This window comes from Schistocerca gregaria, chromosome 3 (assembly GCF_023897955.1).
Source record: "Schistocerca gregaria isolate iqSchGreg1 chromosome 3, iqSchGreg1.2, whole genome shotgun sequence".
Taxonomy (NCBI): Eukaryota; Metazoa; Arthropoda; class Insecta; order Orthoptera; family Acrididae; genus Schistocerca; species Schistocerca gregaria.
The window spans coordinates 346018617-346090705 of NC_064922.1; the positions used below are offsets into that span (position 1 = coordinate 346018617).

General features: G+C 41.1%; 1 protein-coding gene across 1 annotated transcript; it reads right to left on the bottom strand.

Annotated features, from left to right (window-relative positions):
• Positions 1-3766: 3766 nt before the first annotated feature.
• On the bottom strand, positions 3767-39103 carry LOC126355369 (uncharacterized). Its single transcript, XM_050005663.1, has 4 exons — positions 39046-39103; positions 32176-32360; positions 17377-17574; positions 3767-4100 (listed from the first exon to the last, which is right to left on the bottom strand). Exons 1-4 carry the CDS (start codon positions 39101-39103, stop codon positions 3981-3983), a joined length of 561 nt encoding a protein of 186 aa, XP_049861620.1. The 3' UTR covers positions 3767-3980.
• Positions 39104-72089: the final 32986 nt, after the last annotated feature.

The window sequence follows — 72089 nt, forward strand, 5'->3', positions numbered from 1 at the left end:
TTTCTTTTCGACATCTTTTATTAATGAAAGTAGTCGCGATTTATATGGTCTTGATTTCTCATGCAACTGCTTTTCGTTACAGATGAGTCAATTGTCTTTATAGCGAAAACTCTCCTTGAGAAAATGACTGACCGTAAATCAACTATAAAATTTTTGCAGTCATTGGGCGTTATTGCAGAATTTTGCAACTGCAGTGTTTGTGGAAATTACATGGTTTTGACAAATGTTACATCATCACGAACTTCCGGCGAATGCATGTGGAGGTGCAGAAAAAAATAATGTATGGGGATCTACATACAGGGGGACCTGGCTCGAAAAATGGAGGCTGAATTTAAAAGTAATAGTCGTGTTAGCCTACTATTTTTGTTATCAGTGTTCTTTTAGACCTGACATGCACGAATCAGGGGTTTCGTTTGGCACTGTAGTTGACTGGTTTTCATTTTGTAGAGAAATCTGTGGGGAATTTATAGAGTATAGGGGTTCATTGAGGGGGGGGGGGAGGGGGGCAAGGATTACAGTTGAAGTAGACGATTCACATTTTGGAAAGATAAAGTGGGAAAGGGAGCATGAGGTTTTTCTGCTTTGGGTTTTTGGAATCTAGTTTTTGGAGGGAATTGTGCTGTTGTTCTACTCAGCGTCGAACAGAATCGTATAAAGGAAGTGTTGACATCTTTAACAGAAGAATATGTGGAAGAAGGTTCAATAGCCTTGTCGGATGCGTTTGCTACGTACAAGCGGTTGGGTGAAAGCGGTTATCATCATTTGGTCGTGAATCACAATATCCAGTTTAATGATTACAAGAAGGGGGCATGTACTACTACTTTAGAAGGGTACTGGGGGGCTGTAAAATCTGTTGTCGGGCAGAGAAAGAGAAGGATTTCAATGTTGCAAGGGGATTTCGATGAATACTGTTGGAGGAAAAGTATTCCTAATGGTTATGGTGTATTTCCTGCATTTATGAAAATAATCAACAAAATTAACAAGCCTCATTTTGTTAGTTAGGTGTTGGTGGGTCTGATATTTTTTTTCTTGTTTTACGTTGCGTTTTTTTCTGTTACTGTACTGAGGGTTTGCCACTTTTTTGGTTTTTCTGGGGGCAGTTTTTTCTGTCCTTTTAATATTTTTTGGTTACAATGGTGGGGCGAGGTGGGTTGCTGTGTCTTGTGCTGGTGGGCTTACGTGATTGACTTGTAAGATAATTTTTTTTTATTATTTTAAAATTTTGCTCTGGTCGCCGACGGGTGGTATGCAAGAACTGATTTGGGTGGTGCCTCTTTCGTGCCTGGCAGCTTGCGTTTCTTATTAATTTTTTTACTGGTTATTCTGTATTTTGCGTATTTCGTTATAATTTCACGTCCTAACATTATTATTTCTTCCTATATCCCTATTTTGTTCTTCCTGTCAGCCTCGATCTTTCACTCCTTTGGAGGTTCATATATGGTAGGTTTCTTTTTATGTAGCCACTTTTGTTTTCCTCTTCAACGTTTTTGATACATTTCTCTTAATTTTACGTTCATTCCTGATGTATCAGTTTTACTGTGTGTTATCTTGGAGCTACTGTAGCTTGTGGGACTTTCGTGAATTATAGTTATCGGCTCCAAGGATTGGTCAGTTTTTGCTTTTTATTTTTTTAGTATGCAGTAATGTTTGTAAGGAATTTAATTTTTTGAAAGTCTAGTCTTATTCTGTAGATCACTAACAAGATCGTTTCTCGAGCAGGTTCCTCTTTTAAGATTTTTGCGCTTGTAATTGCTCTATGTTCTACCGCGAAAAAGTAATATTGGAATCGGTAACTAGAAATGACCTCATATATATAGGTTACTTCCAGTTACCGATTCGGTGGTTCATTACTTAGATCGTTATGCAGTACGTGTGGAAAATATAACACAATAGCAACGCTTGTCATTGTTAATTTTTTATAGATTTCCGTTACGTGAGTTCCTGCTTTGCTTAGGATTTGTGGTGTTCGTTTTTCCATATTTTATGTTAGTAATTCGTATTTGTTATAATTCGCTTTATTTTTCCATTGTTCTGTTCTAATTTAATTTCTCCCCGCCCAAAACTCCAACTTTTCTGCGCTTCTCATGTTGGAATGAATAATCAATATTAGAATTAACGTAATTTTGTAGTAGTACGATTTTACCATACGGTATACTGTATTACAGTTTATGGTTCTCTCACTGATATAAATTATGATAATAATTCTAGTTAGACACAACTTTTTACACTCCTGTCCTTATTTATTTCGGTTATCTTTAATTCGTGTGCATGTAATTCGTGCATAAATAAAAATCGCGTTAAATGTATTATTTTATCACATGCTATATTCGTTTGTTTAGGGATATGATGAGTTCCCTTCATAGACTGCCGATATGCAGCATCTTTGCCTTACGTATGACGTCATTGGTCAAAGCTGACGACTGGAATCGGACACTAGAATTTATCCCATGCATATATATATATATATATATATATATATATATATATATATATATATATATATATATATATATATAGCACATTGGCATGCCTTGCTTCTTTCCTCATTTCCCATGGTTATGGGCTATTAGAGAAAACATGGGTGAGTGCAAACGTGAACATTAAAAATGTTGTGCATACGAGTTGAAAGCTGAAAATGTAACGAACAAGAAGCAGTACCGTTACCAGTAATGAAACAAGTGTTGGTTTCGGAGTTCCGGTTTCATTTGTCGCCTATACAAGAAAAGTAAAAGTGGAACTAAATGGATTACGAAAGAATGCTATTCATATCACTACCTTCTGCTTCCGTTTATCCTAAATGTAGCAGCAAAAACAAGTTACGTTCACGAGTCCAAATGCGTCGTATTACTAGAGAAAATACGCATTCAAGAACAGAAAAAGTTCGAAATTGCCTTCCTGGCACTATGTTACTCAAGTAAGCTGTATAACTTTTAGTACTTGAAACAGTTGTTCTGCGCACACGACGGAAATAATGGACAAGCAGCAATCGTAAACAGTAGTCTGCTAATTTTTTGGGCTGCTTAACATGGCGGTAGGTCCGCCCACTCTGGCTTCAAAACAACGTACACCGAAAGTCTGTAGGGTTACGTCCCTTCTTTTTTTACCTCCATGCCACCTTCATACATGACGAGACAGTGGAGACTTTTATGCATCTATCTTTGACTTAAAAAAAAGCTGACAGCGAAAGTGAACAAAATGAGCAGCGTCATGTGTAAATAGCAAGAACCAGAATACATTTAAAAACTTCCTGTTCTATTTAGCAAAAAATTGTTTCGAAGCTGACTCGTAGGTAAAATTAACTGAAAAGTTCATCTAATCATTAGTTTCGGCTGTAGCACAGGTGTTTAAAAGTAAGAATAAGAGTTAATGACAGTTACGGTACCTTGTCGCTAGCGATACATCAAAAGTTAAATATTTTGGAACCAGTATCAAAGGTATGCAGTATTACAGTTTAAGTAGCAGAAACTAACATATTTAGCAAGGATTGTGTGCCCAGTGTTGTGTACAAGAGCAAATCCTGATAACGTTGGTACACTAGTAACATCAAGAAAATGGATAAAGTTGTTGCCACTGGTTGGTCGAAACCAGTTGTGGCGTTATGAAATGCTCTTGTTATTACGCCATATAAAACACAAAAAAAAACGAAAGAGGATACATTCATCAATCTCTTGAACTCTGTCGACAATATCTGATTTTTTCCAAAGAATTTAATTGTTCGACAAACAGGAACATCAGACGTAAAACACAATCAGTTTCTTCATTAAAATTTTTTTCCTCAAAAATACGCTATTTTTTTAATGTATTCATCATTTAACAAAAGATACCCAAGAATTTTCATAATTTGCAAACTGTGACACATCCTGATTTCCATCACCACTGCTTTCAAGTTCCATTTATCAGATACATTGTCTTCAACAGTGACATTCAGGTTCGATTACTTCCCGAACTACACTCAGATGGATTGACGAGAAGCGGTGAGTTCAGCAGGGACACATGCTGGTAGTGAGGGGGACATTGGACCTCAGTGGGACGCCCGCCTTGGAGATGCGTCGCTCTAAGGCCTCAGTGACGTGGTCGCTGGACGTACCCAGTATGTCAACCTGCGCAGACGGTCACAGAAGGATTATCGATACTTTTGATGTCGATTACATTCATCTCGATACCTATACTTTACTGCAGGTATCGTATCGAATGATTATTACATTATTAGTATTTACCCAAAATTTTCACCGCATGAATCACTTCTAACACTTTAAACAATTGAGAATGCGAGCAACAATAGGCACACAACTGAATAAAGTGTGCGTACATGCCACAGAGTGAATATGTGAAAACATTTGTTATGCATCACCAACCTTGGCGACGTTACCAGTGGGCCAAGTAGTATGTACCACCCCACATTCCATTGTTGCCATATTTATTCAAGATGGTGGGGATGACGTCATACAAGATGGCGGCCAGTATACTTGGCAACAACGCATAAAGTCATCCAGGATGGTGGATTTTGGCAGAAAGTTTGAATTTTGGTGGGAAGATAGGTCAATCAGGCTACCTCCACTAACCTAATACTCCAGAAAAAAATTGGCCAGAAATTCAAATTCCAGCATTATAATGCATCAAACCACGAAAATGGTGGGAAAATAGACCAATTGGGCTACGCCCACTAACCTAAACCCCAACCCCCTAGAAAATAGCGGCAAGTTCAAATTCCAACAGGATAATGCACCACACCGCACTTATCTCTACAAAGCAAAGAACATCGCAGGAAAATAGCTCACTTGACCTACCTTCCTATGAACTGCCACCAACTTTTAATTTTTGTGGTAAACAAAATTGAATTTCCATATGTTTACTAAGCTAACAAAATGGCGCCAAAGAAAAGACACTTCACTAACATCAGTCGCCAGACAGCCACTACCTCCTAAGGATTTGTGGGAAAAGGACTTTGACATAAGACCTTATTTAAACAATTCCATGCAGGTGTGTTCACCATAAGATCGGAACTCCAACTGACTTACTACACATCGCCACCACCAGAGGGCGCTCTCATCTGTGATGTAATCCAAGATGGCGACACCCAGTGTATTCACCACAAGATCTGGGCTCCAGTTAACTTAGTACATCGAGCAACCACTAGAGGACACCACCGTGACATCAGATCATGATGCATGTACTGTTATTCAAGATGGCTGCACCCAGTGTATTCACCACATGGTGTAAGATTGTACACTTGGCCTACCTCCACTAACCTAACTTCATCCCCAATAAAAATATGCCGAAGTTCAAATTCGAGCATGATAATGGTGGGAAAACCGGACTTGTCCTTTTTATTTAAACAATATCATGCAGGTGTGGTCGCCACGATGTCCTGACTCCAACTGGCTTAGTTGATATCATCGCCACCAGAGAGAGCCACCGTGACATCACCCAAGATGGCGGATTTTGGTGGGAAGTTTGAATTTTGGAGGGAAGATAGGTCAATTGGGCTATCTCTTCTTACCTAACCTAAGAAAATAGGCCAATTGGGCTACGTCCACTAACCTAACCCTCCATAAAACAGTTGGTCACAATTTCTAATTTCAGTACGATAATCCGTCACAACTACGAAAAAAGGGTCTGAAAGAGACCAATTGGGTCACACCCACTAACCTAATTCCACCTCATCCTATGAATTCTTGCCAAGTTTGAATTTTGGCGGTCACTTATGTTTTCACTGCTAATCTACGAAAATCACTCCAAATAAAGCACACTTGAACTAACTTAAGTCACCTCCTGTCGATTGGCGGGAAAAGGACTGAAGTCTTTATTTCAAGCAATACTGTAATCACTTATGCTTCAACAGACTTAGTACACATCTTCGAGATGGCAACACCCAGTGTGCTCGCCACTAGGTCAAGACTCCAACTGACTTAGTTCAAATCATCGCCAGCAGAGGAGGCTACCCTTGGCGCCATCGATCAGCGGCAGCCTGCGCATGTGCCCCTGGTCCAGCGCCTTCTCACGTCACAGCCCTTGGTCAGATGGCGCCAAAGTTGTTTTTCTGGACTGTGGAATCTGCCCTGACGTGACACAACCGTCGGTCCAACAGTTGGCTTGCTCGACAAAGAACGCTTTTCCTAAGTTAACAGATCACACAAGTCTCATTATTCAACCCACGTGGCCCGATTAGGTAATCCAAGATCGTCGCGAAAACTTACGCACGCACTCGTGAACCATCGCTCGTGCCAAGCTACCTACCCTTGCAAGTCAATCTAACACAAAGATCCCAACTCGAATCACTATCTAGAAAAAAGGAACAACTCATATAGGTAAGAAAAGGTGTTCACTATACTTTCAACTATCTAGTTTAACTACTTTTCAGTGTCTAGACCGCCACCTCTTCCCAGGAACCGGCGCCGAGTTTGAATTCTGCCAGCAAAGAAATGTCACTTGCTCTTTGGCTACCAATCTAAGAAAATTGGGGGAAAGAAAGCACACTTGTACTAACCTTAGCCACCCGACTACCACATTTTCCAAGGAACTGGAGCCGAGTATGAATTCTGGCAGTACAGAAAGGTCACTTGCGCTTCTGCCACCAACCTAAGAAAACTGTTGCAAACGAAGGTCATCACCACTAACCTAAGCCTCCAGGATGCAACGTCTTCCTAACGGTTTATGGTAAAAGGACTCAGCCTGCACTAGGCCCATGGATGGAGAAACGAATGTACTTTATTTAGGCATGGAGCATATATTGACCGAATATAGAGCCTAATACGGTGAAATTGAGGAAGTACTTTGCTGTCTTCCGTTTCACATCGAACAATTAGTATATCGCTACAAGTATGGTGCAACAGGAGGAATCTCAGAAAACATGGACATTGTTAACGAAGGGAATAAGGGAGGCAGTCAATTCTTTCCCATTGAGGGTGCATTGTACTCTATGTCTATTGAGGCACCAGTGATTCCGAATGCATCAGTCACGTGACATGGCCTGCGTTCTACTCGTATAGAGCTACGTGTTCCGTATGTGTTTTAAAGCACTATCTACTTGCGATCGTTAACGGTAAGCCTATCGGTCATCAGAAGACTTCCATCTTGACACACTCGTCTAAAGGAGCTTTGATTTATGCGATCGCCCCTGTCGCGTCTTGGGTGTAAAAATTGAGATTTCAGGGTCATAACTAACTTAGCGGTAAGAGCTTGTGATGCGGTGCAATCCCTCTGTACACATTTGGCCGACTGATGCGCTGTTTACAGATTTAGTGACGGGATGACTTGTAATTTTCATATGTTGGATGCTGGTGCTATGCGCTTATCTGTTTCCTTCTAGGATGTATCCCCCTCTACTATCATTTTATGTAGGCATTATGGAGGCATAGTATAATTTCTGAACCCTGATCGGTTGTGAACAGTGGACACTATATGTCTCTGCAAATCTAGATTGCGTTCGTATCATGCAAAGCAAATGTTTTACCGTTTCATAAGATAGTTCAGCATAGAGAAGCTGTAAAGAAGGGTGTATGTCTGATAGGCCGGAGAGGTATTCCATCTAACGTTATAGCCTGTTTTTAAGTGCAGAAAGTTGTAGACTTAGGAGTGTGTGTGTTTATGCTCTCTATCTTACCAATACTTTCCATGTCCAGATCCTAGACTCTAGAGAAATACTTTAGAGTTGATAGCTTCGTTCATTTAGGTAAAAATGTATCTAACTCAGTTCGTCTCGAGCTCCATCGCGTATAGAAATAAGTCTTTTCTTGTTCTTCTTAACTGTATGCTATTACATTACGACAGTTTGAAATCTGTTACTGTACATCAGTAAGGAGTTCTAAGGTTCTCGACATGGTCACATCTCGAGAAATCTTCTGCACTTGGATGGGTTGGGACTTGGAAAGCTACATTCATTCACGAGGCGTGGAGTGTAGTGCTCTTTTTCTGTTCACTTGTTGATTAATTCTCTCTAACGGTGCTGCAGGGTGTGTTGGTCAATGACTGTGTGAGGTTGGTCTTTTACCCTATGACGGTGAGAATGCTCTGTGACTTCCATATGCTGAGAGATAGATCGTAAATTAAAGACTATGCTCGAGGTGATAGGAATATGTAGAGTGCTGTCTAGTATACTTTGATAATGTATGTATTCGAGAATAACAATTAATGGATGTACTGCACAGTAATTTATCCACATTCGTAATCAAACTCGCAAAGTGGTGTAAAACGGGCGGTTTATCAGTGAAACTGAAACAGGGGACCATGCTGCCACATCAATGGATGGTGTCGAAATTAGTGTAAAAGAGTTCAAATTCTTCACACCATCAACTATGATGCTTATTATTAGAGTATATCGGTGGTGTCTTTTCCATCCCACCCATCCGCTGACATTCTGTTGGTTACGAAATAATGACTGAGTGACAATGCTTGTCTGAGTTGGAGAGAGAGTTTTGGTGGCCGGGCTATATATACCTTCTGGGGTGGTTAGCACCGGAACAGTGATTGCGTACATGTGTGCAAAATTACGAATGAGTCGAAACGGAAAGTAGAGTTATCAGCTATTCCATCAGTGTGAGAGATGACTGTAAATCTGGAGCTCGTGCATCACATTCGGTCTCTAATTTAGGGGCTCTACACAATGCAAGCAAACTCTTCTGGTTTCCTTATGTTGTAGCTGTCTTTTATTTAAAATTATTCTATGTGTGGCATGTTATGGTATCAGCCCTAAGAACATGATTTACAGCATGCAGTGTCTAGTTTCCTGCGAAAGACCGTGGATCAGGACTTCTTAATGTCAGTTTAGAACCTGGCACAGGCCTCGAAGTCGTGGCAGAAAAAAGAAATCTTTGGTCGTGTACAAAGCGTGTTAGAAAACATTGTTTCAAACAACTAAACAGGACCACAGGGGGCGTGTCTTGCGATTTACAATATAGTACGTGGTATACGATCATTCTCCTAGAGTAGAGGTGATGAAATTTTTAACAACCCTTTGTAGTGTATCAATATGTGCGTATTTAATAGGTTTGTTCCACACAGGGAGCAGTAGCAGCAGCAGTTTGACAGGTAAATTCAGTGAATTAGGAATGCCAGGAGGGCAGCACGCTGTGCTATTCTGGGAAGCACTGCGAAATCTCTCTCTATCTCTCTCTCTCTCTCCGCACTGGACTCCCAATGCAGCTTTGCATAATCGTTCGAGTAATGGCGTCTATTGAGTTCTATATCGGATTAAGTTATTTGAGCTTCTATAGGTGTTCATTTTTGCCTGTTGTGGGGTAGAGAATAAGGACGATAGCAAGTTGGGCTTATAGATTTGAATGGATGTGGATCTGTAGTACTTGTATGTAGTTTGAGAACGCTTTGCTCAGTTCTGACTTAAAATGGAATGGTCACATGCGCAAAGCTGTAGAAATGGAAGCATTTGCAAGATGTGTATCGACTAAGACTATGTTGGATTTTTACTGTAGCAAATAGGTTCGAGAAAGTTGACTCGTTTCGAGATATGATTCACTTGTCATTATGGTCCTCAATCAGTCATCGCCTTTAACTCAGTGGATATAAAACGGAACTTCTGACATGGTATCGAGACAGAATACTTTACACATACTGGATAAATATGTATCGGCGTGAGAGAGTTGAAAATACACGTCACATACCGCGTTCCTTAGCCAAATAACTTTTAAAACTCACGTATTTTATCACGAGGTTGCATCGTGGGCTACGTGTTGGTCTGATAATACAATTTCTTACGATTACACGCTCGGTATTTGGCTGGACAAAAAACGACCTCATTCAGAGGTAATGTCGTACCTAGATTTATAAATCAAGTGTATAACTTTTAACATTGATACTAGTGCACATCTGCAGAACGAGGAGCACTTGTGAGAGTAACATGCAGTAGTTGTTGGGTTCGAGATTTTCGTTTAACATGTGCTCGATTATGTATATGACACGGTGGTACGACTCTCACGATGAACGTAAGAGACATGCACACGCATTGTTGATTTTTGGTCACTATTATTTGGTGTCGTATGCATCCAGTTATTGAGGATGTAATATTATATTTAGTATTAGTTCTGGGTGTGTGATATGTTCGCATTTGAGCATTAGGTTTATTAAGTATATCTGTTTGTGTCAGGAAATGTCTATGTGCTGTTGTAGAGAGACTATGGATTTGACATGGGCTACTATGATAGCGAAGGGAGGAGTATGTCAAGTTATAAGAATGGTAGTGATATTTCTATTTCCAGAGCCACTGCCGACAGCAAGGTGTATTTCCAATACTTGGGTCATTGCTGAATACACTTCAGTTGAGACTGCGATCGTAAGATTTAATTCTAAGTGTAATGACAGAAGATATATGTGAGGGGTTTTCTGGAATGTGTCTGTTTATGTAAAGTCTATGGTGGTATTGATTCGGGTCCCCTGTTAATGGTAGCAGTCTTCCGAATGCACAGGCCTGTTGGAGTGTAGGAATGTATTAGAGTTAACTTTAGCATCTTCTAGATAAACGAATAGCGAACTAATAATTAGTATGTGCTGGGTGGCTTTCGTAATAAAGTGTAACTTTGAGAAGATGGTGCTTTTGCGGTGGAGCGCTATTCCCTCCCATGTAAACTGTTCGCTCTGCTGCTTCTGGACATTTGGTGTCTTTATTTAATTGAGGGAAGATCGATTGTGGTGTGTTGGACACACGTTTGCCTGTTCTCTAGACGTGGGAAAGACCATAGTTGGTTTGTAAAGAATATTGATCATCTCGAATCTATTAGGTGACCGACTTCAGTATTCGAGAGTGCGAATATCAGTTTACTCTACTTGTTTCTAGTTAGTCAGTGGTTTACAGCACTCTGCACTTCGCTAAAATTTGTTGTTTGTGGAGAAATAATTTACAGTGTATATGTTGTGCATTATGTTGGGTTAGCGATCGGGAGGCTAGTGCGGTGTTCTTGATATTGGGAAGTACAGCGAAGATTGGCGGTACTCGGTGATATATTCCCTGGTTGGAGATCGGTTTGACGGTCCAATATTCTTGCGAGTATCGTTTGTATATGGTGACCTGTATACAACTTTGCAATATTTAGTTGCCTGTGAAAAATGGTGATCAGTGTAAAATAGTTTATCACCACTGGGTGTAGCGTCTGTAGAAAGAAGGAACAGGTTGGGGGTGTATAGATTGAGGGAATGTCGGTGCAATTTAGCAATCTTTGCAAAATAACGAGAGAGAGCCCGAGAAAGAAAATGTGGATGGTGCTTCGATAGCGACGGTGTTAGTAATTCGACTGGTAAATTCGATAACAGTTACTGAGAATGCTCGATTGATTGTGTTGGGATATAGAAGTGGTGAGAACATTTGCGTATGTTGCGAGCAATAAAGCTATCACGTTATGTCCGGAAGGAAGACTACACTAGGCAATATTTTAGTAAACAGGTTCTGTTAGGGCAGGAATTTTGGCTCATACATGCTGAGAGAACAAGATAGGAAGTGTTAACTACTTCTGGGGGGCTATGGAATTTAGTACAGCTAAGCTTGGTTATTATTTTAGATAGCAATGTGAGCTGAGTATAAGATTGATAACGTTGCTAGATGTGTTTGCGATGGTATGTAGCTAAGCATGGTGAAGCGTAAGTCAAACGTGATGTGTGATCCATTAGAATTGCTAAGGAGAAAGCAAGTTCTGCTATTGTGGAACGGAATTCTGCAGCATATTCGTCAGAACGCAGTTAGAGTGAGGGTATAAAGGAATGCCAAATGCGGCCGGCTCTGCTTGGAGTGCGTGCTGTGTAAATAAACGATTGGTCATTAATGGCGTGTACATGTCACTTTGGTCTGCGTTCGGCTGCAGCTCACGGTTGCGCTCCTGTCCGATCACGTCAGCACGTTTGCGTAGGTGAACACATATTTGGATAGGAATTTCTCAGGTGTTACGTATGGATGGGGGTGCCGCTACCTCATGCTTGCGGAAGCCGAGCAGGGGCTGTGAACGATTTGACATGTGAGGGATGCATTCCTGTGTACTCTAAATGACAGTGGACGGTGGACTGTGCTTGCGCCCACTGATTGCATTATTTCGGGAAGGGTCTGTGGGGGCGTGATATGCGTTATTTGAACAGTTAACGAGTACTTAGCATGTCTACACATCACTGTGCTGTACTATTTAGGAGCAGTTTTCAGGACTGTACTGAAATTATTTCAAGAAAATTAGGAGTTGTTTGGCTATTTGAACATAAATGGTTTACATTATTTATGAGTGGTTTGCATGTCTGTAGGCTGTGCGATGCGTTATTTTTGACGGATTACAATTAGCAAGCGAGTGTGTAGAGCACTATAAAGAGTAATGTAGGAGTGGTTTGCAGGTCTGTATGCTGTGGGACATGTCAGCGCATGTGTTCTGTGATACATATACTCCATCCATAAATAAAGTACATTCGTTTCTTCATCCATGGGCCTAGTGCAGGCTGAATCCTTTTACCAGAAACCGTTAGGAAGTGGTTGCATCCTGGGGCTTAGGTTAGTGGTGGTAACCTTCGTTTGCAACAGTTTTCTTAGGTTGGTGGCGGAAGAGCAAGTGATTTTTCTGTACTGCCAGAATTCATACTTGGCGCCAGTTCCTTGGAAAAAGTGATAGTCGGGTGGCTGAGGTTAGTACAAGAGTGCTTTCTTTCCCCCAATTTTCTTAGGTTGGTAGCCAAAGCGCAAGTGACCTTTCTTTACTGGCAGAATTCAAACTCGGCGCCGGTTCCTGGGAAGAGGTGGCGGTCTGGACACTGAAAAGTTCTTAAATTAGATAGTTGAAAGTATAGTGAACACCTTTTCTTACCTATATGAGTTGTTACTTTTTTCTAGATAGTGATTTGAGTTGGGATCTTTGTGCTAGATTGACTTGCAGAGGTAGGTAGCTTGGCACGAACGATGGCTCACGAGTGCGCGCGTGAGTTTTCGCGACGATCTTGGATTAGCTAATCTGGCCATGTGGGTTGAATAATGAGACTTGCATGATCTGTTAAGTTAGCAAAAGCGTTCTTTGTCGAGCAAGCCAACTGTTGGACCGACGGTTGTGTCACGTCATGGCAGATTCCACTGTCCAGAAAAACAACTTTGGCGCCATCTGACCAAGGGTTGTGACGTGAGCAGTCGCTGGACCAGGGGCACATGCGCAGGCTGCCGCTGATCGATGGCGCCAAGGGTAGCCTCCTCTGCTGGCGATGATTTGAACTAAGTCAGTTGCAGTCTGGACCTAGTGGCGAGCACACTGGGTGTTGCCATTTCGAAGATGTGTACTAAGTCTGTTGAAGCATAAGTGATGACAGTACTGCTTGAAATAAAGACTTCAGTCCTTTTCCCGCCAATCGACAGGAGGTGACTTAAGTTAGTTCAAGTGTACTTTATTTGGCGCGATTTTCATAGATTAGCAGTGAAAACATGAGTGACAGCCAAAATTCAAACTTGGCAAGAATTCATAGGATGAGGTGGAATTAGGTTAGTGGATGTGACCCAGTTGGTCTTTTTCAGACCATTGTTTCGTCGTTGTGACCGATTATCGTAGTGAAATTCGAACTTGTGACCAATTGTTTTATAAAGGGTTAGGTTAGTGGACGTAGCCCAATTGGCCTATTTTCTGAGGTTATGTTAGAAGAGATAGAAGAGATAGCCCAATTGACCTATCTTCCCTCCAAAATTCAAACTTCCCACCAAAATCCGCCATCTTGGGTGAAGTCACGGTGGCTCTCTCTGGTGGCGATGATATCAACTAAGCCAGTTGGAGTCAGGACCTCATGGCGACCACACCTGCATTATATTGTTTAAATAAAAAAGACAAGTCCAGTTTTCCCACCATTATCGTGCTGGAATTTGAACTTCGCGCTATTTTTATTGGGGATGGGGTTAGGTCAGTGGAGGTAGGCCAAGTGTACTATCTTACACCATGTGGTGAATACACTGGGTGTAGCCATCTTGAATAACAGTACATGCATCATGATCTGATGTCACAGTGGGGTCCTTTAGTGGTTGTTCGATGTATTAAGTCAGTTGGAGTCGAGACCTTGTAGTGAATACACTGGGTCTCGCCATCTTGGATTACATCACAGATGAGAGCGCCCTCTGGTGGTGGCGATGTGTACCAAGTCAGTTGGAGTTCTGATCTTATGGTGAACACACCTGCATGGAATTGTTTAAATAAGGTCTTATGTCCCAGTCCTTTTTCCACAAATCCTTAGGAGATGGTGGCAGTCTGGCGACTGAGGTTAGTGAAGTGTCTTTTCTTTGGCGCCATTTTGTTAGCTTAGTAAACATATGAAAATGCAATTTTGTTTACCACAAAAATTAATAGTTGGTGGCAGTTCATAGGAAGGTAGGTCAAGTGAGCTATTTTCCTGCGGTGTTCTTTGCTTAGTAGAGATAAGAGCGGTGTGGTGCATTATCCTGTTGGAATTTGAACTTGCCGCTATTTTCTAGGGGGTTGGGGTTTAGGTTAGTGGGCGTAGCCCAATGGTCTATTTTCCCACCATTTTCGTGGTGTGATGCATTATAATGCTGGAATTTGAATTTCTGGCCAATTTTTTTCTGGAGTGTTAGGTTAGTGGAGGTAGCCTGATTGACCTATCTTCCCACCAAAATTCAAACTTTCTGCCAAAATCCGCCATCCTGGATGTCGTTATGCGCTGTTGCCAAGTATACTGGCCGCCATCTTGGATGACGTAATCCCCACCATCTTGAATAAATATGGCAACAATGGAATGTGGGGTGGTACATACTTTTTCCCGTTATTGTCGTTTCATTCGTAGTTCATTCAATTGGTTTCATCTTATCTTTACAATAAGAGTTACGTTTTTGCATTGATGTTTCAAACCATGTAACAGTAAGAATTACTGAATATACAGACAGAATAGCGCCTGCAAAAAGGTAAACTTGGCATTACTTTGAAAAACTTTATAATAACCAAGTGAGGCGCAAAATCTGGTTAAAAAATTTGAAGTCTTCTGGAGACATGAGAAATCATGTAAGAAAATATCCTGCAAAACAGAAAGGTAAGTTTATTTGAAGAGTGAAAGTGGAAAAAACATAAGTTTCACATATGTTTTCTGGTGGCGTTATGTTGTAGGTGCTCTGCTGCATGTCCCTAGGCTTGTTCCCAAGTGTCATTCGCGAAGAAAATGTTTCATATATTGCATGGTCTTTGTGCAACTCTGTGCTTCGCTCAGGAGTTCCGTCAGCTAAAACTTTTATTTCATTCCATGTAATTCCGAAGCACACAAATGATTAAATGATTTCATTAATTTTAAACATATATTGTCAATGCAGGCATGCAAAGTCTCCGAATGCAGTATGATCAAAGTGTCCCACACTCTTGCTTCTCAAATAGCTATCAGTAAGTCATACACTGTAACAGAATAATGGGACAATTTCAGTGTGTTCAAAAGACGAACTCGTGGAAGATGTATGCTATATCGTACTTCATCTGAAAGACCAGGTCTGTTTATCAGTTGAAAAACAGAAAGACATGTTGGCGATGTTGCCATTTTTTTCTCAACAGCACAGAAAGCTATACAGTGTACTTATCAATATCTTATCCCAAGAATACAGTTGCACAAGAAACAGAACTTAATAGTCAGAGATTTTTTCCATGAATTTAATTTTGTTATCCTTTTGTAGAGAAGTGCATAACAAATAAGAAATGATTTTCATCGATTACAGTTCTGGTAGATAAAATATTACTTCTGCGTTTCTGTACTTTTCTTATCACAAATAAAATGTAGTTCTCCTGTATTAATGTCACATGAAACAAAAACTTTCTTATCGCGACTTAGAAGGAGTCAGTTTCCTGGTGCGGCACTTAGAATTTTCTTAATAAATTATTTATTTTCTAGTTGTCTGACTATTACTTTGCAAGGAGTAAGATGGATAAATTTGAAGTACAGTATATGAGACTGCAAGTGATCGAACTTGTTAAAATACTGCAAGTGCTCTAACAGAATAAAGGAATTGATCTGTGAGCTATAAATGACAGAACAATGTGGATGCTTACAAAATCACCATTACTATTGACTTTATGAATAAGAAAATGTAACGAGGTGCTATTGTTGAATATGACCGAAAATCGGAAGTGTGACTGAACTGAGAATGTTGATCCCACCTGAATATTCCTCCGTACATTGCTGAGAATTTATTTGTAAATTGCAGAAAACCTGCTTGATTCAAGTCAGAGTGTCCCACAATGGCGTCAGTAGTTATTTTGGCATATATTTGCGTATTACCAAGAAAGGCCCCACGCCACATTAGCAAAATCAACGAGTGCAGAGGTTATAGCATCACTCTCCACCTACACAGCTTACAAGGCAGTGGAGACTTCCTTGCATATATTTTTGGACGAGATGAGCAGGATAATTCTATCATCAGAATAATTTCTCTATTTTTTTATACAAATAAGTAACTAACAAAAAGAGATACATTATTTTATTGTTGTGCTGCCAAATGGGAGGTATGACACTTCGAACGTTTCCACTTCCACTCGTCCTTTACTGAACAAGGTAATAAGAGAGTCAACTTATCTGTTACATACCAGTAAATACATGACGATATGTATGGAGGAAGTACATGAGTCAGTGTACCACATTGCTTACATAGCTCTGTACTGTCTGACTGCATTTGCACCATCTGAATATATAATATCCAAACCGTTTCTGTGGTCGAAGCGAGAGAGAGTATATACCAAGTTCATTGTATCAATGATAAGTCTAGAAATCTCAAGATGTCGATTCAGAGTATCGATACTTTTGTAAGTACAATCAATGGTAAGAAAAAAAGGACACGAAGGAATTATCCGAATGGGGCGGAAATCGGTAAATGTTATGAAACTGTACTGACAAACAAATGATTGCAATTTCACAAACATTGGATGATTTAGTGAAGAGAAGGGGCTTCGCAAATTGAGCAAATCGATAACGCGCTGCTCCACCTCTGAGCCTTACGCAAGCAATTATTCGGTTTGGCATTGATTCATAGAGCTGTTGGGTGTCCTGAGAAAAAACATGCCAAATTCTGTCCAGTTGTCGAATAAGATTGTCAAATGCCTAGTTGGTTGGAGGGTCCTGTACATAATGCTCCAAACGTTCTTATTTGAGGAGACATCCGATGATCTTGCATGCCAAGGCAGTTTTTGGCAAGCACGAAAAAAAAAACTGTAGAGGACGGTCATTATTTTGCTGAAATATAAGCCAAGTATGTCTTGGCATGGAGGGCAAAAAAACGGGGCGTAGATTATCATCGACGTACCACTGAGCTGTAAAAGTGCAGAGGCTTTCATTTCTTTCTTGTCTTTTAGTGTACACTCATGAGTAACTGATAGCTTCGACACTTTTCTTTCAAAACATTTTTAAGTACGATAATTTTCTTAAGATACTGATCATTACTGCCCCTACCCGCGCCGCCCGCAGTAGGTGTTTCCTGCGCTGGCGCTCCTTGGCCGCCTCAGCCCTCATCAGCTTCGCCAGACTCATATCGCACTCCTGCTCGTACAGCCGCACCACGCCTGCCTTGTCCACCTTCTCCTGCTTCTGCCGTCTGTAGAATTCTGCAATCTCCATTTCCTCGCGCCGCTGCTTCATGCTGGGTAGTTCCTTTAGAAAATCAGACTCAAATCAGTGAATACAAAGGGACAGAACCTTAAAAAATGGGACAATAACTTTTCGACTCCGTCTTACTGTCAGAGAATGCTTTGCTATGCATCTACAAAGTTCTTTTAAGAGGAGTAATAAATCACGAGTGTACATATCGCTTCATTACAACCAGAATGAATTTGTTTGAAACAGAAATAAGAAAATATTTACGAAAACGAACTGGCACCGCATTTCAATTTATTTGTATGGTGGTATACGACTCCGAACCACTGAAATGTATTGCCAGTATAGAGCCAGTATACAGTGTGAACCGAAAGTCCGTTAACATTTTAAAATGCACTAATTTACGGAATAATGTAGGTCGAGAGGTAAAACTTGACAAACATGTCTGAAATGACGTGGATTTTACTGAAACCAAAAACGAGTCAAGCAGATAGCGTTGCACAGCAACACGTCAGTGACGTTGCATGAGACTCTCTTATATATAAAAGACAATGTCCTGCCTGACTGATTGACTGACTCCTCAGTGCCCAGACCAAACCGCTAAGGATAATTTGCAGCCGTCGCCTAAGAAGTAATTTTTCGCAATCCAGCCCTAAGGCGGTAGCAAATGGATGAAGAGTTCTATTTTTTGAATGTCTTTATTAAAGCAGTCTACAAAAAATGGTATTCGTTTCTCTGCAAGAAATAAAGAAGTACGTGTTTCATATTCTTGAAAATTTAGCTCTATGGGCGTGAAATCATGGGTGAAAACTGTTTCTGAAAATATATCAGTTTTAAAAAATTACTGAACTATTTTTAAAACTGCATCTATCAACACTGGAATTTGACTTCTCGGTTGCAAATAAAAAAATACGTGTTTCAGTGTTTTTGGAACCCTAAGAGGCTGAAAGGGGAGATGAGATTCTTTTATGAAAATATTTTATTGTGAAGCATTTTTAACGCTAAATCTATGAAAATTTAAATTTGGCTTATCAATTGGAAAGAAAAAAAATACTGGTTTCACCGTTTTTGGGAATTCAACCCCCAATGGGAGTGAAACAGAGGACAAAATTTTTATGGAAATATTTCATTGTGCAAGAATTTTGGAAGCCTAATCTATGAAAATTTGTATTTGGTTTCTCAGTTAGAAATAAAAAATGCACAACACTGTTTTTGGAAATTGAACCCCTAAGGGAGTGACATACGGTCAGACTGATCGAATGATTAATCATCGGCCAGCCCAAGCCGCTAAGGATAGAGACTTGAAGCTTGGAGAGGATGTCGATCTTTACTGTAGGCATCGTTTAAGAAGGTACTGTCCGAAATTCCACTCCTAAGGCGCTTAAATAGAGAATTAAAGGCTTTTCGAAAGTATGTCGTTGTTAACGAAATTAAACAGGTATTTGGTTTCTCAGCCAGAAAATAAATATGTGTTTAAATTCAACCTCCAATGGGGTAAAATAGTGGATGAAAGTTTTTTGAAAATAAATAATTACTAAAGAACTACTAAAAGATTTTTGAAGATGCATCAATGACAACTGGTATTTGAAGTCTTGGTTAGAAATAAAAAAGGTGTGTTTCAGTGTTTCTGGAAATTCAACCCCTAACGGAGTGCAACATGGGATGAAAATTTTTAAGAAAAAATTTCTTACATTAACAAAAATTTTAATGCTAAATTTATGAACATTGGTGTTTCACTTCTCGGTTAGATATAAAGAAATATTTGTTTAGGGATGAAGGTTTGTGTGGAAATATCTCCACAAGAACGCAAGAGGCATGATTAACACGAACTTTGGACTCCAGGTATCAGAATTACTTTTTGCTCAGAAGTACATTCGGAAAAGACCATGCTTATATAGCCTTAATTACAGTCAAAATCTCAGGTGTTGAAATTTGTGAATAATATAAAAATTCGATAACATAAAAACAAAAACGAAAATCTTTGCAGGACATATACTCTACGTGAGAGAAGCTGCAGGTGCTAAGCCAGTCGTGTATAAAATGAGCTGTAGTGAGAAACGCAGTCAGATGAGACAGTAATGGCGGCAAGTGGACTGTACCAGAGAAGGCACTATTTTCAGTATGGAGAATCAGCTACTGCAACATTACCATCATTACGAAGCCCATTTCACACTCCGAGGGTCCGTGAGCACACAGAACTGCAGGATTTGGGCTACCGAAAATCCTAAAACAGTAGTGGAAATCCCATTCCATAGCAAGAAAGTCACTGTGTGTTGTGCAGTTACGACATCATTCGTGATTTGACTCCTTTTCTTCGAGGAAATGATGGGCGCTGCTTTTCAAACGGCCCGTCTGACGGGTGCGAGATACGCAGATATATTACTGAATCGTATCAGTCCTAACCCTTTGACCTAGAACATGGTCATTGACCTTTAAGATCACTGTGTAATGCTGAAGGTCATGCATTACATCATCTATGATCTACGCTACATCATCCTTATTTGTAACATTATCATCCTCATCAGTGGGAAGCCAACTCCGTCCTTATCTCCAGTCAGAGTGCAGTATTAGAAATCGAAGATGGCGAAAATAGTGCATTTGTATTAGTGGTATATTAATAAAAGGTCTTTTCTTCCTTCTCCTTGTTTCCAACAAGTCATAGCTCAATAATCAAGATCTGAACCATTGAACAGTCAACACCGCAGTCCCTGTCTTTGCAAAAATATGTGAGTGCAACGACCACTGCAACTAATAACAATCTATATTGTTGTCGTTGTTGTGGTCTTCAGTAAAAAGACTGGTTTGAAGCAGCTCTCCATGCACTCTATACTGTGCAACCTCTTCATCTTCGAGGAACTATTGTAACGTAAATGCTTCTGAATCAGGTAAGTGTATTCACCTCTTGGTCTTCCTCTATGATTTTTATCCTCCATGCTTCCCTCCAACACTAAAGTGGTGATCTCCTGATGCCTCAAGAACGTGTGCTACCAACCGATCCCTTCTTCTAGGCAAGTTGTGTCACAAATTCCTCTTCTCCGCAATTCTATTCAGTATCTCCTCATTAGTTACGTGATCTACCCATTTAATCCGCAGCATTCTTCTGTAGCATCAAATTTCGAAAGCTTCTATTCTCTTCTAGTCGAAACTAGTTATCGTCCATGTTTTACTTCCGTACATGGCTACATTCCATACAAATATTTTCAGAGAAGACTCCATGATACTTAAATATATACTCGATGTTAACAAATTTCTCTTCTTCAGAAACGCTTTCCTTGCCATAGCCAGTCTACATTTTATATCCTCCATACTTCGGCAGTCATCAGTTGGCTAAAATGGTTCAAATGGCTCTGAGCACTATAGGACTTAACATCTGTGGTCAGCAGTACCCAAGAACTTAGAACTACTTAAACCTAACTAACCTAAGGACATCACACACATCCATGCCCAAGGCAGGATTCGAACCTGCGACCGTAGCGGTCGTGCGGCTCCGGACTGTGCGCCTAGAACCGCTAGACCAACGCGGCCGGCAGTCATCAGTTATTTTGTCTCCCAAATAGCAAAACGCCTTTATTACTTTAAGTGTCTCATTTCCTAATCTAATTCCCACAGCATCATCTGATTTAATTCCATTATCCTCGTCTTGCTTTTGTTCATGTTCGTCTTATATTCTTCTTTCCATTCTTCTGTCTATTCTGTTCAGCTGCTCTTCCCGGTTCATTCCTGTCACTGACAGAATTACAACGTTGTCGGCAAACCTCAACGTTTATATTTCTTCTTCATGGATTTTAATTCGGTGATAGGCTACAACCCTTTCACACTCCCTTCCAAACCACTGCTTCTCTTTCATGCCCCTCGACTCTTATAACTCCCATCTTGTTTCTGTACAAAGTGTAAACTACCTTTCGTTCTCTGTATTTCACCCGTGCCACCTACAGAATTTGAAAGGGAATGTTCCCGTCAGCATTGTCAAAAGCTTTCTCTAAGTCTACAAATGCTAGAATCGTGGGTTTGCCTTTCCTTAATCTTTTTTCTAAGGTAAGTCGTAGGGTCAGTATTACATCGCGTGTTTCAATATTTCTACGGAATCCAAACTGATCTTCCCCAAAGTCGGCTTCTACCACTTTTCCCATTCGTCCATAAGGAATTCGTGTTAGTGTTTTACAACCGTGACTTATTAAACCTATAGTTCGGTAATTTTCACACCTGTCAACACCTGATTTCTTTGGGATTGCAATTATTATATTATTCTTGAAGTCTGAGGGTATTTCGCTTGTCTCATACATCTTGCCCACCAGGTTGACGAGTTTTGTCATGGCCGACTTTTCCAAGGCTATAAGTAGTTCTAATGGAATGTTGTTTACTCCTAATATTCATACAGGTGGTTCTCTTTTCTCTAAAGATCTCTATAATTTTACTGTAGGCAGTGTCTATTATGCCCCTACTGATACATGCTTCTACATCCTTACATCCATCCTCTAGCCATCCCTGCTTAGCCATTTTGCACTTCCTATAAATCCCATTTTTGAGACAACTGTACTCCTTTTAGCCTGCTTCATTTACTCCGTTTCTATATTTTCTCCTTTCATCAATTAAATTCAGTATCTCTTCTGTTACCCAAGGATTCCTACTAGCCCTCGTCTTTTTACCTACTTGACTCTCTGCTGCGTTCACTATTTCATCTCTCAAAGCTACCCATTCTTCTTCTACTGTATCTCTTTCCCGTGTTGTTGTCAATCGTTCCCTAATGCTCTCTCTGAAACTCTCTACAGGCTCTGGTTCTTTCAGTTTATCCACATCCCATCTCTTTAAATACCTACCCTTTTTTTCAGTTTCTTCACTTTCAGTATACAGTTCATAATCAATGAATTGTGGTCAGAGTCCACACCGGCACCTGGAAGTTTTATAACTTACATTCTGGTTCCCAAATCTCTGTCTTACCATTACATAGTCTATATGGAACCTTCCAAAGTCTCCGGCCTCTTCCACGTATAACCTTCTTTCACGATTTTTAATCAAGTGTTAGCTTTGGTTAAGTTATGCTCTATTCAAATTTTACCAGGCGGCTTCCTCTTTCATTCCTTGCTCCCAGTCCATACTCACTTAGTACTTTTCCTTCTATTCCTTTTCCTCCAATCGAATTGCAGTCCCTTATGACTATCAAATTTTCGTCTCCCTTATATATCTGATTAATTTCTTTTATAGCATCATGACTTTCCTCAGTCTCTTCATTATCTACGGAGGTAGCTGGCAAAAAAACTTGTACTACTGTGGTGGGCGTGGGCTTCGTATCTGCCTTGGCTACAAAAATGCGTTCACTAAGCTGTTCGTAGTAGTTTATCCGCGTCCCTACTTTTCTATTCATTATGAAATCTACTCCTGCATTACCTTTATTTGATTTTGTAATTATAACCCTGCAGTCTTGTACCTCTTGCCACCGAACTTCACTAATTCCCACTATATTTAACTTTAATCTATCCATTTCCCTTTTTAAATTTTCTAACGAACCTGCCCGAATCTGACATTCCACGCTCCGATCCGTAGGACGCCAGTTTTGTTTCTGCTGATACCGACGTCTTCCTGAGTAGTCCCCGCCCGAAAATCCGAATGGGGGACTATTTTACCTCTGGTATGTTTTACCCAATAGTACGCCATCATCATTTAACCATACAGTAAAGCTGCATTTTCTCGGGAAAAATTACGGCTGTAGTTTCCCGTTACTTTCAGCCATTCGCGGTAGCAGAACAGCAAGCCCGTTTTGGTTGATGTAACATGGCCGGATCAGTCAATCATCCAGACTGTTGCCCCTGATACTACTGAGTAGTGTGCTGGCGCTTTTCAGTAAGCACATGTTTGTCTGGCTCCGTTCTGGTTGCACCTACGGTACGGCTATCTGTATCGCTGAGGCACCCAAGCCCCCCACCCCCCCCCCCCACCCCCCCCCCCCCCCCAACGGCATGGTCCATGTTTCATGGGTGGGGGAGGGGTTGGGAGAATATACATTTTTCTGATAATTACTTACTGTAATACAAAAAAAGCAGCGATTCCGTATTAGAGAAGTTTAAGAATTTAGGGGTACAGAATATGAGATATTAAATACGAAAATACATGTGTACTTTTAACAATGTATGTCTTTGACTTTGGAGTCATTTTGATTATTACACCAGACGTATGTATGTGCTTAACTGTGACATTGACATCACTTCAATATTACGTCATATGTACGTGTGTGTGTGTGTGTGTGTGTGTGTGTACATAAATAATGTAATTTGACACCATTTTATGCCAGATATAATGTTCAAAAATGTTCAAATGTGTGAAATCTTTTGGTGCTTAACTGTTAATGTCATCAGTCCGTAAGCTTACACACTAAATTATCCAAACACACACACTCATTCCCGAGGGCGGACTCGAACCTCCGCCAGGATCAGCCGCACATTCCATGTCTGCAGCGCCCTAGACCGCTCGGATAGTCCCGCGAGGCCAGAAATAATGAATATCTTTGACATTCAAATGGATGTTACATAATTTTTTACTTCATATCTGGCACATCGTTTTGAATACACCCTTGATTGAATGGGAAGAGGAGAGGGATGATGATATAAAGCACACAGCTGGTCTGTTTTCTTCATCTGGGCTGGATAGGGCGTGGGATATAAAGCACAATTGGTTTGTTTACTTAGCCACACGGGATTAGCCGAGCGCTCTCAGGCGCTGCAGTCATGGATTGTGCGGCTGATCCCGGCGGAGGTTCAAGGCCTCCTGCGGGCATGGGTGTGTGTGTTTGTTCTTAGGATAATTTAGGTTAAGTAGTGTGTAGGCTTAGGGACTGATGACCTTAGCAGATAAGTCCAATAAGATTTCACACACATTTGAACATTTTTGAACTTACCGTGTTATTTTTTAATACTGCGACGTGATTAGCTGGAGATAGGGAAGGGAGAGTGGGTTTCTTTAATTGGCCACTAGCACAATCGAGCTGTTTTCTGATTCTGAAGACTGACTGGTTGGAAAGAGGGGGGAGGAAGGGATATAAGACATACAACTGATCTGCTGCCATCATCTTAGATTTTGAATACTGAGCTATGACTGGCTGCAGGTAAGGAGAAGGGGGAGGAGAAGGCCTCTTTCTAATACACCACTAACACAACAGCACTATCTCCACAATCTTAGATTTATGACACTGCACTATGGTAACTGGAAATAAGCACGGTTGTGGCTACCCACTGATAAGAATGATGCTGTCACTGATAAGGATGATGAGGTCAAGGTCACGGATGGTGCAATGCATAACCTTTACGATCACGTGATTACCTTGAAGGCTGTGTGAAGCACCATTTACACACACAGTGATGGCCGACTCCATCAAACATTGCACTGATACTGAACACCAACCAACTCAACCAGTATGACTGAGTAGCATTGGTATGTACTGTTTGGCGTAGCAAGAATTGTTACAGTCACACTACTTGTGCATTCTGGCAAACTTTGACCTTAAACATGATCATTGACATCCAAGGTCATCATGTGATCCTGGAGGTCATGCATTAGACGTTACCTTTGACCTAGACCTCATCATACTTATCAGCGACATGATCATCTTATTAGTGGGAAGCAATACACCCTCCATATTTCCAGTCAATCACAGTGCACTATTAAACACCCAAACTGGAGGCGATAGTGCAATTATTAGTGATATATTTATTAAAGGCCGCCTCGTCTTCCTCCTTATATCCAACCAACCATAGCTCAGTATTCAAGATCCAGGATGACGGAATCTGATCAATTGCTTGCAGTATGTCCTTCCACCTCTCCTCTTTGCAACCAATCAGAGCACAGTATTAGAAAATACACCCCAATTGTGCTAGTAATTTTATGACAAACTGTCACTCAACTTCGTCACTGCCACCTTATGGGACGGAACCACTTAGGGTTGCGGTGACGAAGTTCAGCGACAATTTGTTATAAATTTTTATACCCGCTACTGTAATGCAGACGTATTTCATTTCAGATAAAGGATAGAGTGAGAAGTACTGAGCTGTTAGAAAGTCGTCTGCCTCGGATTCTGCTGGTTGCTGCTAAAGAATCCTGAGAGCACTGGAAAGGCACGGAATGTAGATTACGTTAATGCATTTGTAAATGGTCTGCATGCATTCATTTTTAAATACTAGTTAATATTGTTTAAACTGAATCATTCCACGTCATTACGATATATCGTGGAAAGTGACACACTGAACGTGTAACTACCTGTAACTAAGATCGATGCAGTCCAGCGGACGAAGATTCCCAAGCTGCACTGAACTCCTGTCTATCGCTCATCACACCAAGACCAACTGCGGTCACGCACCAGCCAACTTACACGTAAACTAAGTGAATGACGGGATGTTGCTGAACTGGCGACCTATGTATGACCGTATAAAACTGCACGTGTACCATTGTCCAATCATCCAGAAAAAGTGATCATTATTTGGTATGTCATTATAGCTGGCTTAATTACACTGACGAACCAGAACGTTACGACCGCTTGCTTAGCAGCGTTTTGGTCCATCTGTGGAACGGAAAACAGCGATTCTGCGTTGCATGGATTTGAAAAGTGCTTGGTAGAATTTCGGAGATATATGGACAATATACCTACGCACAAGTGGTGCAATTCCCGTAAATTACAGGTCGGTTGGTTGTAGGCGCGGCGGTGGCGCTGAATAGCATCCCACATGTATTCCATCGGTTCAGATCAGGAGAATTTGGTGAACAAGACATCAACATAAACTCACCATCATCCTACTCAAACCACTATAGCACGATTCTGTCCTTGTCATGTGTATAGTGGTTGTTGTTGATATGGTCTTCAGTCCAGAGACTGGTTTGATGCAGCTCTCCATGCTACTCTATCCTGTGCAAGCTTCTTCATCTCCCAAAACCTACTGAAACCTACATCCTTCTGAATCTGCTTGGCGTATTCATCTCTTTATCTCCCTTTACGATTTTTACCCTCCACGCTGCCCTCCAATACTAAATTGGTGGTCCCTTGATGCCTCAGAACATGTCCTACCAACCGATCCCTTCTTCTGGTCAAGTTGTGCCACAAACTTCTCTTCTCCCCAATTCTATTCAATGCCTCCTCATTAGTTATGTGGTCTACCCATCTAATCTTCAGCATTCTTCTGTAGCACCACATTTCGAAAGCTCCTATTCTCTTCTTGTCCAAACTATTTATCGACCATGTTTCACTTCCATACGTGGCCACACTCCACACAACGACATCTTGACACTTAAATCTATACTCGATGTTAACAAATTTATCTTCTACATTTTATATCCCCCCTACCTCGACCATCATTAGTTATTCTGCTCCCCAAATAGCAAAACTCATTTACTACTTTAAGAGTCTCCTTCTCTAATCTAATTCCCTCAGCATCACCCGATTTAATTCGACTACATTCCATTATACTCGTTTTGTTTTTGTTGATGTTCATCTTATATAATCCTTTCAAGACACTGTCCATTACGTTCAGCTGCTCTTCCAGGTCCTTTGCAGTCTCTGACAGAATTACAATGTTGAAATCCAACATCTTTTCGCCTTCACCGTATTCAACATTCTTCAACCACTTGCCATAGATGCTCCTGGCAACAGTACGCAAACAGCCGATCATCTTCGTTGTTTCCGAGTTTCTATTTCCTAGTTCGCCAAGATTCTCGTTCTCAGTTGCTGACAATAACAATCTGCTCTTTGTCGACGTCGCTGACGTCAATGGATTTCCTCATTTGCAGCTCGTATCGTCGCTAGAATGATTCCCCAATCGCCGTTGCTCCGCTGAAATACTTTCGTTTCCCCAATACGTGGCCACACCGCCACCAAGCGGCACTCGATCTTGTCGTGGACAGTGGTCATAATGTTTCGGCTCGTCAGGGAACACTACGTGATCAAAAAGATCCGAAAACGTGTCAGTGAAAATTAGCACGAAGTGTGTCCACCCTTCGCCTCTAGAACAGCCCGAACCCTGGTGGGGACACTTTCAATAAGGCGTCCCAATGTCTGTGTCGGAACAGCAGCCCATTCTTCATTAAGAGCTGCAACGAGAGAAGGTAGTAGTAATAATGGACGGTCTGGAGCGAAGTCGACGTTCTACCTCATCCCAATGATATTCGATTGGGTTCCAGTCGTGACTCTGAGCAGGCACGTCTATTTAGAGAATTTTACTGTTCAAAAAACTCACAGATGCTGCTTCATGACTGGGTCCCTTGTCAGGTTGATACACACAATCACCGCCACTGAACTGCTCCTCCAATGCATGCAGTGCACAGCACTGCAAATTTCATTAAGTACAATAATGGTACCAGACACTAATTACAAAAAAGTTCCCAGACCGTAACAGCACCTCCTCCATACTTCATTGTTGGCACCACATATGATGGCGAGTAACGTTCTCCAGGCATTCGCGTAAAACACTTTTAGTATTTCCGTGATCTTTCCAACGTGTTTGATTGTGTAGACCATGATACCACTTAGAAAAACTGAAGATTTATGGAACTGATAGTTTTACACTCATACTTAACAAACAGAATGCTGAACAATGGAGAGAATGTCAGAAAGGTAGAAAATTTTAGTGACTGGGGAAAAATCACAAGGTTCAAATCTGGGTCCATTCCTATACTATATGTGTGATTGAGCTTCAATTTAACATTCAACAAGCAAAATTGGTAATTTTTCCAGACAGTATTAGTGTTGTAATACGTCCCATTAGAGAGAACGTAACAGAAGAGATGGTAAATCGTATTTTTCAAGGATTTATGAAGTGGTTCCTTGAAAAATACACTCTCTCTAAATTTAAAAAAAAAAAAAGCTCTACATTCAGTTATGTTAGTAGAGCTTTACTTTTATGGAAATGATGGTTTCACACACAGCTGGTTTGAATCATTCTTAACAAAGAGAATACAAAAGATTGCGCTAAGTAATACAAACAATGTGGGATGGGTAGGAAATTTTAATGACTAGGCATAAAACACAAAGGGCGTCCCACGGGTTGCAATTTTGGGTGCACTTTCATTAATTGTATACGTGAATGACTTTTCACTCAAACTTCACCAAGCAGAACTGGTACTTTTTCCAGACTATACCAGTGTGATAATAAACCTATTACAGAGAAATGCACAAAGTAGATGGTAAATGATATTTTCCAAAGAATTATAAAGAGGTTCTCAAAAAACGGACGCTCTGAAGTTTTGAAAAAAAAACACAGTTCTGTACGACAAGTAGACTCATGCCAATTACTGATGTGCCATACGAGCAGAAATCGGTAAATAGGGTAGAGTGTTACAAATATTTGGGTGTAGCTACTTTTCCTCTTCCTACAATTGCTTATCCTGGAAACAAATGTATCCACCTCCTGACATTTTTTGCATATTTCCACTCTAGAATGTCTTACGGATTAATTTTTGTGGGTAACTCATCACTTAGGAAGAAAGTACTGATTGCACAAAACCTAGTAGTATGAATAATATGTGTTACTCGCCCACGGACTTCACGTAAGATATTTTAACTGTGCTGTCGCAATACATATATTCGCTAATGTAATTCGTCATAAATAATCCCACACAATTTGAGAAGAACAATTATGTACGTTCCACAGCGCTAGACGGAAAAATAACCTGCTGCCACTGGCTCGGAAAGGAGTTCAGTATACAGCAACCAAAACTTTTGATCATTTGCCCAATATCATAACATGTCTGACAGATAGCGATGCAAGTTTTAAATCTAATATAATCCATTTCTCCTGGGCAACTTCTTCCACTCCGTGGCAGTATTTCTACTTAATAACAGATAGCCAGCAAAAATAAAAAACGAAGAAAAAACAAGTGCAATTGCATGAGTAAGTCTTTAAACAATACTATGTTCATTAATGTTAAGACTAATCATGTACACATATCCTGTAAAATGACTCGTTCCACATCTGTCTGATAAAAGAATCGTTCAGATGAGCTGTGGAACATACACTCATGCTCTTAAATTAAGGATAATGCTGATACATGGTGAAACAGCGCTCTGGTGGGCGGTTTGCGGATTTAAATCACCTCGGGGTATGACCATGTGGTGCATTTGACCTGCGGTCGTCGCACAGTGGCGTTGGCAGCAGTCCACATACGCAGAGGTGTTTTGGCGCATGTGAGAGTACGGAGTAGCGAGTAAGTGTGCAGACATTTTCAGACATGCTAATGGTGACTGTGTGTTGAAAATGGCTCGAAGAACACATATTGATGACGTTATGAGGGGTAAAATACTAGGGCGACTGGAGGCTGGTCAAACACAGCAGGTCCTCGCACGGGCCCTCTGTGTGCCACTAAGTGTGATCTCAAGATTATGGCAACGATTCCAGCAGACAGGAAACGTGTCCAGGAGCTACAGTACGGGACGTCCACAGTGTACAACACCACAAGAAGACCAATATCTCACCGCCAGTGCCCGCAGACGGCCACGGAGTACTGCAGGTAGCCTTGCTAGGGACCTTACTGCAGCCACTGGAACAGTTGTCTCCAGACTCACAGTGTACAGACGACTTAACAGACGTGTATTATTCGTCTGGACACCTGAAAGGTGCATTCCACTGACCCCTGGTCACAGGAGAGCCCGTAAAGACTGGTGTCAAGAACACAGCACATGGTCATTGGAACAGTAGTCCCAGGTTATGTTCACAGACAATTCTAAGTATAGTCTGAACAGTGATTCTCGCCGGGTTTCCATCTGGTGTGAACCAGGACCACATACCAACCCCTTAATGTCCTTGGAAGGGACCTGTATGGAGGTCGGGGTTTGATGGTGTGGGGTGGGATTATGATTGGTGCACGTATATCCCTGCATGTCTTTGACAGAGGAACTGTAACAGGTCAGATGTATAGAGACGTCATTTTGCACCAGTATGTCCGCCTTTTCAGGGGTGCAGTGGGGCCCACCTTCCTCCTGATGGATGATAATGCACGGCCTCATCGAGCTGCCATCGTGGAGGAGTGCCTTGAACCAGATGTCAGGCGAGTGGAGTGGCCTGCCTGTTCTCCAGACCTAAACCCCATCGAGCACGTCTGGGATGCTCTCGGTCGACGTATCGCTGCACGTCTTCAAACCCCTAAGACACTTCAGGAGCTCCGACAGGCACTAGTGCAAGAATGGAAGGCTATACCCCAGCAGCTGCTCGACCATCTGATCCAGATTATGCCAACCCGTTGTGCAGCCTGTATAATTGTACATGGTGGTCATATCCCATATTGATGTCGGGGTACATGCGCAGGAAACAGTGACGTTTTGTAGCACATGTGTTTAGGGACGGTTTTATCAACTTATCACCAGTACCGTGGACTTACAAATCTGTGTCGTGTGTGTTCCCTATGTGCCTATGCTATTAGCACCATTTTTGTGTAGTGCCACGTTGTGTGGCACCACATAATGCAATTATCCTTATTTTATGAGCATGAGTGTATAAGAAACTGACTAACTTCCAGTGGCCGAGCTCTTTACACCACCCCAAGCGTCGCCTAGAATTGACTACAGAAATGGGTGGCTCATGAAGAGCTGCTTCAACTTTGAACACCATCCTTTTTAACTCCCTAACCATAAGTTATTGTGTCAGCTGGACTGTTGGTAGCATTTTGGAACTCACGAGTGGTCTCTGCCAGAATTCATGCGAGTTTGTACAACCGCCTTCCTCAGTGCTCAATGGTACCTGTCTACAAGTATAGGAGGTTGGCCTGGTCTTAGATTAGTTATGGCTGTAACGTGGGTAGCTTTAGAAGGGCTGAAATGTTCTTGGTGGATTTTGCACCTAGGATAATACAATAACTATTCCACGTTCAAGTCATGAACTGTCCTGACCGACCAAATCTGCTGTTAGCGCTTCTTCTACTGACAACACGATTTCCTCCGCACCCTCTCTTCTTTCATACAGGTGGGCCCGCCTCTTGTGACATCTAGTGGTCAATTCGGTATTACATAGGGGTGTCCAGATAACCCGCCAGGCTAGCCGAGCGCGTTAACGCGCTGCTTCCTGGACTCGGGTAAGCGCGCCGGCCCCGGATCGAATTCGCCCGGCACATTAACTACGAGGGCCGGTGTCCCAGCCAGCCTGGATGTGGTTTTTAGGCGGTTTTCCACATCCTCCTGGGTGAATACCGGGCTGGTCTCCACGTCCCGCCTCAGTTACACGGCTCGCAGACATCTGAACACTTTCACGCTGTTCCATGGATTACACTAGTCGCAGATAGTTGGGGTATGCAAATTCCTTCCCGGGGAGGGGGGGCGGGGTACGGGGTGGCGGCAGGAAGGGCATGCGGCCACCCTTTCAACTAACATTACCACATCCGGTTAACCACGCCGACCCTGCGAAAGAAGGCACAAGCAAAGAAAGAAAGGTAGGGGTGTCCAGATCCTTTTGATCAGATAGAGTACATGTCAAGTTATTTTCGCTTAACTGGCGTGTTTCTTTTATTATTTCATTGGGAGTGCAAATTCCTGTTCTACCGTTTTTTAATCATAACTTTATCTGTGATTCCAACATTCGTTTCAAATGTGTAGTCCCAACCATTGTCGCAGTACAACAGGAAGACGGTAACTTGCACGGGCACAGTGACAGGACGGTATGGCGTTAAAGTCGTTCTCGAAGGCAACTGCTCGCTCACCGGGAGGCTGTGTGGCTCCTGACTAGAAGCGTGGCGGCTGTGCCGGCTGCAGGATGTCAGGTTGCAAGCGGCCCGTGGTCCAGCTGTGGCTCGAGTGGACGCAGTCGCCCGCAGCTGTTTCTGTTTGGCAGGAAGTCTTGTCTCTTGGCGCTGTGGACTTGATTCGCTGCTGGATTGTGGGTGGCCTGAGGAGGGAAGGAAAATTGGGTTTAACGTTCCGTTGATATCGAGGTCACTGGAGACTGTGCACAAGCTAGGATTGTGTCAAGGACGGGAAAGGAAATCGGGCGCGTCCTGTCAAAGGAACCATTGCGGTATTTGCCTGGAGCGACTTAGGGAAATCACGGAAAACCTAAATCAGAATGGCCGGACGCGGGTTTGAACCATCGTCCTCCCGAATGCGGGTCCAGTGTGCTAACCACTGCGCCACCTCGCTCGGTGATCTGAGTACATTTCTGTCTATTCTAATTAACGTTAGATGAGAGAAAAATCTTATACCCTTCTGCCACATGATGCGATTACGTCATGACGAACGCAGTTGACATTGCGATGTGCAGTGTTAACCTTAACCAGCACAATATCTATGCTAGGAATGGTGCATGAATTCAGCCACTCCGTACTGAGAGATAGCAGAGAAATACGCTAGTTCGTTTACACCAGTAGAAGCGATGATACTTCCAGCTTCCCTCCATCGCAGTCATCAACAACAGTCTGGCAGGTAAATTCCTTGTGCTTTCCAAAGCGCTACAATGTCGTACTACACAGGGTGTTTCAGAAGTAATAGTAAACATTTTAGGGGTTGGTAGTACATACTAATTAGAAAAGAACGTTCCCTGTAACATGGGTCCAGTTTTCATTGGTTACAGTGCTAAAGCTCTTAGAATGCAACACAAATAGCCACAGAAGTTAGAAAGATATAGTAAATAATTAAAATAAATTCCTATTCCGACTACAGTGCATTTTATAGTTCTCTGGGCAACAACACGTGCAGCTCTTACGAGGTCGTCTCCGCGTTCTTTTATGAGAGCAGCACTATTCATAAACCGAATAATCTCTTGTGTTTGTTTTTTCTTTGTAGACTTTGTTTTGCAGGCAGTCCCTCAGGAAAAAATCTATACTGGATGCCGCAGCCTGGCTGCCGCAGCCAGGCTGACTAGTGCGTTGCCGCCCTAAGGGGGAAGCACAAGGGTCCTTGGTTGCCAAGAAACGTGGCCATTTATGCTGCTGTATCTCGAGTGGAATATCACGTTTCCATTGTGTGTCACCTGACAATCAGAGTGTGCTGGGGAACAATAAGGCTAGAATAACAAACCCTCCGACAATATTTACTATTTGTCTGGAAAAGCAGTAAAATAATATCCTGTCGAGATCTCTGCATACGAAGATTCTGGAAAAACGATAATGTTGTGCTTCACTACTGCTCACAAACGATAGGGTCTCGTGGAAAACATACATGGTCTACATTATTTAGGTCATGTGGTAGAGAAAGGGCAAATAGACCAGCGCTCCAAATTTCACTTGCTTGACTATTATACAGGGTGATTCAAAAGTCATGTGCCACAAGACAAATAGGGTGAATCAGAACTCCAGTAACCAACTTTCAGTGCTGGTAGTATGGACCAAAACAAGAAAAAAAGGTCTCGTAAACGTGCGCCGTAAAATCCATGCCGTAAGAACTATGAGTATTTCATCTTCGACGCTGTGAAACATTTCTATTGCAAGCTCTTTGCTTTCTATATTTTGAGAAGTGGTAATATAGACCAAACCAAGAAAAAAAGTCAAATAAATATGGGCTCCAAACTGGATATCTTACGAGTCTTGAGCAATTGTTCATCTTCGCTACCTCATCTACTGAACAAGTGCTCATAGGTCTTAAGGTACATACTTCAGAGCCCTTGTTTACTGGATATTTTTTCTTGTATTGGTCCATACTACGCCGTCTCAAAATATGGAAAGCGAAGAGCTTGTAGTTTCGAGGCGTTGGTGAAGCGGACTGAGGATCGCGCTACCCTTAAGGTCATCATGCTGCGTCGTTATCGAGGGATTCAATTTCTTTGCTGTCTTGTATCCTACACAATCAATTATGTTCACCAGTCTTCGCAAGACTTCGCTCGGTACTCTTTTACTGTAGCTGGACATGGTAACTTCATACCAGAGAGGTTCAAACCATGCCTGAACGTATTCTAGACGTTGAAGCGCACTGTGATAGATGACTGCGTAATGCAGGCATTAATGAAATATATTATGTCGTGTGACTAGGGCCTCCCGTCGGGTAGACCGTTCGCCGGGTGCAAGTCTTTCGATTTGACGCCACTTCGGCGACTTGCACGTCGATGGGAATGAAATGATGATGATGAGGACAACACAGCATCCAGCCCCTGAGCGGAGAAAATCTCCGACCCAGTCGGGAATCAAACCCGGGCCCTTAGGATTGACATTCTGTCGCGCTGACCACGCAGCTAGCGGGGGCGGACTATTGATGAAGCGCCCCACTGTGATAAGCAGTGCTGTTTTCGTCATTTCATGCTCTCTGGACATGTTGATCTTCACAATCTTTTGCCAAGAGCTACCAACAACCGTTTTTGACTGAACATGCGTTTGACTGTAAAGTTCAGTGTAACTAACGATGAAAAATATTCTGCGCATGGTTCAAATGGCTCTGAGGACTATGGGACTTGACATCTGAGGCCATAAGTCCCCTAGAACTTAGAACTACTTAAACCTATTTAACATAACGACATCACACACATCCATGCCCTAGGCAGAGTTCGAAGCTGCGACCGTAGCGGTCACGCAGTTCCGGACTTAAGTGCCTACAACTGCTCGACCACAGCTGCCGGCTATTGTGCGCATATCTGTAATATATGTTGAGAAATATTAAATTCGAATTCACACTTTTTTTTGCAATTGTGATAGCAACTTGTGCTAACTCCTTCGTAAGTAAAATTATCTATTATGTTCAAGAATTGGAAAAGAAACCAGCCACCTGTTGTGATAATGGCTGCGGTGTCATTGAAGTACGTTTTCCATGTTGATGTCAATGAAAATTCATATTTGGACACGCCACAAGCGTGGTTAACACCTCATTGAAAAGACAAGAGAATCTTGGATCATGTGTGGTTACGGAAGGGTGGAGCTCCAGCAGACTTTGCTAGTAAGGAGCGTGAGTTTCATGATTAATAATACCGATGCCAGTTGATTGTTCATCAGCAGCACCAGTCCCTTTAAAATAGGAGTCACGAAGGCCATACCTTATCACTCCAAACATGTCGTTACAGAGAATAATGAAGTCACTTATGGCGTAATGTCGGTTCGTGACTAACGAAGAATTGGATAGAAGTGTTTAGCAAGTGTTCCGATGCACGCCAACACTATTCCCCACAAAATTGACGAACAGGACTTTTATGTTAATATGGTTTAGTTTAGCGACGGTGCCCACTTTCATTTTGATGGGTTCGTCAATAAGCAAAATTTGCGCGTTTGGGGGACTAAGAATCCTTACTTCGCGATCGAGAAGTCTCTTCAGCCTCAGCGGGTGACTGTGTGGCGTGCAATGTCCAGTCACGGAGTAATTTGTGCGACATTACTTGATCGCACGCTACGTGAAGGTTTTGGAAGATGATTTCGTATCCATTATACAAAGTGACCCCTATTTCGACAAGATATGGTTCATGCAAGACGGGGCTCGAGCACATCGAAGCAGGAAAGATTCTGATTTAGTGGAGGAGCACTTGGGGATCCAGAGGCCACTGGCATGGGCATCGATTGGCCGCAATATTCTCCTGGTCGGCTCCTTTTCGTGGGGCTGTATTAAAGACAAGACGTACAGCAATAACCACAGAACCTTTGCTGACCTGGAAATAGCCATTCAAGAGTTCATCGACATCATCGATGCTGCCACAGTTCGGCGAGTCATGCAGAATTTCACTATTCGTCAGCGCCACATCATCGCCCATTCAATAGTTCATTGACATCATCGATGTTGCCACACTTCAGCGAGTCATGCAGGATTTCGCTATTCGTCAGTGCCACATCATCGCCAATGATATCAGGCGTATCGAATATGTCATAACCTAAATCCGAAAATCTGTAGCGACGTTTCCATATTGAATAAACGTAGTTTGTAACTAACTTAGGTTTTTTTCATATAAAGGGTCACTCCAAAAGAAATGCACACTATTTTTTTAATCCATCTTTTATTCTACATGTTTGAAACTCTTACAGTGTGTAGATACATCCTTTAGGAACTAGATTTTTATTTCTCCACATAATTTCCATCCCTCTCAACTGTCTTACGCCATCTTGGAACCAGCGCCTGTATACCCGCACGGTAAAATTCTGGACCAACCTGCTGGAGCCATTGTTTGGCAGCGTGCACAAAGGAGTCATCATCTTCAAACCTTGTTCCACGAAGAGAGTCTTTCAGTTTCCCAAAGAGATGATAGTCACATGGAGCCAGGTCAGGACTGTGAGGCGGGTGTTTCAGTGTTGTCCATCCGAGTTTTGTACTGGCTTCCATGGTTCTTTGACTGACATGTGGCAGTGCATTGTCGTGCACCAGCAAAACATCCTGCTTTTGCCGATGTGGTCGAACACGACTCAGTCGAGCTTGAAGTTTCTTCAGTGTCGTCACATATGCATGACAATTTATGGTGGTTCCACTTGGCATGATGTCCGCAAGCAAGAGTCCTTCGGAATCGAAAAACATCGTAACCATAACTTTTCCAGCAGAAGGTGTGGTTTTGAATTTTTTTTCTTAGGTGAATTTGCACGATGCCACTCCAATGACCGCCTCTTTGTCACTGGTGAAAAATGATGGAGCCATGTTTCATCACCTGTCACAATTCTTCCAAGGAATTCATCTCCACCATTCTCGTACTGTTCCAAAAGTTCGCTGCATACAGATTTTCTTGTTGCTCTGTGAGCCACTGTCAACATCCTGGGAACCCACCTGGCACAAACCTTTTTTAACACTTTCAGTATTGTGCAAACACTTCCTTCCCCTATCCCAACGTAGCGTGACAATTCGTTCGCTGTGATGCGTCTTTCAGCAGTCACCAGTTCGCTAACTCTCTGCACATTGTCTGGAGTGTGTGGAGTACGAGGCCTGCCGCTGCGAGGACAATCCTCAATATTGCCGTGCCCGCTTTCATCACGTAACCTGCTTGCCCACCGACTAACTGTACTGCGATCGACAGCAGCATCTCCATACATCTTTTTCAACCGCTTGTGGGTGTTTCCCCACTGTCTCGTTTACACAGCACAGGAATTCTATGACAGCACGTTGCTTCTGACGAACGTCAATTTTTTTTTCTTTATTGAATTTCGATTCCCCCCGAAGGGGGCGGGCTGGCAACAGCTTAGTATGCCGCTCTTCAGCCTAAAGATGTTGTTTTAAAAAGGTGAAGATAATATATAATAAAAAACAGGCGATAAAATCCGAGACAAAGTGGTAACATGGCGAAAAAAAAGGGTGGAACTTAAAACATAGAACAAAGGGATGATGCTGATAATAAAATACATATGAGGCAGACAGGTAATATAATAGACAGACAATTAAAAAACATGGAGACAGTCTGGTTTCTGTTCGCAAAAAGACATAAAATTCACACCCAGCGACAGCATGATTTCTGTACACAATACGGGAAAGACGAAACAACACTGAACAGTCACTGGAACAATGCACTAAAATATGACATACCACAGCCGAGAGCAGGTGGGGGGGACTGGACAGTTGATGGGAAAATAAAAAAGGGGGAAGGTGAGGAAAAGCGAAGAGGTGAGGGGGGGGGGAAGGAGCCAATGGAGGATGAGGACCCATAAGAGGGGTAGGGGGTGCTGGGCAGACGTGACAAGGACTGAGGAAGGCAGAGGACAGGCATACAAATGGACTCGGGATGGAAGGGGGGAAGAGGGAGCCCAGGGAAAGGACGGAGGAAAGGAGGGCGGCGTGAGGACCAGAGTTGATAGGAGGGATAAATGGATGGAGAGAGGGCATCATCCGGGAGGAGGAGTTGATGGAAGCCACCTTGGCAAAGGAGATGGAGGGTGTAGAGATGGAGGGTAGGGGGCACACAACAGTGAAGGCATGGCAGGGGGCAGGGACGGGAGAGGAAAGGGGGGTGAGAGGGATGAGAGGGATGAAGGCGGCGGGCGATGTAGAGTATGTAGATATGTTCAGGGATAGGAGCAGATGGGGAAAAGGAATGAGGTCATAGAGGATCCGTGTACGGAAGGCGAGGCAGAGTGTATTATGCTCAAGGATCTGGAGGGACTTATAGAATTAGCGGGAGGGGGGGGAGGCGGGCAGATATCCAGGCAGGACTGGCATAACAGAGGATGGGACGGATTAAGGATTTGTAGGTGTGGAGGACGGTAGAGGGGTTCGAGCCCCACGTCCGAGCAGAGAGGAGTTCGAGGCGTCGGAGGCAGTTGTGGGCTTTGGATCGGACAGAGCGGAGATGAGGGATGACGAACGTCAAGTGTAGCAGCCACTTTGAAGACATGCTGTGACGGCGCCACTCACGGGAACAGGTTGAACTAAGTTTGAAAAAAAAAGCGGGGAGAATGTATCTACACACTGTAAAACTTGCACACGTGCAGAATGAAAACTGTATTTTTACAAAAATAGTGTGCATTTCTTTTTGAGTGACCGTCGTAGTTCAATATTCGTTACCCTGCATATAAGCAGGGTCTTACCAATGGGCGGCACGCGCCCCTGTGGCGCCCAGGTCGGCTTGACGTAGCAGATGGAAGGCGGAGCTCTCACGTAATGAACCGAGCGCTTCGCCGGTAGCTGCGGATGTGGCCGTGGTGGCTGCGGAGGCGGCCGAGGCGGAGGCGGCGGCTGCAGCGGGCGTTGCGGCCTACGCAGGAGCAGCCTCTGGTGCCTGCAGAACTCGTCGAGGAAGTCCTCGTCGAAGGTCATGCGCGCGACGCGGCGCGCCACGAGCAGCGTGCCCAGGCCGGGGAAGGCGAGCGAGGCGTAGCCGGCGGCGAGGCGGCTGCGCAGCGCGGCCCGCAGCGCCGCCAGACACGCGGCCGCCCCCCGCAGCCCCAGCGCGCCGGCGCGCGACGCCGACGCCGCCGTCAGCAGCCGCGGCGCCGCCTCCGGCCCCCACTTCCTGCGCTCGCGCACGCCGAACTCGCGCACCAGCCGGCCCGACAGCGCGAACACGGGCGAGCTCTGCACCACTTTCCCTCCGTGCCGCCAGTTCGACACGGAGAACGTGCCCACGTTTATCAGCTGACTGGCCTTGCCTTCCAGCAGCTTTGCCCGTATTTCTGCATTGACGGCGTTCCACAGTTTTGTGAAATTCTTTTGAGTGGACAGTTTTTCGTCGTTTCCCCAAAGTATCTTGCGCGCCTCTACGATGACGTCAATGTCAGCACGGTCCATTATTTTTAAATCTGCAATACGAAGACTCGGGTCAGTGGTTACTTAATTAGTTACGTGTTCCATACAATATTTGAATGATTTTTTGTCATTAAAATGATAAAGACCGAGTCAGTTTACTAGATATTTATACATGATTAATATTAATCAATATATGCCTCATTCCTAATGGTGCCTTTTTTAACAGGCTGCCAACTTTAAATAAAATTCGTCTATGGAAACACAGTAGTTGCCCAGAAGAAATTACACTACTGGCCATTAAAATTGCTACACCACGAAGATGACGTGCTACTGACGCGAAATTTAACCGACAGGAATAAGATGCTGTGATTAGCTTTCAGGAGTATTCATACAAGGTTGGCGCCTGTGGCGACACCTACAACGTGCTGCCATGAGGAAAGTTTCCAACCGATTTCTCAAATCTAGCCAATGAGCATTGGCCACTGAAATTACTTTTGCAGTACATTCGTAACTTCACTATCACCTTACCTCAAAAGCAATATTTTTAACAGTGATAAAATGGGAAACAGGCTGAAAATTTTAAAAAAAGGATCCTTCATTTGGTTTCAGATCCTACCCAAAGATAAAAAACTAAGACTACACTACTGGCCATTAAAATTGCTACACCACGAAGATGACGTGCTACAGACTCAAAATTTAACCGACAGGAATAAGATGCTGTGATATGCAAATGATTAGCTTTTCAGAGCATTCACACTGGGTTGGCGCCGCTGGTGACACCTACAACGTGCTGACATGAGGAAAGTTTCCAACCGATTTCTCATACACAAACAGCAGTTGGCCGGCGTTGCCTGGTGAAACGTTGATGTGATGCTTCGTGTAAGGAGGAGAAATGCGTATCAACACGTTTCCGACTTTGATAATGGTCGGATTGTAGCCTATCGCGATTGCGGTTTATCGTATCGCGACATTGCTGCTCGCGTTGGTCGAGATGCAATGACTGTTAGCAGAATATGAAATCGGTGGGTTCAGAAGGTAACACGGAACGCCGTACTGGATCTCAACGGCCTCGTATCAGTAGCAGTCGAGATGACAGGCATCTTATCCGCGTGGCAGTAACGGATCGTGCAGCCACGTTTCGATCCCTGAGTCAACAGATGGGGACGTTTGCAAGACAAGAATCATCTGCACGAACAGTTCGACGACCTTTGCAGCAGCATGGACTATCAGCTCGGAGACAATGGTTGCTGTTACCCTTGACGCTGCAGCACGGACGGGAGCGCCTGCGATGGTGTACTCAACGACGAACCTGGGTGCACGAATGTCAAAACGTCCTTTTTTCGGATGAATCCAGGTTCTGTTTAGAGCATCACGATGGTCGCATCCGTGTTTCGCGACATCGCGGTAAACGCACATCAGAAGCGTGTATTCTTCATCGCCATACTGCCGTATCACCCGGCGTGATGGTATGAGGTGCCAATGATTACACGTTATGGTCACCTCTTGTCCGAATTGACGGCACTTTGACATTGGACGTTACATTTCAGATGTTTTACGACCCGGGGCTCTACAATTCATTCGATCCCTGCGAAACCATACATTTCAGCAGGATAATGCACGACCGCACTTTGCCGGTCCTGTACGGGCCTTTCTGGATACAGAAAATGTCCGACTGCTGCCCTGGCCAGCACATTCTCCAGATCTCTCACCAATTAAAAACGTCTGCTCAATGGTGGCCGAGCAACTGGCTCGTCACAGTACTCCAGTCACTACTCTTGATGAACTGTGGTATCAAGCTGAAGCTGCATGGGCAGCTGTACCTCTCAGCTCTATTTGACTCAATGCCCAGGCGTATCACAGCCGTTATTACGGCCAGAGGTGGTTGTTCTGGGTACTGATTTCTCAGGATCTATGCACCCAAATTGCGTGAAAATGTAATCACATGTCAATTCTAGTATACTATATTTGTCCAATGAGTACCCATTTGTCATCTGCATTCCTTCTTGGTGTAGCAATTTTAATGGCCATTAGTGCATTTTAGATTAGATTTAAAAATTTCCTTGCTACTTGTCAGATATTTCGTGTTACTGAGAAAATGACCAAAAATATTTTTTCATGGATGTTGAATTCCTATCTGCGACACTAACACATTAAACAATGTGTATAAAGATCAGAGTAGTAAATATAAATGTCTCTATTATTATCAAGTTGTGATGTACTATTTACGACGAATTTTGTATATATAATATACTATACAAAATTTCTCTCTCGATATATTAGAACATAAACATCATTTCCGCCCTTTTTATTGCTCATGAAAACCACTCATTGCATGTTGTTCCACCATACAGCGAGCCCTTCAGAGGTGGTGGTCCAAATTGCTGTACACACTGGTACCACTAATACCCAGTAGCACGTCCTCTTGCATTGATGCATGCCTGTATTCGTCCTGGCATACTATCCACAAGTTCATCAAGGCACTATTGGTCCAGGTTGTCCCACTCCTCAATGGCGATTCGGCGTAGATCCCTCAGAGTGATTGGTGATCACATCGTCCATAAACAGCCCTTTTCAGTCTATCCCAGGTATGTTCAATACGGTTACTATCTGGAGAACACGCTGGCCAATCTATTCGAGCGATGTTGTTAGCCTGAAGGAAGTTTTTCTTAGTTTATGTATGCAAAATATGTCATAATTATGACTAATTTGATTCCAAGACAAGCAATTACATGAAGAGCAAAAGTAGCTCAGCTTAATTATTTGAGTAGATCAGTAACATGCTTCTTTCAGTTCAAGCTTTAATCAATACATCCTGCTCACTAACTCCTATTCATGTGCTACATCATTTGTTGGTATAACTCTGTTTTTTGTACAATAGTGAATATAGTACTTTATTTTCAAAAGTTACGTAGAGTCTATTTGCAGAGAACCCAGTACTAAGTTTTTGAAACACTGCAACAACGGTATCTTCTCTTGCTTTCTCTCCAATGGGATTTATTAACACAATTACCGCCTGCAATTACTACCAATTCTGTTTGATGAATGTTAAGCGGAAGGCCGTTCACTTGTCTAAGGAACAGGAGTAGACCTAAACTACATCTCCATCTGCGCCTATACTCAGCAAGCCACTTTAAGATGTGTGGCGCATAGGACGTCGTGTATCACTGAATCGCATTCGTGAGCCTTAAATACTTGTGGGTCGCCTTGTAGTCGACGGTACTTTACAACATAATCTTCCTTTCTCTCGAAACAATTCCTCATTGTGAAAGCATTGGTTCGATCCGCAACTTTGTTATTCAAATTGAAAAGAAAAAAGCACACCAAACATCTGCAATTGTTCTCCTGCACAGCTTTATTTGCAGAAACTTTACTTCAATTCTTAATGCTATCGCTCTTCAGTCTGTGACGTCCACGCCCCCATTTTTATATTCTCGACTGTTGTCAGTCAAGGAGTGGCCGTTACAATTTTTTTACTGCACACTCCATTTTTACTGGTACATTTCCCAATCCTATTACATTTGTTGCAGTTTTTTCTTTCATTTTTTACGCACAGTACGGCTATACTTTATTTGGCGTTACGCATTTGTTCCAGTTTCGCAAAACATGGAGGTGTGCGACCTGTCACATATTGTGATGGGTATCAGCACTAATAATCTACATCTACATCTACATCCATACTCCGCAAGCCACCTGACGGTGTGTGGCGGAGGTTACCCTGAGTACCTCTATCGGTTCTCCCTTCTATTCCAGTCTCGTATTGTACGTGGAAAGAAGGATTGTCGGTATGCTTCTGTGTGGTCTCTAATCTCTCTGATTTTATCCTCATGGTCTCTTCGCGAGATATACGTAGGAGGGAGCAACATACTGCTTGATAATGAAAATAATCTTTCTGAAATCGGTCTGAAAATAAAGATAGAGAGAAAAAATATATCTTTTTGGTGAGTTCTTTTCCTCTACAAAATGAATCTTCCTCTCTTTTTACAAAAGTCGTAGCTTACAAAAAAAAACTCGTTTGAGTGATATTTGAGTATTGTCCCTTAGTCTGGGACCCTTACTTTTTCTGATCGATAGAGGAAGCAGAGAAGATAAAAAGTAGAGCAGCATGTTTCTTCACAGGGTCGCTTAGTAAACGTAAAAGCGTCTCGGAGTTGTTCGTAAGCCACAGCGGCAGACACTACAATAATAAATATGGAAGTTCCTGGCAGATTAAAACTGTGTGCTGGACCGAGACTCTAACTCGGGACCTTTGCCTTTCGCGGGCAAGTGCTCTACCAGCTGAACTAACCAAGCACGACTCACGCCCCATCCCCACAGATTTACTTCTGCCAGTACCTCGTCTCCTACCTTCCAAACTTTACAGAAGCTCTTCTGCGGACTTGCGGAACTAGCACTCCTGAAAGAAAGGATATTGCGGAGACATGACTTAGCCACAGCCTGAATGAGATTTTCACTCTGCAGCGGAGTGTGCGCTGATATGAAACTCCCTGGCAGATTAAAACTGTGTGCCGGACCGAGACTCGAACTCGGGACCTTTGCCTTTTCGCGGGCAAGTGCTCTACCAAGTGAGCTACCCAAGCACGAGTCAGGCACCGTCCCCACAGCTTTACTTCTGCCAGTACCTCGTCTCCTACCTTCCAAACTTTACAGAAGCTCTTCTGCGAACGTCTCTTGTAGAGTTTGGAAGATAGGAGACGAGGTACGCGCAGAAGTAAAGCTGTGGGGACGGGGCATGAGTCGTGCTTGGGTAGCTCAGTTGGAGCGGGCACGGTAGCTCATCGTGTTCGGTCAGAGTGTTAGCTGCCCTCTGTAATAAAAAAAACTGAATTAATCGATCAACAACGAACTTAAACGGATGTCTTACGACGTCCGCCCCGAGCAGCTGCAACGAACGAAAGCATTTGCCCGCGAAAGGCAAACGTCCCGATTTCGAGTCTAGGTGCACAGTTTTAATCTGGCAGGAAGTTTCATGTCAGCGCACACTCCGCTGCAGAGTGAAAATCTCATTCTAACTACGATAACATTTTGTTCATATGTAGGTCCACAGACTGCAAAAAGTTTGCGTAAAACACTGCAATATGTAGCACATGATGCGGCATGCAATGGAAAAGTCATTCCAGATGTGACAGAATAGGTGAAATAATCATCTATATTACAATATAAAATCGAAAACATCATGCTAGAACCCGTTACCTGCGTCATGACATGGATGAACCTCAGCCAAGAGAAGTGTCATACATCACAGAGTAATTTGCTGTTAAAATTCTGTGAGGGTGCACTCCTAGAAGAGTCAGCCAGCACTCTGCAGTTCTTCACCCATCACTGTAAGTCATCCTTGCCTACACAACTGCTCTTCAAACGCTTAGACGAGAGTTGCTATGGAAACGAAATAAAAGTGAGTCACTCAAATTGCGAATCACGAATCATAACTACAAACACTGGAGAAAGATTACTGTTTTTCGTAATATCCATTTATACAGTGTGATCCATTTATACTGACCACTCCAAATAACATTTTGTCCAGAAACAAAATAAAAAATGTTGCAAGCAAAAGTTGTTTAGCTAACAGAGCGACATCAGCCAGCATGACTGTCTTTCTCGTAACTATGTTAGTTACACAAACATGAACAGCACTACGTCTTTTTTAAACAGGTCTTTTATTTTATGTTCGATAATCGAATTCTCTTCCTCAATAAATATTCATGAATGTACTATATGTTCAGGTAAACAAAACAGTCAACTTAATAAGAAACGGAAACGGGTATCTTTAAGATCATTCTGTTTTACTGTAATACATTGAGGACACAAAAACTAATAGAACATTAAGATGCGCTCAAAGTTGTGTTCATGGATAGTGGTACACAGGTCCGCGAGTCGGATGAAAGAATTCATTGTTGCTTGCAGAACTACCTGCTGAAGAAAATTATGAGGGGCGTTCAATAAGGAATGCAACGCTTTCTTTCTCGGCCATTTCCTGTTGAAAAAAAAAATGTTGAATTTATTGTGGAACATCATGGCATATTCCCGCTACAGCCCTCATAGATTCATGAAGTTTCGACAGGTGGCGCCGCTATACGTAGCCTTCAAAATAGATTCTGTAACGGATGTGCTTTCCAAGGAGAAAGTTGTCACTGAGGTTGATTTGGCGGAAAATCAGAACATCGTCGATATTCATAGGCGCCTGCAGAATGTCTTCGGTGACCAGTCAGAGGACAAAAGCAGGATGAGTCATTTTTCCATGTGTCTGTCATCCTCGCCAGAAGATCGCGCAAACCTGTCCCATCATTCGTGCACAGCTGTGACTCCTGTAATATTAGAACGCTCGGGCGCACTCATTCGAAGTAATCGACGGATCACAATCAAACATCTCACTGCTCAACTAGACGTATCTGCGGTAGTGCTGACATATTCGTCCACCAATTGGGGTACTAAACCGTGTGTACTGGGTTCCACGTCACCTAATAAAAGACCATAAAGAGCAATGAAGACTTCAATCTGTTTGGTCCAATGAAGGATGTAATCCGCGGTATGCAGAACGTGGATGATGGGAAGAGCAAGACTCTGGCTCCGACATCGACCGATAGAGTTGTACCATGTGGCTATATAAGGCCTCCAAGTAAGGGGCGTAAGGGGGTCACATTGAACGGACATTATGTTGAAAACAGGGTTTTGCAGCCAAAAAAGTGGGTAATGTTATACTGTATTGGAATCCCGAATAAAACCAGCCTGCTTTCAGAAAGAAAATTGTTGCGTTACATAATAAACGCCCCCCCCCCCCCCCCCCCCTCCCGTACAAGCAAGCACGGTAGGTCCCTCTTTGTTATCTGGAGTTGCTGGAATACCGCAACGTCTGTTATGCATCTCCAAAGAAAAAATAAGTCCAGAGGAGTTAAGTTAGGAGACAAAGCAAGCTAATCCACTGTTCCTCCCACGCCAAATCACCTGGCAGGAGACCTTTAGTTTAGAACACGACGTGCTTGCAGTGCGTTATGCGCTGGACACCCAACTTGTTGGTACCACATAAGAGCTCTAGTCCTTATCGGCACTTCATCATGAAGATGAGGAAGAATTCGTGTGGGAAGATTAGCATGTGCCCTGCCGTTTAGGTTACCCTTGATGAAATAAGGGCCAATAATTTTATAACCAAGCATCCCCACATCAGACATTAACTCTACATTGAAGCTGATATTCAGCCTGTCTTAGCAATATTCCGTTTTCACTGGGTCAGTCTGTATGTTCTTTATATTTACCTATCCTTTGTTTGAGAAGGAACACCCTCTGTGGAAAGAAGATCGTAGAAGACGTTCTGTTCACCGAGAATTTGCTGCTGTACAAGAGATAGAACTATACACAATTCGGAAAATTATTCTCTTGCGAATTTTAGAATCCTTGTTGTAATTGGATACGACAGGAATGGAAATGTTGACATGTTACAATACGATGTTAGAAACAGAAAAGCCAATCTCCTGTTCGGATTGTCCTGTGCTCACGTTGCCTTCATTGTAACAGAAGCAAGAATAATAACTTTGCCAGCTTCGTCCGTGTGAGTTCTATGACGATTGTGTTGCCTTGGTTGGAAACCCCGTTTCCAGAAGCGTCAGAACAAGATGAGAAAACATCCGCCATAAGGTTGGGTATTTGTCAGGATATCGCTCTCTGTAGAAGTTCGCTGTCTGAATAGCACAACGCCGTTCTTCAACCAAAAAAAGGGAGAAGTAATGATGATCCAGTTTTTACTCAAGAACTATCGTTACTGTAATAGGAGGAGGAGCAGGAGATTAGAGTTTAACGTCCCGTCGACAACGAGGTCATTAGAGAAGGAGCGCAAGCTCGGGTGAGAGAAGGATGGGGATGGAAATCGGCCGTGCCCTTTCAAAGGAACCGTCCCGGCATTTGCCTGAAGCGATTTAGGGAAATAACGGAAAACCTAAATCAGGATGGCCGGAGACGGGATTGAACCGTCGTCCTCTCGAATGCGAGTCCAGTGTGATAACCACAGCGCCACCTCGCTCGGTGTTACTGTAATACATTACTGTACTACATGCACTTCTTCTGTAATTACGAAAATCTCATTGCGATTACTGTTCTGATAACTTAACATTCTCCATAAATGAGTTTCATTTCTATCTTCTCTTCGCTGGTGCACATTGTACGTACAATAAAACTTAAAACTGAAGTCGATTGACTGAATGACCACTGTGTATTTTCCTTGTGTTTCCATTTATTTGCTGTCACCTCTATAAAGAGGGCCAGTTATGTTAGCCCGAATACCTGCATTGTGTGCACGTACAGAACAGTCAAAGTCAATTTTGTGTTACATTTTTAATAACGTCATGTTTCCATGAACAGTACTACGTGATACGTTTTCGAACCGTCTTGAAGAGAGGAAGCGGATGTTATTTAGAAAAGACGTACTACTGTTCATATCTTCTTAACGAACAAAGTTACAAGAAAGACAGTCAGGACTAATTATGGTGCCTGGTTGTATCTGCCAGCTTCGACCAATGAACTCATACCCTTAGGCCTCTATCATGCACTAGTTTATCGGCTGACCGACCGACCGACCAATTTCGTCCCGACCGACTGCACCCACAAGAAGGAGGCACGACGCTGGGATCACGGATTAACTTCAAACTTTGTACACCTATAGTAGGCCATTAAAACAACGTAATGTGCAAGTAGTCCACCACTTAACGATCACGCATGTACAATGTGCAGGACTTTTGAAATGAATCTCGTGCGTTAGAACAGCATTTAATCACGTGTTTACTGACAACAGACGAACTATAGTCAAACAGCTATACACGTTCAATAAGATACGGAATATGTGTATCCATGGCTGGCACGATCAGATAGTTGAAGTTCAATATCCAGATAGTATAGAGAGCACTGTACAAATACGTACGATAAGTTTCAATCAGAGTTAACGCGATTAATTACTTAGTCACGAACTATGTCACAAGGAAACTGGGGTAACGTAAAAAGAATATTAAAGAAGGGAAGTTACGAGCCTGAAATAAATTAGCATCGCGTTTTACAAGAGTAAATAAATGAACCACAGACGAAATTTGAAATCCGGAACAGTATCACGACTTGTGAACCAGTAGTTTTATAGAATAGCGATAATTCTTTACAATAAATATTGAATGGAATGGAACAACCACGGAAAAGTGGGGGTTTTGAGTTGGGACAAATTGAAATGTAACACAACAATCGGGAAATATAGTAACGTATAGGAAACGTGAGAGTATCAGGAAATAAGGACAGAGTGACACAGACATCATAAAAAGACACTAAATAAGACACGAAAATTATCAAAAAATAACAAATATTGGAATTGGTGTAACTAGAACTAACCTACGTAGTTCAGTTCTAGTTACCGATTCCATTTCTCATTACTTTTGCCTTTTTGGAGTCGGTGTGCGCAGTGGCTTGCTAAAGGATTTCTACATTTCGTATTTCTCTCTGAACTATGCTAAAAATAACAAACCCTGGAATCGAAAACAATTTAAGGTGGAACACAGGAAAACCATTTTGACAAACAGCTCTGTAAAGCTGTGCTCTTAGGTTCCTGCATAACAATATTCTTGGAAATCGTGACGTATTCGAAGAAAACAGCGAAATTTGTTTGACAAACAGTACTATAATTACGATTACTTATTTCATAGTTCATTACTTGTAAAGTATTTGTAGAATTGATGAGCAGTGGCTTGTTAATTTGTGTTGCTCTCTGAACTTCTGTGAAAAATAATAAATCTTGTAATGGGTAACTAGGATTGACCTAATAAAGTGCACTTACGGTATCGGCGTTTCCTCCGTGACTTGCCAATGTTAGCGACGGCGTGATGAATCATGAGAAATGAAGACGGCCAGTCGGGAATGAGGTGGAAATTGCCAATAAGAACGATGTTTGTGGTGTCAGAAGACCGGGGTGCAAAAGCAAGTTTGACACCTCGCACCGAAACCACAGACTAACGTTAGTTGCTGCATTCCGCACCGACAAATAAGTAACGCTGGTGTAGCCACTTCCTCTGGAGCTTCGCTACGGGCAGTTGTTTTGCATGAATGGCTTCTTAAAACCAGGTGTTCTGGTTTTCGATGTAGTCAGTACAATGGCTTTTTCTATTCACTATAGTATAGGAGGTGGATAACTCCTCGGTCAGTGCAATATTGCTGAGTTTCATTCGCTGCAAAAAAATACACCCCTTCAAGATTAGCATAAGTTATTAAAAGGAATTAGGAATCTAATGCCCCAAGCAGATTTAAAAGTAGGTAGAGCGTCTTCATGTGAGCGAATATAGACTGTGGAAGAGGGAAACCGATTGGTATGCTTGCATTTCCAGAGTCGATAGTGGAGCATTTTCATTATCTTTCAGAAGCGGTATTAGGAAATTGGATTATGAAAACCCGGTTTGGGAGCCCATTGTGCGTGTAGTGACTCCTGCATGGAGCCCACAAATTGAACTGGAATGCTGGAGAAATTCATTACACTTTCAGTTCAGCTACCACAATTTTCTACGAGCTTTTGCTACTCACTTTCTATCTTAGGTTGTACAACAAATCAACGATCGAGAAAGCAACAATGTATGCCTACACTTCGAAAACGAACCGCAACAGTTGCGTTAATGGCCGCAAATTTTGTCAGCGAGAACTACATAACTGTAATCAACTTCTGAAGCTGAAGAGCGAAAAGACAACGATGAGCACAACTGAAGGAGCGACCAGGTGCATTTTTGATCAATTTTTGGGTAATTTCCAAGAATGATTGCCTATCGAAGTCGCGAGGTCCAAACGATACATATCGAACGTGTGACCATTAGTCGATCACGCGACTCTGGTGGCGGGCGTTATGAGACAGTTTATGGTGGTCGCTACAGCAACGACAAAAGAAGAGCGTTACAAAAATACTTGTAATTGCAAAAGAGACGACTTACCTTACTCGTCGTCCGTGTTGTCATCATGTGAAAGTCCTTTACGGTGGGTTGGATGGATAATATGGAAGAGTCGAACCGTGTCTTATTCCTGATACTCGTTCGTTTTCCGCACTGTTCGCAATGAAATTGTAAACGGTATTTCAGCATCGAAACTGTTCTTACGAAGTTTTCAACTCTTCACACCACCTCCTTGTACATAGTTCCTTCTTTCCTCGTCCGGTGGTACTCCATATTTGCGACAAAAAGTCGAACAATTTTCTACGCTGGATAAACATGGAACTCGCCGAAGAAACACCAAGTACACCAGACATCCCACTCAGTAACGACATAAATGGTCTGTAATTCCGTAACAACTAACAAATAATTCGCAGTAATTTAGAGCAACTAAAGGAACGACGGAAAACAGATAAAAATGACGATCACAAATAACTGATCACAACGCCCGACACCAGAGTCGCATGATCGATTTACGGTCGCACGTTCGATATGTATCGTTTGCACCCCGCGACTTCGATAGGCAATCATTCTTGGAAATATCGGATTTTTGTTTAAAAAAGTTGTGTGTTGATAACTAGCAGTCAAACATACTCTAATTCGTTTTCAGGTGTAGAGGTCATCCTTGGACACTGCCCTGGCGCGGTGACCACGCATTAATGGTAACACTAAGGCTAGAGCTAATACAAGCCTGCTCATACTCGCCGTTAAGTCGAGGTTCAAAGATGTTCTCGACATCCTTTGTTTCACTTATAACTATCAGACCCGACCTAAGATACGGATCAGTTGCATGGACTGCCTCTACCACACAAACTGCCAGGCGCGATGCGCGCTTAATGACTCCGACTGGGATTCTAATGATTCCCATCACTTCGAGACACGCACCATGGTACGAACTTTTATAAAACAGATATGCTCAGAATGAATGACAAAAAACGAAATAAATATACCCCTAAAAACAAACATATGGAATGTGCACAAATTGCAGATACGTCCTAAGATAGAAATATACGCACTGAAACAGCTGCCCATCTCCAAAGAGGCGAGGCAATTAAATAACTAAACAGTAAGAAGATATCAAGGAGCGCTACATGCAACTCGAAGTACGTCCGACCAAAAAGAGATGGAAACCGTCACATGGAAAGTCGCTATCACAAAACAGTATTTGCAAGAATCGATTATACCACAAACACTTAAAACACGAATGATGAAAACCAACTGGTTGTAACATTACTCGTCTTGAGCTAAGCTATCTCCCTAGACCAGTGATTCAGTCTTAATTTCGGAAAGCCCCCCCCCCCCCCAAAAAAAATGAACGCAAATATGTATCGTAAGTAACTGAGATCAGAAATTGTACAAACAAGTTAGGAACTTCACGCTTACCTGATCATTTTATCAAACCGCTCGCTCCGTGACTGCAGATGTTCGTTTCCTAGGAATGACTAGTCTCGAATCTCACAATGACTCATTGTCATCGGCTCGCTTTCTTAACGTTAAGAATTTCGCTCAGGCGCAAAAACATAAGATTTTAAAAGGATCCATAACTCTGCATCTAGATGCTCAGCGAGCAGATATAAAAACTCGGAGAGACATGCTTCTGTCGTAAAAGAAAACGCAACGTTAGTAGCGAAAGTGTCATTCATGCGTGTTAGGACTGAGTGGAGTAAGTAGTTTCAAGGTGAAGAGTATAAATATATCTACGTTCGTTGAAAATCGTTACAGGTGCATAAAAATTATACATGTACGAGGTCCGAAGCTTCAAAGTGGAGACTGTGCTCATTCATTGGCGCCCTTAGACGAGGGGGCAAAATTCTAAAACTACTTATTCAGTGGGTACAAGGACATGTCATGCCGCAACATTAACCTTTGTCAAGAAATACACGTATTGTATTTTATCTGACGCGGTTGATAGTCAGCTGCTCAATACCGTTTTTGGAAGATAAATTACTCTGGCACACATTAAAAAGCGTATTTTCAAGCTGATATTTTTGTAACATTTACATGAATGCGGGTGGCGCCTTTGTGATTCAACGATTTAAAATGACATCTTCATGTGATTAAATCTAGCGTGTCCCAGAAGTTGGGAAATGAAGCTACAGATACACTCTAATGGTATTTTCATTCATACAGGATGATTCACCCAAGATATGCAAATAATTAATACGTTATTCTGCAAGTAAAACTACATAAAAAGTTCATATAAACATCGGAATGCAAATATTTAGTTACGTAGTTACTGCTAATAAAAGATTTTGCCTTAAATTTAGCAACTTCGCTACTATGAAGCCATCGCAAAACTGTACGAGGTTAAAGTAAGGCACGGTTTACATTTATTTTGTAGTTAATGATCTGCTGAATCTAGTAATATATCTCCCAGGCGTGTATCGGCAATAGTTTTCCAGAACATCCAGAGAAGCAAAGAATTTTTTTTAAATTTATTAACCCCTTGGTCCAATTTGTTTTTTAAATTCTAGACAATTGCACCAAGTTTTCAACAGAGGTTCCAGAGAATTTATCTTTGGAAAAATGATGAAAATAACGTTAACTGAAACTGTATGAAGGTGTCAGATATTTTACTTTTATTAATACCATAGTATACGTGAATTCATGTTAAACCGGAATAAATTCACTGAACAATGCAGGAAACTAACTCGTTTCAAGGTTAGGAAACGACTGTAACAACTCACTGACGGTACCAACAATGACATAAACGTTTCTACATTCTTAGTGGAAAGTAAACAAATTTGCTTGTATAATAATCTTTGCTTCGCTGGTTGTTCTGGAAAACTACTGCAGATGCACGTGTGGGACATGTTTTATTAAATTCACCAGACCAATTACATCAAAATAAATGGAAACCGTGCTTTTCTTTGATCTCGTGCAGTTTTGTGATGACTTCGTAGTAGCGAAGTTGGTAAATTTCAGGGAAAATCTTTTATGAGCCATAACTTCGTAACCAAACATTTGCGAACCTATGTTTATCTGATCTTTTTTCTTTAGTTTTACTTGTAGAATAACGTGTTAAAATATTTGCATATCTTCGTGAATCACACTGTATACAGATAATTATAGATTCACTTCGAAAATTAAAATTCTGAAAAAAACATTCAGTGTGCGTGAGAGAATTGGTTGAGGATGAAAAATAGCCATAAAAATGCTACTAATTAATAGTGCAGAGACAGAAAATAAATGGCAAAAAACGTTTATTAAGCTTTTATGCCGTCTGTAACACTACGTGGCGGCAGAACTTAACCCCTGTTCTTGTTAACAGATTTTTGTATATTCTTTATGTCATCTATTTTTTTAGAGTTTGATGCACTTGTTGGAGATGAACAGAATGTGTTTTGAAAACTACTTTCTAGCATAGTAGGGGTAAAGAGTAACCCACAACTCTCCTGGACCTAGATCGTCCTCATACAAGATTTCCCACATTATTGTGCGCCCACGCAAAGTGAACTCCAGAATTTGTTTGTGTTCCATTACGTGGAGTTTGGGAGACCCCAATTCCTGGAGAGGACATCTTTTCGACCCTAAAACTCTATACTTTTTTCCATCTCTTCTATACCAACGGCAAAATACTGTTACGATTCAGCTTTGCAGCAGGCGAGACGGTGGCGTGAGGATTAGGAGCGGATGCTGGGAAATGTACTCCAGTCATATTCATTTTATGCTGGGAATCAGCCCTGTTCATTTCATGCTGGGAATTGGCACCAGAAGCCGTGGGCCAGCTTCCTGCACTCAGCCGTACTGCGTGAGGAAGTAGGACTATTATTCCCCAAAACGATGTATCCACTTTTTTCTTATTTTGGTTGTGTTCGGAGAGCATGTTTAAATTTCATAAAATGTCAGGCATTGTACTCTATACGAATTTAGGTTTTCATTGTTTTCAAAGACTTTTTTATTAGTGATATTTAATTTATCTCTTGTTCTGCACAAACGCTTCTGGTGATTTGAACAACAACAAATAAACTTAATTTGAAACGTCAGGATTCCTTGAAGCGTGAAACAAACATTTGCATGTGCTACGTGAGGGGCATAAAGACCCAGTGTCATGCTTCTTTCTATTGGCTATTATTTCCTGTACTGAATACGAATTTCTCGAGCAAAACTGCAGTTAGTGCGTTAACGGTGATCTGTGTTCCCGTTGCGTTCAAATTTTAAATGCTTTAATTACTGACTGTTGTGAATTACAACCGGTCATTAGTGCTTCTAACTGTGGATAAATTAAGGTAAAAATATCTTTGCTTTGAAGAGAGTGTTGTGAAAGCGTGACGAAATGTGAAGTGTGTGACGATTGAGTTTTGGAAACAAAGGAGCAGGGATCTTGATAGACACGTGAGTAGCGAAATACACAGCACAAATGGGCCTTCATCTAACACTGCAACATTTTTAGTATGAGAAAGTTCTCCGTTTCAGGAGATAATTCAAGCTATGGAGGCGACTATGGCATTTATAATGTAATCAGTGGATTTGACCTAAAAATTAAATAAAGTACCTGCTTATATCTTGAAGAGATCCTTTCTTTCTTAAAAATTGCCTTTTTCACTAATAAACGTCCTATTTGAAAAGTTCCCCATCTGGTCACTCTGTGGGAAAGCAACGGAGAGAAGCCTGGGTTTCCGTTTAGGCAATGTTCTCTAAAGGTCGTCATCCTTGGCGACCGTAAAAATATTTTAAAAAAGTTAATAAATAAATAAAAAGGTATATCACCCATGAATAGCTTGACAATCCAACAAATCCAAGTTATATAACGGTTGCTAAATACACATTTATTCCCCTCACTTAATCAATTGAACATTCTCCAATGAAATACATTTGCAATAGAGCAATTCCAGTACTGCGGTCAAAAATGCATGACCACTTTAAAAAACGACTTGAAAGTTAAAAGAATTGACAATGATATTTGTGAATGAATTATCTGACAATTACACGGAGCAGCTAACTGCAGCCTGCCATGCTTTTTGTTGGCACCCTTCCCAAAAAATGTGTCTCACTCAGGAGTGTTATTTTCTAACGAATGCGCGGTGCCACAGTTCATACGAAAGGAACGTGGTTTCTAGTCCAAGAATCATCCTCGTGTGCTTTGCTGCGACTTCCAACGCTGCCTGGGGGTCAACGCCTGCTGTCGAGTTATCATCCTTCAGGTACTATACGATCCTCTCGTTAAATAAATAATGACGTTGTTAGCATGAATCTAACTAAATAACTAGCTAAATGGAGCGTTTCTGAGTCCACGACCGCGGAATAACTGGTACTACGTACTCAACGTTTTAAACATTATCCTAAGCGACCATTTTGGCATATAATTGTAGTACATGTTTAAGCATTCTGTGCATCTCTGTGTATATACCAACTATTTGGCGCACTTTGTTTATATCACGTAACTGTGGCGATTGATCTAATGACGTCATCACTGACGTCATCAGTCTTACTATTTTTGTAATCACCCTTATCAGTGAAAAGCCACGCCACCTTCCCCTCTCTCCCCTCTTCACCCTATATTCGACTAAGTATCAAAAACGAAAGGGCAAATTTTTGAAAAGAGACAAGATGTCTGTACATAATTCGTTAAAATATAGGCAACATTAAATATTCATCTAGAGGGCTCTTCCAGATCTAACCTCCAGCCGAGATTTAGAAAAATGTAAACAATAATAAAAGTCGTGTGGCCTGACGGCCTGAAGCAAATCTTTCAATTGGACGCCACTTGGGCGATGACAACATGTTATGGTAAGAGTTGCACGTTTCCCTCATCACCCAACCCAGGCTGGCTAAGACTTAATACTCCCATATGCAAATTGATAATCTTTCATTTTATTTTTCGACAATTTCGGACTCGACGCTTCACAAAGATCCTCTTCAATAGCTAGTATTTCTTATAATGTGAATTACTGCTCACCGCTTTCGAAGCTAGCAAGAAAAGTAATTGCTTTACCAATTCATTCGGGTCGACATATGCTGGCATTTGTTGGAGATGGTCTTCCAATCGTGAACGTCTTCGTCTTCTTCATAAATATCGTCTTTCTCTTTTCTCCTCTTCCTCTTCCTTCTTCTTCTTCTTCTTCTTCTTCTTCTTCTTCTCCCTCTGCTCCCTCCCCATCATCATCCTCTTTTTCTCCACTTCCTGTTTTCATAAATATTTGCCTTCACCGTCTTCATCTGTCTTCTTTTTGTATAGTTGTTTCAGTCACTAAAATACAGGGCGGATAAGTTAAAGTGCATGATTCTTGAACCACATTTCTTATCTTCTGCGGAAACCTGGCGAACTTTTTTTGTATCCGACATTAAGCACAGCTGGATTATCATCTGAAACTGAGAAAAATATCTCATTAATATATGTATTAAGTAATGGTAAGAAACTATAGAAATATTGTTTATTTTACATACCTGGTGAATATAATCGTTTATCGTCTGAAACTGAGAATAATATCACATTAATGTATCTGTTAAGCAATGGTAAGAGACTCCAATAATATTATTTTACATAACAAAATGAATACGATGGTTTGAGGTATGCTTTGTGCGAATGTGTTTTCGACCATATCCTTATGTAAGGCTCCCAAATGTCAATTTAAATGTCAACTCGCAGAGTGAGACGCGCCCAATTGTTCCTCTGTGACTTCTCTTCTGTGGATTCAAAAGTCTAGGTATAATTTTTCCCGTTGGTATGAGCTTTCAGCGAATAGCTACACTGTTTATCTTTTGCAATCAGTCTGATGGACTATTGAAGTGCATGCTTCTTTAAACACACCAGCAGTAGTTCGAGATGTTTTAACATGATGTAAACATCTCCTCCTTAAGCTGGGATCTGAGTCATTTCCACCCATTAAGGAGAAAAAGTACCTTGTATTTTTGCCGTATTAAGTTGACCGTTTTCAGGCAACCTTCTCTCATGACGTATTAGCAGTAGAGCACTCTATTTGGAAACAACCTGACTTTTTTTATTTAATGAATTAAAATTTACATTTTGATAACTGTTTTAATAGTGACCAGTCTTGCGACCAAAGTTCCAAAATAAAGAAAATTGTAGGTTCGTTTATAATGTAGCTAGAATGCTAAAAAGATGTCACTTCATGCTTATGCACAAAGACAATTGACTTTTATGCTTTTGTTGCTCAGAGGTAAATGGTTTCAGAGAAAAGGTACATTAGGCTAGAAAAAACAAAAGTTACAGGAAACTGAATTTAAAGATTTACTGCAGTTACAGGAACTTTAATAGATTACTACTATGTACTGATCTTCTTTCACCCTGTCTGTCATAGATTACTCTGCCATTGATCTGTAAGCAGCATGCAGTAAATAACTATATTTCTGAACTTTTGTGGAAGAGCTCGCTAAGTTAATAATTGCAGATACGATAGTTCCTACTTTTAATCCTTTTTCAAAAATATGCGTGTCATACACAAACCTAATGTTGTTTTCATTACATCCACTGTTTTGTTTCTTCCATGTCCTGTTATTACTATAGGAAACAACCGAATGCAAGACAACAAGAGTATAGCTAATAGCTGAAAGCTGAAATCAACGAGAAAAATTATATACAAGCTGACATACAAACTGACATTTGGGACTGTTAAATAAGGATTTGGTCGAAAATACTTTTACATTCGCACAAAGCATACCTCAAAGCATCATATTTACCAATAAAAAGAAATTTAATATGGGCAGGTTTTGCTGGTACCCGGCACGAATCTGTCCGGCGGAATTCTCGGTCCCTGGTTCACTACACAATGCACACACACCTGAAACAGAAAACTTGAGACTTTTAGGATAATGATGGTCGTTTTAGAGGGTGTCTAACACTCTCCCTATGTGATCACCATTTCCCCCTTTGCTTGGCTTCCAATCCCCCTTGGCTGGTCAACATTCCCCGTACACGTCTACCATTTTCCTCTTAAGTGTCCATCACTCGCCCTTTGGATGGCCACCATCCCCCCTTTGAGTAGCCACTACTCCCCCCGGGCGGCAACCCCCACCCCCTCCCTACTAGGTGGCCACCAACCCCCTTCCTTATGTGGCAACCATTCGCCTGTAGACTGTTGGATGCGTCATTTTCGACAATGACTGCAATTATGCTATGTGTTTCAAACTCTATGATACTTACCTTGATCCTGTGAAGCCGGTAGTATGAGGCAATTAATTAGGTGCTGTTCTAACAGTCTTACCCGATCGATGTCGAAACTATAACAGGAAAGACAGCTCACACAACACAGCTTAACTACAGAAGACCTTTGTTCTCACTGTCGCAAATGAAAGGGTGGGCAGTATCATTTTCACAAATATGCTAGCAGTGCATCTTCCTTTCACAATACCACACAGAACATGGATGCAGTCGTTGTTTCTCAGGAATTCTCTAGGATTTCATGCTAATAATGATGCGTTTTAGTGTGATTCGTTACAATTATTTTTTAATGCAGAATGCCTCCTCTAAGATTTGTTTTGGTGGATATGGTGTGAGGGCGTACATGCTTTCGAGATCATGTTGAGCTATGCTGCAAAGATAGACAGCTGATGCCGCACTCTATTGGGTTGGGTTGGGTTGTTTGGGGGAAGAGACCAAACAGCGAGGTCATCGGTCTCATCGGATTAGGGAAGGACGGGGAAGGAAGTCGGCCGTGCTCTTTCAAACGATCCATCCCGGCATTTGCTTGGAGCGATTTAGGGAAATCGTGGAAAACCTAAATCAGGATGGCCGGAATCGGGATTGAACTGTCGTCCTCCAGAATGCGAGTCCAGTGTGCTAACCACTGCGCCACCTCCCTCGGTCCGCGCCCTGTATGCCACAGATTTTACTTCCGAGTGTTGGCCGTCAGGAGGACTACATGCCACGCCCTGAGGTCTCTTAGCGTGGCTACAGACTGTAGAGGAGGCCAGTCTGGACTATGATACGTTTACTTGAAGAGCAGAGTACACCTTTGGCAGCCGAGCTAGTAAGGTATTCAATGGACACGCAATCTGGGTCGGTGTTGCAGCACAGCCGATCACACCGGCACCCTGGAGTACGTCCCGTCGACAGCACACGTCAGCTGAAGAGCATGTAGGAGGCCACGTGGAGAGCAACATACAGAGGAGGGAACCGTCGAGGTGAGAGTACAGTCACAACAGCTGACTCTGGCTGCTGTCTTCTGGGAGGCCCCTGCCAAAAGGTTATAGGAATGCTTTGTTTCAACAGATTTAAAACCGCGCTGCCTCGGCTGGTAACCTGATAATCTGAGCAGCCCCCTTAAATAGTTTGCAAATGATGCTATAATTTACAGGCTAGTAAATGCTTTAACATTAGACACCAACAGACAGAATGGCAGTTCGTAAGATTTCTTCATTTGTTCAGGCATTGACATTCTTTCCCATACCTTTTTTCTTTGAGACTTCCAAAGCACCACCAGTCTGTGATACCAAATTATAAGCAGCTCTTCACAGCAGATGGACACATGCACTCGGTTATCATGCATTGTTGATGTTCCGAGCTGATGGCTTTCGCACTCCATCTGCACATATGTTAAAACAAAACACGTGCAGTGGGATGTTCCATACTTAAAAAATATATAAACATCATTTTGGGTTTCCACAAACGTTTTTCATCAGCCCAAGTCAATGGTCGTCAAACTGCAGCCCGCAGTCTGTTGCAGTCAGACTCAAGTATTCGTGCATCCCACAGTTCTCAGCCATATTTTGAAATAATAAGAGATTTGTTCAGAAAATTCCGGAACTTTGTCCACAAAATCTTCCGTTTTACTTATTGTGCATGTTCGCCTTCGAAATTCTCTACTCCACAACTGATAAAAAGCTCCCAACGACGTTTCCACTTCCAGCCACCGTCGTTTGCGAATTCCCTTTTATCTGGTCTACCGTCGCAAATTTTCGTCCTTTCAGCGGGGTTTTTCAACTTTGGAAATAAAAAGAGGTCTGCAGGAGCAAGTCTGGAGAGTACAGAGGATGAGGCAGCACAGGTGGTTTTTTTTTTTTTTTTTTTTTTTTTTTTTTTTTTTTTTTTTTGAATAGTCGCGCACCAACAAGGATGGCTATGCAGGTGAGTTATCGCAATGCAAGAGCCATGAATTGCGTCACATATTTCAGGCCGTTTCCTTCTCACATTTTTTCACAGGCGTCGGAACACGTCCCAATAGTACCATCGATTAACAGTTTGTCACTGTGGCATGAATTCATGATGAACTAATCATTCAAAGTCAAAAAAACTGTCAGCACGGCTTTTACATTTGACTTGACCTGACAAGCTTTTTTTTGGTCTTGGAGCCCATTGTTAAGATTGAACCTTGGACTCAACATCATAACCGTAGACGTCATCTCATCGCCAATTATAATTCTCTTAAGGAACATCTCGTTCTCATTTGTGCAAGCAAAAAGCTCTTCACAGGTTGAAAGGCAAAGGTCTTTCTGGTCTTGACTCATTAGCTGTGAGACGTACTTGACAGCAGCATGATGAATTCCAAGAAACTGTCAGGATTTCATGACACGATCCAACTGAAATGTTACATTCTTCTGCAATCTCTAGGACAGTCAGTCTTCGATTGGCATGCACAATCTCATTCACATTCCTGTTGTGAGCGTCGTTAGTAGACGTTGAAGGAGGTCTTGAATGAGGGTCTTCTTTAACTTCTGTCCATCCAGTTTTAAATCGTGTGTACCATTCGTGTAATGCGCGCAAAATGCCATGGCCATTACATGCGCAATCGGCTGGGGAAGCATGGGGAGAGTGGCAGTGGTGGGGGTAACTCAGAGCGCTGTAGGGGAAATGCCCAGTGTTGGAGGGGAGGTGCCCTTCTAAACTGAAGCTACACTCACATTTTTCGTAGATATTAAACAAGGCCCTTCCACACCCACACTTGCATGATGACCACTGGAAAGGACCCATCACCCTTAAAAATTGCGTTCTTTCAAATGGCTCTGAGCACTATGCGACTTAACTTCTGCGGTCATCAGTCGCCTAGAACTTAGAACTAATTAAACCTAACTAACCTAAGGACATCACACACATCCATGCCCGAGGCAGGATTCGAACCTGCGGTCGCTCGGTTCCAGACTGTAGCGCCCAGAACCGCACGGCCACTACGGCCGGCTAAACGTTCTTTCATTGGAAAAGTCTGTTGTTAGTGGAATAATACGGTAGATAATGAAGTTTTTGCTTAATAAGGATACAGCAAAACACTCTCCTCTTTGTGTGCTATCACTTGCCAAAATCTCGTTTCGATATCTCAAACCGTTCATGAAATATGAGGAATGTGGTGGGTATTTCACTCTGGTTTTATTGCTGGCGCAATGCTATCGCAAATGAGTGTGTTACGTCAGATCAGTTTCCTAGAGATTGGTGACACATAGAGACTTCCAACCAAGTCCAAAGAAAAATGCAGTACGTTTGCTAAATTTCGTGTGCAGCAACATATTATGTAATATGCACCAGACGCAAAATCGTAGCGACCCCGAATTTCGCGCAGCGTCTTCCTTCCAGGTAAATATCACAATAAATATCGCCATTAAGGAAATGCTGGGCATATTATAATGAATCTGACTTATTAAGCAACAAGTAAAGCAAAATGGGATTTTTTACCAAATAGTTTCTGTAAAATCATACGAGAAAGGCAGCAGGGCGTGCTCATTGGTCCAGTCATCACAGACGGCCAATAGTGGCAAACAACTGTCGGCCCGCCTTCGGAACAAACGAATAAACTCACCCAGCTCTCGAAAACTGGTCACGGCACCTTGGCCACTGCATACTGTGCAGCTTATAACACCGAGTATGGCTTAAGAACTCATCATCGTAGGCTTCCTGCATCATTTGGTGTGTCTCTCTAAAGATTTTCTTGAGTTTCACCCAAAATGCAAAGCAAACTCGTTGCTCCTCTTAACTCTGCCATCTCAAAATTAGCAAACTGTGTGGCACAACGTTCTACTCAATACAGCACTGAACAATAAACAACTGACATACAACAATGAAATTTCTGTCAGTTACACATTAATCACCGGGGTGTGAAGGATACCAACCGAATTTCGCTCAAGCACACCTCTGGAGCGAAATTACGAACAGACCCTGCATCTGCCAACTAATACCCGAATGCAAAAATATCAACTAGAGTCAGGATCTTCTTAAGAGTTTTCCCACTTAGTAAGAAACAAAAATAGTTAGATAGGCAGTAATATTTTAAAATGTCTTACATTTTAACTGACATTGATGATTTTTGAGGGTATTTTAATTCCATGTTTGCAGCTAAAAGAAAATGTATGTTTTGTCACCAGATGTGTTTCGTTCGTTTTATCGAAATTAAACGTCATCTTTGATGGTATGTTAAGCCCCCCGCCCACCAACCCAGCCATCTCGGGGTTTTGAGGAAGGTACAAACATTAAAAAAGAAAAAAACCATTTTCAAAAACATCCATTTTGTAGTGCACATCTTTATGCAGCATTTGATATGTAAAACATATACGTTTGAGGAAGTGTAAGACATGTTATTTGGTCTTAAATCTGCTGAAGTGTAGTGCCACACCTTTTCACACAGTGTCCTCCTATCGCTCATCACTGTATTTCGCTCTGTGGAATTCAAATGTGTATATTTTGTGATGGAAGTCATAAAATCTACAAGAGGAAATTAAAACGTCCTGTGGTGCCTGTCCTGCTCCCAGTCGGTCAGTTTAACATCCTACCCCTTTAAGAAAAAACAATTGGGTGAGATTATTTGGTGACCAGGAGGATAAAAACTCTTCATAAAATTTGCACACTTTATTGCCTATTACTTAACAACTTTCTCTTTTGTGTGACATAAAATTAAATATAGGAAACATAAAATCAGTGAAGACAAGAGACAAGGAAGACAGTACACATTTCTTCAATCCTTAGATCCCAACAATTTTTTCTCTTTAATCTTGGGCCTTTCTAATATTGCAGCAATTGTAACCCACGACAAACAAGCGAGACTATTTTGGCACAAATAGTCATTTTTGCATAAATAACACAATAGAGTATAATTCACAAAGTACCAATATCAAATGGGTCTACTACAAGCAAAAAGTTTTATATTAGGAAACAGTTTCACATTTCATTCAAATGCATCTGTTTCTCAAGCATGGAAATGAAAAGTACTAGTAGTAGTAGTAGTACAATATTTTTATATAAATTTGGAATTCTCATATTCATCCATATAATTTGTGTGGTATCCCTGTTTCCTGTCCTTCTACCAAATAATCTTTTTGTCACTAATTCTGTAACTATTCCTGCCATTGTCAAAACTTATTCTCTGGTTGAATTCAATAACACTACCAGAATCACCAATTTAGTTACCTCATGTTTATTCTCCAATGAGCCATTATTACATGTTCGTGCAATGTGTTTTCCACACTATTCTGAGAATATAACTTACGGGGACTTGGAACACCCTATGGCGAAATGCTAAATTTAGTGACTTGGTGTCCCTGTATTTCAGGAACCACAGTAGCCATTGACATGAAACTTTCACGGCACATTAAACTGTATATTCTGAGTCTACTGAACAACAATAATTGCATTTCAGCCACTGCTGTCTGCCCCTGATAGATGAGTGGTCAGCATGAGAGAATGTCCATCCTAAGGGCCCAAGTTCGATTCCTGGTTGGATCAGAGATTTTGGGAATTGTGGTTAAAAGAAACATCTTCACAAGTTGATGATCCTTTTCCTTCTCAAAACTGAAATATATCAAAGGAGTATGAAAACAACAAAGCCAGCTCACTGCACACTTTCAAAACCCTAAAGGAATACTACAAAGCTATTTACATTGAAGTGTGTGAAAAGATGCAATCTTGCATTACTAAGTGGTTTGCTTCAACTGGACGCACAAACGTCAGATTAGATTAGATTAGATTAGATTAATACTAGTTCCATGGATCATGAAAACGATATTTCATAATGATGTGGAACGAGGCAAATTTTCTAATACGTGACATAATTAAATTAATACAACAACTTTTTTATTTTTTGTTTTTTTTTTTTAATTTTTTCTTTTTTTTTCTTAATTTATATCTAAAAATTCCTTTAAGGAGTAGAAGGAGCTGTCATTCAGAAATTCTTTTTATTTCTGCTTATCTGTCAGACTTTTGATACTATTTGTTAAGTGACCAAAGACTTTAGTGGCAATATAATTCACCCCTTTCTGTGCCAAAGTTAGATTTAATCTTGAATAGTGAAGATCATCCTTTCTCCTAGTATTGTAGTTATGCACACTGCTATTACTTTTGAATTGGTTTTGGTTGTTAATAACAAATTTCGTAAGAGTGTATATATACTGAGAAGCTACTGTGAATATCCCTAGATCCTTAAATAAATGTCTGCAGGATGATCTTGGGTGTACTCCAGCTATTATTCTGATTACACACTTTTGTGCAATAACTACTTTATTCCTCAGTGATGGATTACCCCAAAATATGATGCCATATGCAAGCAATGAGTGAAAATAGCCGTAGTAAGCTAATATACTAAGATGTTTATCACCAAAATTTGTAATGACCCTTATTGCATAAGTAGCTGAACTCAAACGTTTCAGCAGATCATCAATGTGTTTCTTCCAATTTAATCTCTCATCAATGGAAACACCTAAAATTTTTGAATATTCTACCTTAGCTGTATGCTTCTGATTAAGGTCTGTATTTATTAATGGCATCATACCATTTACTGTACGGAACTGTATGTACTGTGTCTTATCAAAATTCAGTGAGAGTCCATTTACAAGGAACCACTTAGTAATTCTCTGAAAGACATTATTGACAATTTCATGAGTTAATTCTTGTTTGTCAGGTGTGATTACTATACTTGTATCATCAGCAAAGAGAACTAACTTTGCCACTTCATGAATATAGAATGGCAAGTCATTAATATATATTAAGAACAACAAAGGACCAAAGACCGACCCTTGTGGAACCCCATTCTTGATAGTTCCCCAGTTTGAGGAATGTGCTGATCTTTACATATTATGAGAACTGCAGTGGAACAAGAGTGCTTGCTTTTAGTAAACAGAGGTGAAACAAATTTGGAAAAATCATCTGAGTTTATCAAAAATGATCTAGACATTGAAATAATGTACATGCACTTGAATATGTTAGCTGATATCGCTAATAAAAAAGAACTGGTCTTAAAAAACATGCATGATGTAAGAAAGTCCATTACACAAGAGCCTGCAGTTGGAGAAATGTTATGTGAAGTAGCGAAGTGCATTGAGCTTCTCCAAGTAGTTCCAATAATGACAGCAACAGCTAAACGGTCATTTGTGCCCTTAGACATCTGAAGTCATATCTTCAATGTCCATCCTGATAGCTGAGTGGTCATCATGACGGATTGCCATCCTACAGGCTTGGGTTCGATTCCTGGCTGGGTCAGGGATTTTCTCGACTCAGGGACTGAGTGTTGTGTTGTCTTCATCATCATTTCATCCCCATCCAGCGCACAGGTTGCTCAATGTGGCATTGAATCTAATAAGACCTGCACCAAAGTGGCTGGACAGAAGCTATTGAACAACTTGGCTGTTCTTCATGCCCACTGAGATGTTTTGGATGAATTGGATATATGGCCAGTCATCAACGACTTCATAGTCAGTAATACAGTCAGACGGTTGACATTTGCACCTTTCTAAAGACGCTCTAGCCCTAATAATAGCATTTAGAGCAATATTAAAAATCTTTATAAAATGGAGAATTAAATATATACATAGTGTTAAACTTTCATTGTCGAAATATTAGTACTAGTTGAGTACTGCATTACTAAAGTACTGTATTAATTATCTTTAAATACATAAATATTTTTAGGGCGCAAGAGTAAATTAAAACTTCTTGACTGAACGTATTAGACATACTGTGTTAACTTTATTAACTGTATTAAAGCATTAACTTTGAGATATTGTTTTATTCAATGAACCCTGAGCCTTATTAAAAGCAAGCTTAAATTAGCTATTTCACTTATTAATCAACGTGCTATTACTGTGCCACACCAATATTTTATATTTTATTCTGTTAATGATAGTTTGGGATTTATTTAAATATAATTTAAGCCTTTTGAGACCTATATATTCACTTCTCTGTAATGGTATATAAACATGAATATTACTGTAAATTAAATTATCATTTTATGAAAATACTGTAAGTCTTTATGTTTTGTTTCTTTTTTCAAAGGCGAAAAATGTGTCAGGCTTGTCGAGTTTCACAGAATGTCGAGCTATCAAGAGTCCAGTTTTCAGGGTTCTAATGTTGATAATATGATTCTAAAATGCTTAAAAAAACTTTAAAACTCACTATTTTTCATCTAAAATTTAGGAAATTTCCCAGGGTGAGATCCCCAGTATGCCCCCCCCCCCATTTTTTTTTTATAAATCAGTGCCCTTATTTGATGGTAAACTATAATTTAAGTAATTTGAACCATTTTTCAAAAAAGTGTGTTTCATTTAATTTGCTGAAAAGGAGATAGTAAGAAACGAGATTACAGAAATGCTTAGGTGAGGAATTATTGCGTGGTCAGATAGTAGATACAACAATCCCTTAGTAGTTGTGTAAAAGCAAAATGGAGGGGGCAGAGTTGTACTAGATGCTAGAAAGTTGAATGAAATAGGTTTGAGAGAGAATGACAGACCAGGTAACATAGATAGTATTTGGAAAAATTCCAAGGATGCAATTTTTGATGTAACTTGCAGGCATTGGAACATCTACCTAGCAAAGGAAACTTGGCCCTAAACAGCTATTTCACATGAAGGTAAATGATACCAGTACAGTGTGTTACATTTGGTTTGAATTTGCCTGTTTGTATTTTTATTAGGGCTGTTGCTAAAGTGTTGGAATATGAATTGATTAATAAAGTAACAGTCTATGTTGATGTTATTTTGGCAGCTAGTTCTCAACAGTCTGAGCATTAAAAATTTTTGTGCGATGTGCTGGTGCCTATGTACAGACAAGGAATAAATCTAAAGCTAAGTAAATGTGAATTTGTAAAATGATAAATTTCATTTCTGAGTAATAAAATTTATGAGGGAGAGTGACACTCAGATCCAGAGAAACTGGGAGCTATTGCTGATTTTCCATCTCCTAGAAATAAGAAAAAAATTAAAGCTATGTTTGGCCTGTTCAGGTACTATCAAAAATTTGTAACAGGCCAGTCATTTAAACATCTTGTTAGGAAAATTTGCTGAAGAAGAATGTAATTTGCAGTGGACTCTAGGATGAGAGCTGGCTTTTAGAAATTAAAAAGAGAGCCAGTCAACAGTAAATTGTTCAGATTCCTGATTTCTTATTGCTGTTCTGTGTAAGAGCAGACAAATGTTTTGTATTTTAGGGGCCAAAGTTTTTCAGTTAGTACAAACTGACCCAGAGATGAACACAGGATCATGGCATTCATGGGTAGAACTTGACATGCACATTAAAAGAATTATTACATTTTAGAACTGGGAGCTTTAGCTATAATTTTTGGATTTAAAACATTTCATTATTTACTGGGACATAGAACTACAGTACGCACAAACCACAAAGCTTTTTGTTTTCTACAACAGCATAGGTTGAAACACACTACATGAGCCTTGCATTTCCAACAATTTTATCTTGAAATTCATTAAATGAGATGAAAAGATAATATCATAACTGATGCAGTTTCTAGGATGAAAGAATGTGGACAATAATGAGGACAATGAAGGTCAGATTAGGTTATTATATTTGCAGGTGGTGAAAGATGAGAAGAGAAGAGAAGATGAGATGAGATGAGAAGAGAAAAAACTAAGGATCCAGATTTAAGGCTAGTTAAAAAGTATTGCAACTCATTTGCAGAACCAAAAGTGAAACAGCACTATACAGTACATGAGAAGTTGCTGTCCAGGAGACAAAATTCAGACAAACAGGAACTGAAATTGTGCCTCTAAGGGCTATTGCGAAAGTGTTGGAAGATGAATTGATTAATAAAGTAACTGTGAATGACAAACTGCATTGAAGTTGTGACCAAGCTCTTCATTCTCTTTTATCTTTTCTTTCAAAGGGTCTGTCATATCATTTCTGGTTACATTTCTTATGTAACCGGGGTTTTGCCCCCAAAAATTGAAATCCCAGTACTGGATGATTTGAAGCATGTTTTTGACAGTTATTGACTATGAAATGACTGGACTGCTCTGTTTCCACTGACGCCATGGAAAATTTTTGAATTGGCATACTTCCATGTGTAATATGCAGCAGGTTCATTGCTCTTGTGGGTATTACCAAATTCTGACTTGGAAGTAGAGAAATTGTATTAATGCACTCCCCTAGTTAACAGAGGTTATTGGAAAAGTAAAGGATAGAAAAATCAAGTTTAAATGAGAATTAAAGGGCAAGTGTGTACACATTCATATGGTTTTTGTGTGCTGGAACATCTTTTCTAAGTTAGGCAACATGTAGTTATTTTTTATATAATGAATGACACCAAAAATGAAAAAGTGAGTAAAAGAGCAATATTTTGATGAAATACTAATAATGTGCTGCTACAAATCAACTATTCTCATAGTTAGTAGCTGCTATCTGTGTATTCACTAGGTAGGCTGATCAGAGAGAAATAAGGTGTCATCAACTGAGAAGTTAATTGCAATGACTAAACAGTAATTTGAGTATGTTGACCAGATTTTACATTAATGAAATATAAATTATGGGAAAGACAAAATAGTATTTTGTCAATTTTGATGAAAACTTGAGTTCTGGGTTCAGTGAATTGACCTAATGATTTGAGTTAAAATACAGGAAGACACAAAACAGATTCCATTATCTTTGTATTATTTGAAGTGAACTATTATGAGAATTTGAGAAATATATACATGTATATAAATATTGTGCAATGTATATGTCTTTAAAATATGAAACATTTTCTTATAGGTTAAGTTGCAATAAAACATAGTGTACTACAGTAAGTTGTTTTGTTTTGCTTTCTGTGCACAATGATGGAGGGTAAACACTTCCAAGGACACTGGTGAAATCAGAGGTTGTGGGACAATCATTTGGACCCACAAAAGGCATCAATCTTTGTGTAGCTAAGCGTAACAGTGAAAAGTGTATTTATGATAAATAAGTTGTGAAGTGACTGGAAGGTGATGAATTCCTTCCCTTTGTGTAAACATCCAATAAAATGTAAAGAGTGTGTTGTCCTCCTAATTTGTTTCTTTTCCTATGTAATTTCTGATTTCCAGGGACAAACATTTGAAAAAAATAACATTTTTCTAATATCTTGTATGATTTTGGATTTGAATATGTTTTAACCAGTTTGTATTTCTTTTTATGGTATGTTCATGACCAGTTTCAGTTACCAAAATCAGTGATTCCAGATTTCAGTGTCATAGTTCATGTGTAGTATATATCTATTTACTGACTTTCTGATGAAGTACATAAAAAGATATGGAAATAAGTAAAGCATTCATACAACCAATGACAAAAATATGTTAGAAGCATTTGCACTCATTTAATCCCAAAGTGCTGAGCATTATTAGTTAAAATGTTGTCACTGACACAGAATCCCATATTTAGACAAACTAACCAGCATAATTCAATGTAAATTTTTACTACAAAGTCCTTGTTAAAACAAATCCTCCTCCACTATTTAGTTACTCAGAAATGTAAGTGTTCAATTGTAATTTGTGAAAATGTGAGAAACAACAATAGGTAGATAACTTCATTTTTAATTATTGTGAACTTATGAAAGAGGCATGTCGGGAGCCACTTTAAGTCAGTCTGCAGAGATTTAAGAAATGTACAATATCTGTGTCTGCCAATACATGTAAATGTGCCACAGATGATTTAGTATCAGTTAGAAGTCATAAAATCTGTTGCCTTTTATCTAAATTTCATTTCTCAGAATGTATTCAGTGACTGTTTTAAATGGCTAATGATTGACTGTGACCCTGTGATTATTTTCATAGATGATGTAAAACTTACTGTGGCAACAGTGTCAGCCTATGAACCATGTTACTTTCTACAGTTACTTGTTGTGTACTGTACATCATGTTCATACTGATATGATGGTGAGATTATTCAGTAACTGTGTTAATCGTATATGTTTGCCACATGTGAACTTTTGTGAATAGTTATTTTCTGTAGTAGGTTACTGCACTCAAACAAAGACATTATAGGATATCAACCAAGTGTGTATTTGGCTATCCTTTTATCTGTGCATAAATTAAAGTAAATAAGATTCCAAACTGATGATAAACATTAATTTATTCAGTAACCAAAGTGCAATTTATGTGTTTGAACTATAAGTTTGGTGTGTATTATATTATTTACAATAGCCTACATTCAACACCAAATTTTTGGCCAGTTTCAGTGGTGACACCACTATCGAAGGCATATTGGTAAAGATAACATGTAAGCTACATCATGACAATGTATTTACCTCATATTCAGATCTATTAGGATGAGTGTGTGTTGATATTCCCTGACAGACTACTCAAGTAATATGGAACTTTTTCTTTACGTCAGTGAGATAACTTTTATCACGTGACATGCTGGGGAAATATAGGTATACTCAGCAAACCCTTTGTTGCTGGAGCAAGCTTGACAAAGTGGAGGTATGACAGATGCTCTAGAGGTTTGCTTCATCAGTCATGCATCACATAGCATATGCTGAGATTGAGGTTCTTTTTAGCACATGTTTCTACTGCCCTCGTGATCCTAGCCATTAATCCAAAATCCACATTTCTTGTGACAAATAACATTACACGGCCATACTACACACTGGTTGCTCAGGCACATGAAGACCACTGGTAGCATTCAGCAGCCTACGGCTCTAGATCTCAGGGCTATCCAGAGCTGCATCCAGCCACAAAAGCCTGAGGTATCTCAGTGGAGCACCATGTAGCTTAAAAATGCTATGACTATGCTGAGAATTATCCTCTGTGACTGTTCTAGGAGGTGAAAATGACACAAAAAATGCATAGATTTTCAAAATTTGTATAAAATCAAAGGCACATTCTTCTGAAGCTATAGACATCAGAAAAAGCAAATGACAAGGAAAGTTTGCAAAAAGTTGTAATGATAAAAGTAAAAAATGTTGGATTATTAGATTTGCTGACAATACCTGATCTCCATTTACAGTATTTCTATCCACACTGTTCACAAGCTTTGTGTTAAGTATATGGAGGTCGTGTGTTTGTCACAGCATACAAGAAATCAAAATTTGCTGATATAGAAACTGAAGCTGCATGTGAGGTTGTTTGGGCAAGACTCACTGTCAGCAACCACACTCACCCCTTGATGTAACCAAAAGCTTGAGATAGAACCTCAGACTGCTGGTAAGTAAGTTTTCCAATAATACTGTAACCACTGAGGAAACTTCACTCATCCAAAAGTCAACTGAAATAATTACAGTTTCGTTAGTTGTGGACATGACTGTACATCATGAGAAACATTACTATATGCCTACTCTGAAAACTACCTAGAGCAGTTAGTCCTTCTCATGATGTAATGACTCTAATAGCAACAAATAAATCTGACATATTTGAGAATGTCCATGCTGAAACTCATGTCAGTTACTATGATCACTTAAGTACAAAGGGCATCTAAAAAAAGTAGAAAGGTATATATTTTCAGTAAACTAGATGAAAAAGTGGTAGAGTATTATCTCAGTAAGGAACTTGAAACTTTCAGCACAGGACAGGAACAAGTAGATAGA

What these genes read in the sequence shown, in the direction of transcription:
- LOC126355369 (XM_050005663.1), bottom strand. Translation starts at nt 39,103, where the DNA reads ATGACCTTCGACGAGGACTTCCTCGACGAGTTCTGCAGGCACCAGAGG. An exon ending in GCACCAGAGGCTGCTCCTGC is followed by an intron (nt 32,361 to 39,045) that starts GTAGGCCGCAAC and finishes TTCCCTCCTCAG; the next exon opens with GCCACCCACAATCCAGCAGC. An exon ending in ACCTACTGCGGGCGGCGCGG is followed by an intron (nt 4,101 to 17,376) that starts GTAGGGGCAGTA and finishes CCGTCTGCGCAG; the next exon opens with GTTGACATACTGGGTACGTC.